General features: G+C 32.1%; 2 protein-coding genes and 1 long non-coding RNA gene across 3 annotated transcripts; all 3 read right to left on the bottom strand.

Moving 5' to 3' along the window:
- Window positions 1–30,707: 30,707 nt before the first annotated feature.
- Window positions 30,708–46,203, bottom strand: LOC134236532 (uncharacterized). The gene is made up of 8 exons (XM_062718710.1): window positions 46,001–46,203; window positions 42,631–42,667; window positions 39,095–40,206; window positions 38,693–38,981; window positions 35,043–35,317; window positions 32,606–33,271; window positions 30,986–31,750; window positions 30,708–30,769 (listed from the first exon to the last, which is right to left on the bottom strand). The coding sequence occupies exons 3-8, from the start codon at window positions 40,053–40,055 to the stop codon at window positions 30,708–30,710; spliced, it is 3,018 nt and encodes a 1,005-aa protein (XP_062574694.1). The 5' UTR covers window positions 40,056–40,206; window positions 42,631–42,667; window positions 46,001–46,203.
- A 925-nt stretch (window positions 46,204–47,128) lies between these two features.
- Window positions 47,129–49,820, bottom strand: LOC134236537 (uncharacterized). The gene is made up of 4 exons (XR_009985628.1): window positions 49,744–49,820; window positions 49,591–49,648; window positions 48,360–48,382; window positions 47,129–47,218 (listed from the first exon to the last, which is right to left on the bottom strand). It is a non-coding gene; the product is annotated as an uncharacterized LOC134236537 (long non-coding RNA).
- An 869-nt stretch (window positions 49,821–50,689) lies between these two features.
- Window positions 50,690–54,649, bottom strand: LOC134236519 (uncharacterized). The gene is made up of 5 exons (XM_062718696.1): window positions 54,575–54,649; window positions 54,341–54,421; window positions 51,136–51,376; window positions 50,873–50,989; window positions 50,690–50,784 (listed from the first exon to the last, which is right to left on the bottom strand). The coding sequence occupies exons 2-5, from the start codon at window positions 54,398–54,400 to the stop codon at window positions 50,690–50,692; spliced, it is 513 nt and encodes a 170-aa protein (XP_062574680.1). The 5' UTR covers window positions 54,401–54,421; window positions 54,575–54,649.
- Between the last annotated feature and the right edge of the window lie 606 nt (window positions 54,650–55,255).

The raw sequence follows: 55,255 nt of genomic DNA, 5'->3' as shown, positions 1-55,255 counted from the left end.
TATAGATTCCGTGTATTTCTTTGCCGCTATAAAATCTTCTAATTCTTTGATTCATTTAGCGAGACATCGTGAGCGCTCTCGTAATTTCATCTGGTACCTCCCCATTTGAGAGATAGACTCTTTATTCAAAACGAATTCTGAAATCTTCGATCCTACTGACGTGACACCTCCCATTCTTCCGACAATACCACCAGCTACTGTTATTCCAAACAATACCCCTGCGGTGAAGGCTGCAGCCATAAGTCCACGAACGGAATGGGCGGTACCAGCAAGACAAACAGACGACCCGACAATTGACGCAATATTGACATTTTTTTCTTCTGTTCTCTAATCGGTCAATTAAATTCAAGCGCCATATTGCATCGTATCCAATTATCAAGTGATATCTAATCCGTGTTACAGTTAGGCTGTTCTCCATTCTCCTAATTTGCAAAGATATTTTCATCTAAAAAAAAAAGATTAATGATTCAGCTGCAGAAAAATCTTGATAAGAAAAATAAAATGGTTAGATCTATAAATAAAAGATATTTTCCTACCTGTCCTATCTACGCTGTGATATTCAATTCCTGGTACTATTGGTAGTTCTGCAAAGCAATTGCACACATTCTGTTTGAAAACAGTTCTCTGAAAATGACCTGAAAAAGTTGAAATTTCTCCTTTGTCTTCTTCAACGCACAGAACAAAAATTTGCACTTGAAAGCACGTGGCTATAACAAATAGCTCCAAATCTTGCATTTCCATTCCGTCTTCTATTCGATTAGCAGAAAATACTGCTTGTTCTTTTTAAACAGACTTCTGTAATTTAAGAAAATCCTATTTCTCTCTCTTTCTTGATGTGAAGTTCTTTAGAAACTCCTCATTTTCTGTTTCTTCCTTCTCCCATCTCATAAATGTACAATATAGGTTAGGATTCAATAGAATTTCATTAAGCACCTCTTTCTTTACAAGTTCAAACTCATTTTCAGTCCCAAAAAATTCTTTGCTTACACATCTACACAAGGAGTAACTGTAATCGGACATAAAATTGATCTCCTTATCCTGCATATCTTGACGACTCAGTAGTATTGGTATTTCTGAATTTGTTGAAAATACTTTCGGTACACGTCTTACTTCGTCAACATACAATTTCGGATATGTCAGTTAGGAGAAATGTCAGTAGTGGTCTATGTCTATCGATGTCTGGAATTGTCTTTTCGTGTTGCTTAAGATCTAATCAAAATAGAAAAAAAATCCATTTTGTACTGTTTAAAAGACTCTTGAGCTAAAATACTTTTTTGGTATCAACATACAGTGCCACCTCGTTAGTCTGGGCACCTTAGTTCCCAGCAAAATCATCTGGATAAATGATGCTTCCGGGTAAGGAAACGACTAAAAAAATACTTTCCATAATGTACACATTAAGCTATCAAAGGGAAACAAAACTAATACCTGTGATACCGTTTACATGATCTGTAAAATCACATATTTTTCTGGGGTCAAATTTTGAAGGATTGAGGAAAACAATATTGGTTTGTGGGGATTTAATTTCGTATTTGGAGAATGTTTAGTAAGTAATCTATCTGCAATTTTAAATTTCGTGGTGGTCATAAATTCACGGGACTCTCAATACCTCGATAACAACGAAAATTAAACCCCCACGAAAATAAGTGCTTTCACAGTGTGCCTTTATTATGATATTTTAAAACAGAAATAAGTACATGTTCATGTATACATGCATGATGAGATGAACAAACGTATGTACTAAGTCATGAAGTTTACATTGTACATGTATAATAAAACACAATGTAGCACAGAATACACAAACGTACTTATCAAATGCAATAACTATGTTATTACACTGTAATATATACATGCATGTACATACATGTATTCACAAGGAGAAAGGGCAAAATTGTCACCAGCACACTTAACTTAGCACAGTTACAATTAATGTAGAAATCCACATTCACACACACCTATCACAAATCACGAAGTACTTTCAAAAACTCTGTCATCTTCATCTGACGGGAGTCGTGGCCAAGTATTTGTCAAATTATTTTCATAATTATCCAGAGTTGCTGAAGGGATCTAGTGTTCGTTCTGCATCCTCTGTTTTTTGTGGGGTATTTTATATAAGCAGCTGATAAGTATCTGGATCCTAACCTCTTCTTTCTCTCTATCTTTCTGTTATGTTCCGGAAATTCCTCTCCCTTGAAAATTAACATAAGCTTGCTGTCAATTTTAAGGTTATGCCCTATTTCTTCTTCTGCATCAATGGTCACGTACCTCTCATCTGTAATATATGTGGCCAAATGGAAGTTGGCGCATCTGTTGCATAAGCTGGAGATGAGGAACATCATGATCATCGTTACCATCATTATTCTGGCGGCGGAGGTGGGAGAGACGCAGGTCATCATCTCACTTAGATTAACATTCCTTAATATGAGGTCATTTTGATTTTGGCTGAGAGAGTTGTCTCATTGGTCTGCCGAATTCTTTAATCCAGTCTTTGAACACCTCCGATGTCATCAAGGCTTTGGCGTTTTGCTGAAATCATACGTAGGTCTCTGGGTTGCAGGTCATGACTTAACATATGGGACCATTTTCTTTGGTACATGTAAATACAAGTGGTCTCAGGTTCGTTGTTCCGTTGTGACGTTGGCTGCTAAAGCGACTGTTTCCTGTCTTTGCTCTTCTTGGTTCCGATAAATTTTTTTGCGTTGCTAGTGTGTAATTAGTTACAAGTCTGTAAATCAAGTCCGTCTCTCGTCTAAGTTGAAAGTTAAAGATGTCATCTGGTTCCTAGCGCACGTTGTAGATCTCCTGCATTTCTGTTGGCGTTGTCCGCTTCTCCCTCGAACAATTTTCTTTGATCTCTTATCGAGTCTTGAAACGATGTTAATTTTTGATTGTTTGATTCCCTCTCGAGAATGTTTTACTCATATAGAGATGCCACCATTTGCCGGTAGAGAGCTGCATTTTCATCCTACACTCGGCACTCAGGGCCATTGAGTAGGGAGGAATCTTTCGTGCCAGCACCTATTGCGACACGGGACCTCGGTTTATAAGGTTTAAGCCGAAGGATCGGTCTCTACGTTCAACAGTGGGATTCCAACCCGCGCGCGACGTAGGAATTAACTACTTGCTTCGCGACTCTAGAGCAGACGCTTTAACCACTGCGCCACGCGGGAGAAATGTTGTAGCGATCAAAATACCATCCTGTGTTGTTGAAATCTTGATCAGTCAAGAAAAGCAATCGTATTTTTGCGATAGCTATTTTATTCATGATGCAAGATAAGTTATCTCGTCATGTCAATTAAGATAGCTATCTCGACAAATATGATTGCTTATCTTGACTGGACAAGATATATTAAGTCGATGTTTTCGACAAACAAGAAAGTTGTCATGACCTGTTGAGATAGTTATCTTGACTTGGCATGATATGCTGTGTTAAGAAAAACATAAATATGCCAACAAAGTCCTGATAAATAAGTCATTTTACAATGTAATATAACGGTTTTGAGTGAACTTTTAATTTGCGAGAGGCACCATTTTTAGCTCACCTGAGCCGAAGGCTCAAGTGAGCTTTTCTGATCAAAATTTGTCCTTTGTCTGTCGTCGTCGTCGTCGTTGTTGTTGTTGTCGTAAACTTTTCACATTTTCATCTTCTTCTCAAGAACCACTGGGCCAATTTCAACCAAACTTGGCACAGAGTATCCTTGGGTGAAGGGGATTCAAGTTTGTTCAAATGAAGGGCCACGCCCTTTTCCAAGGGGAGATAATCATGAATTTGTTAAAAATTAATGGCATTTTTAAAAAATCTTCTTCTCCAGAACCGCTGGGCCAGGAAAAATGAAACTCATGTGAAAGCATCCTCAGGTAGTGTAGATTCAAGTTTGTTCAAATCATGACCCCCGGGGAAAGGGTGGGGCCAAAATGGCCGACCCAAGTTTTACATAGGAATATATAGGAAAAATCTTTAAAAATCTTCTTCTCCAGAACCACTGGGCCAGGAAAGATGAAACTCATGTGGAATCATCCTCAGGTAGTGTAGATTCAAGTTTGTTCAAATCATGACCCCCGGGGAAAGGGTGGGGCCAAAATGGCCGACCCAAGTTTTACATAGGAATATATAGGAAAAATATTTTAAAATCTTCTTCTCCAGAACCACTGGGCCAGGAAAGATGAAACTCATGTGAAATCATCCTCAGGTAGTGTAGATTCAATTTTATTCAAATCATGACCCCCGGGGCAAGGGTGGGGCCAAAATGGCCGACCCTAGTTTTACATAGGAATATATAAGAAAAATCTTTAAAAATCTTCTTCTCCAGAACCACTGGGCCAGGAAAGATGAAACTCATGTGGATTAATCCTCAGGTAGTGTAGGTTCAAATTTATTCAAATCATGACCCCCCGGGGCAAGGGTGGGGCCAAAATGGCCGACCCAAGTTTTACATAGGAATATATAAGAAAAATCTTTAAAAATCTTTTTCTCCAGAACCACTGGGCCAGGAAAGATGAAACTCATGTGGATTCATCCTCAGGTAGTGTAGATTCAAGTTTGTTCAAATCATGACCCCCGGGGCAAGGGTGGGGCCAAAATGGCCGACCCAAGTTTTACATAGGGATATATAGGGAAACAATTAAAATCTTCTTTTCAAGTACTTCAAAGCTATGATTAGTGATATTTATATGGAATCATCCCAGGTAGTGTAGGTTCTAGTTTGTTCAAATGATTAATGCCTGGAGGGGGGGGGGAATAAATTCAAGCCAGATGTGCTCAGGTGAGCGCTGTGGCCCCTGGGCCTCTTGTTTTCAATTGACGGCAAACAATGACATTTAAACATGCATTATTCACGAAGGTAAAGAATTTATAATAGCTAATAAATCTTTTCTCGTGGTCATAGTATGGTATAAGGGGCTCTAGCATGTGAAGAGCGGAGATTGATAGTAGAATGGTTGTCGTCTTCTTAAAAAAAACTTATTTTGCTATGAAATAACACAGTATTTTATTTTAATTCAATATTTAGGTAAATAATATTGTCTTACATGTAAAAGGGCTTCCGTATATTTTCCTAATAACAAAAGTAAATCGTCAATCGAAAATGTAAGCGCTCCTCGCAAAAGTCCAGTAGAAATGGCCCCTCCGGATACGGAACGCGAATTTCCGGGAAAAAAATCAATTACCAAAAATATCGTCGAGAAGGTGGAACAACTTGACTACCGCGGCGCCACTGTATTGCATGTACTTAAATTACCCTTTTACTTTGAAGCATAATTGTTCTCATTAATTAGAAATGTCATTATACATTTAAGGAGGCTGGAAGTGTCAGCAAATTAACCTCAGATATATTCTATATTTTTAGATATGATATCTTAAACTGTCAAATTTCATTTGGCAATGAATAATTCCAAACATTTTAGTTTTAAAATTTGATAATTTTTATATATCTTCATATTGAGCTCTTCTTCTAAAGGAGATCAAAATATTCTAAAAATGGCCATCACACCCCCCCCCCCCCCCCCCGTCCCCATTAAGATGTGTAATGAGTCGATATATTAAATTTATATAGTAAATATATTGTCTTAATAAACAAAATTAAATTTAAAGTTCAAATTATTTCTATCTACTTTAATTTCTTGAACGTATTAATTTCTTCTTCACTTTAAGTTTCATGTTTTTATACTATTCACGATATTTAAATTACAGAACATTAAATGTATTTTTTTTTTCATCAAATTGATAAATACATGGACTCTTTTTTTTACATGTTAGATTTAGCAAACAAAGTTAAAATACATTTTTAAATGTACAATAATTTTACCTATTTTTGTCTTGACATCAACAGCAGGTGAAGGTAATTTACAGTTGCATCCCTTCTTTGCAACAATTCTGTCAAAATATCCGGTTACTCCATTGAAGAAAATGGTAATGTAGTATCTGCAAGTTTTTTCTTCTGGAGCTATTTTTTCAGGGCTACATAAAACCCAGGAATAGTTTTCTGTATAACATTTAAACATAAAGAGAGGTCTTCCTGTTTAATTTGCAACGAGCTTCAAGGCATATTCCGGATTCATTGCCTCATCCCAATATAACCTTAAAGAAATTGGAGATACATGTAAAAAAAAAAAATAAATAAGTGTCCCTTTGAAGTATTGTTTATATTTCGTAGAGGATAAGAAAACATTATCAGAGAGAGAGAGAGAGAGAGAGAGAGTAAGGCTTGCCAATCACTCATAGAGTAAATGAAGAGAGACCAATAATATGTACACCTACTTTAGCTTAACGAGTTATTCATTTTTATTCAAGAGAAGCATATACAGAGATTCAAAATTACTCGTTTTCAGGTTAAGATACTTTTGATAATAATTGTACGTCCGGAAACCATATTGCTATAACAAGAAAATATATGTTAAAAATAGGGTATCTGCATTTCCTTTATTTGATAAATTAAAGTGAGGATTACAAGACATAAGATTTATATTGCTTAAAAATAATCTTGTGTCGATTAGTCGTTTATTCATCAATGGATTAAAATTGATATTCAATCCCCCTGTTCATTACCGTGATCTCAAAAATGATATCTTATCCTCATCTCCAAAAATTTCTCTGCTTAGGCATTGCTCTAGGGAACCCTTGCCACCATTTATTTGATCATGTTTTCTTCCTTGAGTATCTAATATTTCCGTTACTTTTTCTATATGCTTATCGAGTGCGCACTGATAAGGGGAAATTTGGTCGTTCGGAACGATCTGTGAATCCTCAATTGCTGAGTACCTTGTCTAAGTTGGACCACTACAACATATTCCCAGTTCTAAAACTGGTGCAAGCAGGCAGGTATACATTGTACACTTCTTCTCTTTCGACATACATTTCTACATTAAAAACACTTGCAACAGCGAAAAAGTCAATTAGATCAATGGAATCCCAGTGTTCAAGGTGATAATCAAAAGCTTTTTTTCGTAAGTCTGAAAGCTCTCTTTCTTTATTCTTTCCTTTTGGTAACCCATTGATTACTTTCTTCTCTTCTGTAAAATTATTTAAAGACACAAAGGTTTGATAGATTTCATAAAAGTCATCACTTCTCATGTGTCTGCCGTGATCGTGTACAATTGATTAAAGATTCCCATCCCTAATGGGACCAAATTCCCTAACCATACATGTCTGTCAAGTACATTATACTCTGATGAAATATTAAAGCAATTTATAGTGGAAAAGGATTGTCCGCGAGAAATTTTTAAATATGATATAAATTAAGCAGTAGTTAATTAAAAAAGATTGCATTGAAGTCTATAGGAAAAAGCGTTTTTTCAAAACGAAAATTAAAATAATTTGAATATCAATAAATCCTGCGGTGAAAAGATGCATTGAAACATTGAAAATAGAATGACAATTGAAAACAAATTTTTTACCCTCTAAATATTTTTTGAATTGATTTTTTTTATTAATTAAAAAAAGGGGGAGATAACTCTTACCGAAATTCAAGGTCATGAATTAGGACACATCCCACTATACATGTACATACTAATAGTAATAAATGTGAATAAGTAATAGTTATTGTATATTTATTATGGTGTATCCTGAGTTATTTGGACGAAGGGCGGTGACGAGTGCGAAGCACGAGTCTCCGCCCTTCGTCCAAATAACTCAGGATACACCATAATAAATATTCAATAACTTTCTTGTATCATGGCCAATCAAACGTCATGTCACAGATTTTCAGCATGACTTTTAATTACATCAATAGAAAATGTAGTTTTTGTCAGGTGACCGCATGGATAATCTCTCCTTTCTGTCAGTATTTTAATAACCATTTTATGTGCGTGTGTTCATGAGAAAGGACGTCGGATTGCAGCATCCCAGCACATCCCCCCCCCCCCCTGGATTTTAGAGTGTGGTGCAAAGGGTGTTTTCCTTGTCAACTGTTTTTGGAGGCCCCCTTTCTCTTAAATGTAGCTACGGACTTAAAGTGGCCGGTGTGATTCTGTGCATGAGTTCTTGGGGCACCGACCTGGAGCCTCCCCCCTTTCAAAAATTGCTGGATTCGCCCCAAGATTGTTAATGAAATTCACAAGAAAACCTTTGGATATCAAAGAAGAAAAATTCGAAGTTGAAGAAGGTAAATTCAAGTGTTATTCGAAAATAAAGAAAAAAGATACCCGTTGATCATTTGACATATTCGAGAGCTGTCGTATTCACGAAAACGCTGTGTCAGGGTCAATTACTCTTCATCTGTGGATGCAGTACAGCGTAAGCCCTATATTACAATAGGTGGGATATTCTAATATATTTCTGTGTGGAATTCATGTCAAGAATTTGATTTCGCGTTGCTGTGGATTGAATATTTGAAGAGCTCCGTAAAATCATTTCGTAGTTTGGAATATATACGTACTGTAATTTATGTGAAAGACTTTTATTTCGCTTGCAGAATTTTTGCAGTTTTATGTTACAAAGCCCATTCATTCATGTAATTTAAAATGATGAAATCGCCTTGGTGTTCAATAATTTATTTACACGGCACAGTTTTTGCTGGCTCCGCCCATATACACGGCACAGTTCTTTTCTGGATACGCCCATCGGTGTATCTCCAGTTATTGTACACTTGACTTCAAAGGAAAAACACCGCAGCCATGATACAATGTCTAAATAAACTGAGTATTCAATGCCTATATATCTTTTATGTTTTCAATTTCGTTGAATTTGTGCCGGTCACGGTAGCCTAGTGGTAGAGCGTTTGCATCGTGATCGGGAGGACCGGGTTCGATTCTCGTTCGCGGCGCCGCGTCATATCTAAGACGTAAACAAAGGTAGTGACTGTTCCTTCGTCGAGCGCTCGGCACTAGAAGTGAAAGTCACGGGTCTTTCGAATATGACCTTAAAAACGTACAGGGTGTTTCAGAAAACATGCAACCATTTACTTTTCTCACTATATTGATCTGCATACAGGAAAATATAAAAGTGTTATATAAAATTATGCTAAAAGAGCTAAAGTTTTTTTTCAATATCAAAAATTTAGAAAATAATTACCATTTTAACTAATTATGACGTCATATTTGACATCACTGAAAAAAAAGAGACTTCAACATTTGTAATGTTGAATTTAATAAAAAGCAATCATCAGGAATTCCGATACTGCTTAATCAGAGCATGTCACCAGTTCATTTGATTACGGTAATGTACATGTATGAAAATAAGGTTTACAGAATGCAAAGAACTTACAACATGTAATAGCAATCTAAGTCGAAGTTGTTTAAATCTGTTAAATCTTGCAGCTAATGTAATAGTTAAAACTTGATCAAAGAAAAGGGGAATAAATGAAGAAAAAAAATTAGAACACATAAAAACATTAATGTTACTAAAGAGGCATTCTTCCAGAGACTCACAAGAAATCCTTTTGTAACAAAGTGTGTAAGTAAAGTGTAGATCAGATGCTGAAATACGTTTTGAATCTTAAACCTTTGACTTGTTAGAACAAATGTTAGCAGGACCATTCAACTCTTTCATATTCATTAAATTGGGCTCCGCACTCACCTGACTTAACAACCCTTGACTTTTATCTGTGGGGATATTAAATGATCAAACTGTTGAACAACCCCCAACCCCCACCCCACCCCCCCCCACCCCCCCAAAAAAGTGAACTCAAAATAGTTTGAAAAATGAAACCTAATTCATTTCCAACAGACTCTTTGCAATACTTTGTAATGAGAACTTTCTTTCATCGGATAGATTTATTCTTTTAGCAAAAATGACGCCATTTACAGCATATTTTTTAATTAAGTGAAATTTTACAAGTTTCTTTTTTCTTTTATACTTCATTATCTATTTGCCGTAGTAACTTTATTTCAATAAGAATAAATCTTGAAATTGTTACTTTTAATTAGATATGTTGGTGCATGGTATTGGTCAAAACACCAGTAAAATCTAATCAATCAAAATGGTTGCATGTTTTCTGAAACACCCTGTAGATCCCGTGTCACGGTAGGCGCTGGCACGATAAAGAACCCTCACTGCTCATTGCCCTGAGTGCCGAGTATAGGTCTAAATTTGAAGCCCTTCACCGGCATACGGTGACGTATCCATATGAGTGAAGAAAAATTCTCGAGAGGGACGTTAAACAATATACAATCAATCAATCATTGAATTTGTTCTTATTACGGGTTGAAAACCTTAAAAAAAATGTATATGTAACGATGAACTAGGGTGAGATGGACCTGTGTGCTAGCGATAACGAGTCAGCTTTACAATATTGATATTTCTATCTAGCGACAAGGACGGTGTATTAACTATGAAATGTATTTAGGTCATAAACAAGGTGTGCATAATATGCAATATCTTTCAATTTAAAAAGCATTGAATCATATTTGAATTTTGTCAAAAACTGCCCAATAAAATTGCAACTGTAACACATTCTAACACCCTTGGATAGATTTCTTTACCTACTTTACAATAAATTACCTTGCAGAGCAAATAACTTAATTGTATTAAGGTCCCAAACATAATTTCACATAGTATGACAAAGTATATGTACTTGGATCTAGAACACTATTAGCAGCTGTAAATATGTGTGTCTGCATATGTTAATTTTCATAATTTTACACTTTACACTTTTTTGATCAATTCTTTGAAGTATTCTATGCTCCTGATATTGCTTAAATTTCAAAAAATATAACCTACTATTCAGTAATCATTGTCAGAAGTCAAAAGGTTTAATATTTCCGTGGTATAATTTCTACAAATGCTGTTTGTTAAAATAGAATGGACACAAACATATTATCACTTGGAAAAATAAATTTTTACAAACAATTAATTTTCTTCAAATATACTGAATTTTATAGAAAATAAAATACTGGTACCCAAAGCGGACACATATACTTCACAGCAGTATATGATTCAATGTCATGTACATGTAATATGTGCAACTGTGCATCCAAGTTTTCATGGTTTTGTTCGTTCTTATTGTCTTATATTGCAATATGTGTACAGTCAGTTACCAGGTACATGTGACACATGAATAGAATTATAAATAAAAATACTAACACATTGCAATTGGGATCGGTCAGGGACTACCACACCACTACATGTATCTCTCGACTACAAGTCCTGAATAACATTTTAAAGAGTCCTGATAATGAATTCTTTATTTCATAAAATATTGTGGTAAACACAGCAGATTACATTATATTAAAAAGGGAGGTGGGTTTAAATAATTTTTCTTACATTGGATTCATACATGTAAGAATCGTTTTAATGGTGTAATATACTATTACTTTAAACATATTAAAATACTATCCATTTCCGGCGAAGTTGTGGAGGTGTCTATTGCCACACCGAATTAGTTCCTTTTCGATGTCTTATAATTCATTTTTAAGAGATATTTTTTTTCCGTTGTTACATTCCCATTAATTCATGTGGTTTGGCTACTTTGTTAATCTTGTATACCTTGAAAATATTCCAATTTAGGTTTTTTCATACTGATAGCATTTTTACGTCATTATTTTCTTTGCGTTATTATTTATAGTTTTATAATATACAATTTATTATTCAAAATAAATATTGGTAAATATATATATATAATTATATATATACTTTTCCTTGTGTATCTGGTTTCATAATATATATTTTGAAGTTTCCTTTCTTTTCTAATAATTATCTATTTTCAGCTGTAAAACTGTAGTTTTCCAAAAAGAAAATGTATTGAACCGGTCTGTCATGTCTATTTTCTCCCTTTTTTCTCCTAAGATCAAAATTGACATATTATAATTTAAAACTGTTTTATTTTTTATTCCAACGTATTCGTATCGCCAAACAAAATCAATCAATAAAAGCAAAATTTTTGTATTATTTTTCTAAGATTCGAGTTTGATCAATATCTATATAATATTCAGATTACAGAAAAACTTTATCATCGCCTATGGTAAAAATTAATTATTTTAACAAATTAATTTATTTTAATTGAGTTTAATTTTTTACTTCGAAATTATTACCCTTAGCAGAGGAGGCCTCCACGTACATTTAGCAAGGGCTGGACAATGATATCAAATAATTGTCATTAATATCAAATATTAAGTTTTCCCCATTAAATAAATTCCGACACATTCTCTCGTTGGAATTTTATTGGTCATAAATTGATAAAATTAATTTATTTTACGAGACATAAGTTAATAACACAAGAATGGAAATGAAGATAATTATATAAGCCCAGATTAAAAATGGGGTGAAATGACCCAGGTAGGAGAGAGAAATGACCTACCGTGAAATGGTAGGACAGAGAAATAACCTGGGAGAGAAATTTTTTTAGAGAGAAATGACCTGACACCATATATATATATAAAATATATATATATATATATATATATATATATATATATATATATATATATATATATATATATATATATATATATAAGTCCCAAAACAAAAAGAGATATGTATGTATGGTTGCAATGATAACATTTTTTTATTGTTATTTATTAAAGTATGATAGTTATATTCATAAGTTGTTTACTTACTGACAATTATTGTCAAGTACATATATCTTATAGGTTCCACACAACTAGGTTTTATTGAAAATGTTTCCCAATTTACAAGCATTAAGGAGAGTTCAATCCTTTTGCATAAACTGCTGGAGAAATTCTTTTTCAGTCTGATTTCAACTTTTTTTTAAATCATAATCCTGAAAAAAAGATAACTTTTTGTTATATATGAAATCTAAATTTTGCCGATAAATCATACATTATACATTGTCAATAATTGGAATTTATTTTCTTTACAGTCGTATAATTTTTTCCTGATTTTAATTATGTAAAAATTACAGTTTTATCTATATATTGCTTGCCTGTAAGATAAAATCTATTTCTGGAAGATGTCAGTCTCTTCCATCTCTTGACAATGCAAAATGAAGTATATTAAATTGTGACTTGAAAAGTATGTTACTGTAAAAATTGTGTTCCTCCGAAGCTGATTGGTCGCCCGTGTGATGCAGTGGTTATAGCATCTGCTCTACAATCGCGAAGTGAAGAGTTCAACCTTACGTCGCGGGTTCGAATCCCACTGTGGGACGTAGAGGCCGTTCTTTCGGATGAATCCGTGTAAACCGAAGTCCAGTGTCACAGTAGGTGCTGGGATGAAAAAGATTCCTCCCTGCTCAATGGCACTGAGTGCCCTGAGTACCGGGTATATATATATATATATATATATATATATATATATATATATATATATATATATATATATATATATATATATATATATATATATATATATATATATATATATATATTCTCGATTTTTGGGGGACTGCGATAGTATACCCTTCCCTTGAAATTGATTTAAAAATTTACCCCTGTCTCCAGAAAAAGTTGAAGACGTTCAAAAAACAAAACAAAACAAAACAAAAAAACAATATTTAAGTTGATTTCGGAAATATATTTGAAAGTCATAATATATTCTGATATCAGATGTAAATTAAAGAAATTAACTTGAAACAGGGATGGACTATCTAGAGTTCCAATGCTACGAAATTCTTCAAAAGTTTCTGAGAATCATATGGTAATGAAAACTGGCATAGAGACTGTATATTTGGTTCCTTTGTATGCCAGTATGAATGTTTGGAAGATGCATTAAAAAGCAATTTTAAAACAAAATATATGTTAATAATTTTTCCTTTTAAATTTCGGCTAGGAAAAAATAACAATTTTTATGTCTTAATTTGAAGGGAAAAGAGAATTTTTATTCATATTCGATTTATTTCTTCTTTAATAAGAAAATTGCTTCACACATCATAATTCGAAGGGTGATCAAAATAGTTTTTCAAACTATTTCTAAGTTTACAAAACTGCTATTAGGAACCAAACTGAAATTTTGCATACAGATACAGTCTTTATGTATAGCCATACACAGCTTCTATAAATTGGAGTGGATGTATGAATTATTTAGGACACAGATGTAATGTTTGCTCCATGTTTATGCCATCACACTGTGAAAAAATTATTGTGAAGAGAAATATATATTTAAAACATGTGTTCAAGCAAGGAACCGCAGATGGGTTTATATTCGGTGTTAATCTTGAAAACAAATTGCATGCCATATTTTTATTTGTACTGGGTTTGTGATCACAAAGGACTTGTCAGGAGTTAAATCATTATTTTGATTGATGGCTTAAATGCAGGGATATTTTAAGGGAGATGGTTAAAATATTTGCAATGTTCCTTGCTAAAATAAATCTTTGAGGGTGTTGTTTATTATGAAAGATCTCCAAATTACAGTTAAAAACGTGGTTAAAAATTTAGCTATTAAATTTATAAAAAAAAATTACAAATATCACATTTACTTTAGATATATCAGATATGCTATAAAGAGAAAGCACCGATTCCAGGTAGATCATTCTATGAAAAATATTTCTATCCATCCATCAATGATGGCTGATTGGGTAGATCAGCCTTTAAAAATGATAAACACTGGATCCTTTTTTAATGGAAGTAATTCAAATAGTATGGGGATGTTTTCATAATCCCTTGTATCTTGTAATGAACGGCATTCACTGCATAAACTGCTTTGTTAATTATTAACAATCTGAAACGCAGAAAAAAGTCATACGGAAGTTTAGAAAATAAAGTATTGCATTTTTTAACATGATCAGTTGCTCAATTCAATCAATTAGATATGCTAGAAAATTAATCTGCATCAAATTGTTTGTTATGGGAAAATGGGCGGGACATTAAAGTAATGTAATATTGAAATTTTTTTTTTCATTCTAAATCCATACGATATATCCTGGCGAGCTGGAGTTAAAAGATACCACATAGTCTGACACATCTGTTTCATACTGGTATTTGTATATTTTACTTGAACAAGACAATAATGGTAATTTAACAAACAAGCTCTATCATAAACGTGATCACTTCAATTTTTCTATCGTCATCTTCCCTCATTTGTACAGCAATATATCTTAATCAACTCCATACGAAGTTTATATATTTCAGTTGATTCGATATGCAAGTGCATGCTCTATGTATATTCAATTCCTAAAATGAGATAAATTATTAACGAACAAGTTGGTGAAAGAAGAATTTCAGAAGTCTCATTTAAGGTTCATTGATATTCTGGTAAGAGAGATAACTCTTAATGATATAAATGTCTATAATTTCATTATAGAATTGCCACGTTCAAGTGTCTTTTCTGACCTATTTTGCCCCGCAGACATGCTATACTTGTTTGTATTTTACTTATAAAAAACAATTCTTTTGGAAAATCATTAAGCGTTTTAAGGTTCAAAAAAGATTTGATATGCGTGAGTAGAGGTTTTTTGAACCTTCAAGTCATCTTTTCATAAGTTTGTGGTCGATACAATGACCTTGTCAGCAAATGCATTTTATTATTGAATCAAATGTTGACTGGCGTTTTCCATTCTAATTGTTTTCTCCATTATTTATACACTTAATTGACGACAGATTTTTTTCGTTATTTCCCGATTATGACAAGAAGCACATGACGGGCGTGACCGGTCGCTCACTCCTCCATGGCACCTTTTTTTTGCTTAACACATGTAGAAAGAAGTTTTCAAAGGTCGGGTTTCAAAAAACCGTCTTTATAATGACCACAATGCACATTGTGAATAGTATCTTCTATTGATTTGATTGACGATAAATTAGTTAATGTATAATTTTTTAACAATACACACTATTTTAACGAATGTTATTGATGTAAATGAATTGTTTAATCAAGCCCCACGGCCCCGTCTAGGTATTTTTCTAATTCTTATACAATTTATAGATGTTTAAATGTTTTTCTTTTCCGCCGATGATGGCAACAGTGCAACAATGTAACATACGTCAGCATCAGCATAAAAAAATGAGATTCAGAATCAGGATAAGCATTCAAAAACAATATCGTCAGGATCAGCATCAGCAAGCAAAGGATAAAACAAACCTTGTTCTAGTAAAAAACCAGCACTGACCGACTAGCATCAGAATAACAGTGAGGTTTTAAACAGTAAAAGCAATAAACAGAGAGGGAAAATTGGTCAGATTATTGAAATTATTAATGCACATTAAAATATTAATGAATGAGAGAATATTTTAGACAATTTTATTGTTTTCAATGACAATGGTGAAATTTGATTAGCTACACGTACTTCCGATTGATTGACCTAGTTATTGACCTAGTTACATGTATAAGAAAACATCTGGCCTATGTTGAGAATTAATTGCAATAAATAAGCAAAGAAAGGAAGTATTCAAGTCAGCTGCCAAGGGAGGTCGGGGGGGGGGGGGCCCAAACCAGCATTGATGCTGTCAAAAAATTAGTCCTTGCACCGTAATATTGATCAAAATATTTGATGTATCATTTTGACCGATATATATTTGATTCAAAAAGAAAATTGCACTTTACATATATATCAATATAAACATGAACTCTCGATAGCTCAATTACGGCACGGGTAAGTATTTCCTGAATACAAAAAATCAAAGGTTATTGAGAGTTTCATTTTTTTATAACTGTAACCTTTAACCATATTTGACTTCCTCAATAATTAATAGTTAGTTGGAATTAGTTTTTTTTTATATTGAGGTAAAAGTGAACGTTACTCCTTGGCATACTTAATATAAAAATACAAAAAAACTAGAATGCTTTAGAAGTTTATTTTGAATATTTATATTAATGAGCATAATTTGAAATTGCCTACAATTTTGGCATTTTGTGTGAATTTTTCTGGTCAACTGCAACCGTTTTCAATTTAGATTATATATTTTAATTTCAATCAATACAAAATTGTCATACATAACAAACTGTCATCATGATATTAAAAATATCTTATTTTTGGGCAAAATTGAACAAATAAAGTTACTGTTAACAAAATTACATTAAATCAACGCTGTTTGAAAATTTCTCGTATTGAAAAAAATCATAAATATTTAAATATGTTTTAGCTTTTGATGACCTAAGTACTGACGAATTTTCTTTTTAATTAAATATTGTATAATTTTACTGTTTAGTCAACCATGTTGTAAAAAATAAAATTGCAGTAGACACATTTACTCACAAGGTACACACATGTACAAAATTCTGATTGAACCTTAAAGCTTTTTTTATCAAATACATATATTGACAAATGGCATTCCTTATTATTCATGTGATAAAAACTTGAATATTTTGTTTTACATATTTATTTTATGTAGTATAGAAATTTAGATGGACTCTTATGATGATGGTAATTTAAAGGGCTGTCTTAATTTTCTTTTCAAAATATAATATAAAATTTAGATGTTATTCAGTTTTAATGAGTAACCTGACCAGCAAACACATTTTAAACAGCTGATCACATGATTGAAAAATCCACCAAATATTTTCAACTTATCGGTATATTTTACGCCTAAAGCTGAAAACAACATTAATTTCGTCACGCCAGCTGTTCAGAAATGTTGCACATTATTCTTGTAATGCTGTTAACGACTAACCTGGCATTTCTTCAAAAGTGTTTTAGGTAAGTTTACCTAAAGGTCAATTTTGAATAGAAATATTTTTATTAATTGAATAAGTTATGATACTTGCAATATAACATTTGTTTAAGCTATATCATTGTTTTACTAGATGCCAGCATACATTATCCCTTTTTCTTCCAATTATAATGTTTTTTAAAGTGAATGATTTTTTAAAGAAATCGGATTGATATTTCAAGCGAACACATCCTTTTAGCAATTGTATGCTGTGTAAACTTCAACAGAAATAAAGTTATCTCACTTCTCAGAGACTCAGATATATTCCATTTTCTATCAACAATTTTAAACAATAAACCAAATATTACAGAAACATTCAATTTTCCCTAATATTTACTTTTTTACCCCCTTCAGTCCAGATAGTAAAATTATCTGTTGTGCAGATTACGTATGGAACAACGAAACCAAGGAATGCGATGGTTAGTAAAAAGTTCAATTTTTTCAAATTCAAGAAATTCAATTGTCGACTTTGAAAATTTAAAAAAAAATAAAATAAAATATTTTGTATAATATGAAACACTATGCTCCCAGTTGCAACGTTTCGGAAAAGCTATTTTTAGCATATAAGTCACAGTGATCAAGGTCACAACGTCATTGACCTTGATTTCATTTGAAAGAACTTAATTAGTGTTTGTATACCAAACATGAAGTCCCTTTCTCTCATGATTAAAAGTTATTGCAAAGGTTAAAGTTGAAACAGACAAACAGATAAACGGACGCTCAGAACAAAACAATATACGCCCTGGATCTATCCGGGTGCATAAAAAAGTGATTGTAAAATCTTTACCAGTTTTACGTTTATCAAACTACTTTCATTTCAAATGGTTGTATATCACATAGTTTGATCTCCATAAAACAGGGGATTTACGGGATTCATAATACATAAAATAATAATAATGAGAGGAAAAATTAACAAATTAGGTTAAACAAACTTGCTTTCGAACTCTAGGTTTTTTCTGCATTTTCATTTATTATATGCTTGTCTTTGCTGTAAAACACTTACATGCACGAACGCATGGTTATTAAATCAGAGTCAGAGTGGTATTTCTTTGCATAACATGTAAATACAAAGCAAGATTTTCAAAAGTTTATTCAAGGGAAAATTCTAATATTTCATAATTTTAACAAAGAGTGTCCAGTCGGATATCATGGCTTAAAGTGTGCAACACTTTGTCCTCCACCAAGTTATGGGAGATTATGCCAAAATGAATGTATCTGTGACAATTCCAGCAGGTGCGATCCAGTTGTTGGTTGTACAACTAGAAGTAAGTAATTGAACAATTTTTCTGTTGTTGTGTATGTGTGAAGGTGTTTGTTTTCAGTATATTTTGTACTTTATATGAAAGATTATGAAATAATGTCTGAAAAATAAAGTCAATAGATGCACGTATGTACACCAACACCTAAGGATCGTTTTAATTACGCAATATGCATTTGAAATGTAATTACAGGCAAAGTATATAGGGATCAGACTGATTCAACGCAATTGATCCTGGTAGTCATGAGTGTGTTGGCAGTGGTTATACTTTTAAGTTTGGTATTTGTGCTGCGTAAAGTTTGCAATCGAAATGAAAGATCGGAATCTTCAATCCTTGTTTCTGGGAGGGACAAGGACAAATCTGGAACAGATCGAAGTGTACAAACTGCAGAAGCAGAAACAGAATGAATCAGCGCAGGGAGATAGGTTTTACTCTATGGAGAGATTACAATTACCAAAGGTTTTTCATGAAAATATTTGACTGTGTAAACGCGCTGAGTAATTTTTTTCTTGCATCAACCAAAGTAAGCGTCTCCATATGAGTGAAAAATTCTTGAGAGGGACGTTAAACAATATACAATCAGTCAACCAAAGTAACATTTTTCTGAGCCACAGTAAGATTGCAGTGGATTTCAGCAATTAAGAAGTTTGAATATTCCATGAATAAATTTTGACTTGTGAACATTAATTTTCACTATACATGCAAGGTCATATATTTGTCTTGACTTGTTTTTTATTTATTTATTTATTTTTTTTGTTTATCCCTATGCGAGTCGATTGATTTTATGTAAAAAGAAAAACATTTTGATTTCGTATCTCTGAACTATTCTATAGCAGTTCATTTTCATTCAATTAATAGCTTCACACTTGTGTAAAAATTGTGAGACGTACATTGTATGTTTTAAAATGAATGCAAAAAATTAAAACCAATCTACGGAAGCCCGTTGAAGCCAGTTCAGAGAAAGAGAATTCTATATTGCGTGTAATCAAAATATCTATTGCGTTTTAAGGCAAAACATGGCGATTAATCGCAATAATCATTAAATCGCAATGCATTTTTTGTTTTATCGCAAAAGATTGCGTTCAATCGCAATAATTTTGCGATTAAACGCAATAAATTTGAACAATATTTTTGCGTATAAATCGCAAAAATATTGCGTTTAATCGCAATGATTTTGCATTTATTCGCAATATTTTTTTTTTTTGTCATTCAAATGCAACAATTGTATTTTTAAGGATTTATTTTCCATTCAAATACATAAATATAGTGCTGTAGATTGAAATCAGAGGTGATCCTTATGGCGGGTTTGAATCCCACTGTGGGACGTGGAGACCGTATAAACTGAGGTCCCGTGTCGCAGTAGGTGCTGGCACGAAAAAGATCCCTTTCTGCTCAATGGCCTTGAGTGCAGAGTAAAGGGCAAAATTTGCAGCGCTCCGCAGGCAAATGGTGGTGTCTCCATATGAGTGAAAAATCCTGAGAGTGACTTTAAACGTTAAACAACATACAATCAATCAATCCTAACAAGCAGAGTTTCCTAAACTTATATTAGAACTATACACTTTAAATCAATTTAACACGCATTCTCTGTAACCACCAAAAAAAATCTTGTATATTGTAGAAGCTTTGTATTTGTGTAGCCGTTTCCTATGAAGCTTCCAATGAGCATAAAAGTGCTATTTTTCCTAATATATAGATTTATCTACATTTAGGCACCTGATACTAAAAATAGAATGAAAACTTTCAACTATTGTTCACGCCAGGTAGTTGTGTACAGCTACTGTCATAAACATCTCAATTTTTATAATATACTTCCTAATTATGCAGCAATAACATTTAAAACTTTGCCAAAATTTAATTTTTCACATTTTTCTAAAATATATCTATTTATAGATACAGGTGACTCTCGATGGCTCGAAATCCGATCTCTCGAAGTTCTCGATCTCTCGAAGTGAACCCCCGGTCCCGTTTTTTTTTTTCCTCTATATAACTAAGCAAATTTACTCCTGATCTCTCGAACTTCTATATCTCGAAGTTCTCTATCTCTCGAACCAAAACCTGGGTCCCGTTACACATATTTCATTAAATTTTACTCTCTATCTCTCGAAGTTTTGATTGCGCATGTATACACGCCAATCAAGCGTAAAATTGATGCAGTCTGGACTTACCTGGAGAGAGGTGTTAATTGGGTGTTTACATAAATGACACTACACCTGTGGGTCGTCCGTGTGTTGTTATAATTAATTGGTTTTTATTCACAGGGTAAATTAGAAACAATTTCACAACTTATTTTGAATTTTTTAAAATTAATTTATAGATGTTCGTTTCAGTAAGTTCCCTGTGCATAGACTATGAACTTTCATTATCATTATATACAGTCTACATAATCCCAGTATGCGAAATATTACACAAGAAATTCTTTTCTCTAGGACAGAATACCGATTTTAAAAAAATCCCGTGAACACTGGTGAAGGACCCGATCAAGCCGCGGAATAGCCAAATCTACAATTCAATTGCTATTCGGGTTTCATGTAATCATGAAATAGGAACAAATAAATATTGAATCTTTAGGAATTCATTTTATTTATTCGAAATACAATCATTGTTGTTGATATCAAGTAAATTACCTGTAAAATACGATTGAAAACGTGCAATGACTTTATTTACATAAACTTCCGGTATCTGTAAAAGTAGAACTTCGATGATCGGAACTGAAAATTCCGGATTTTATTTACTTTCCATCTCTCGAACTCTTCGATCTCTCGAACTTTTCTCGGGGTCCCTTGAACTTCGAGAGATCGAGAGTCACCTGTACATGTTACTTAAATATTCAAAAGTCCACCGATATTTTTTTTCTTGAGATACCACTTCTGATCCTGAAGTATAATAACACATATAAGTTTTGTGGAATTTTCGGCGGACAATTCTTCTTATTTAGCCATAAAGATCTCAAACAATACCATTTCCACAATTTTTCTAAATTTCGGAAACCTTGTCAGTTTGCATGACCTGTTTCTAACAGAAGGAATATTTTTAGAATAAACGATTATATGCCCTGTGTACTGTAAAAGTTCATGTTATCATATGATCAAAAAAGTTTTGTTACAGTGTTTTAAACACCGATAAATATTCATTTACATTTCCTCAATTTTCATGATTTTATATTGTGAAAAGGGGCTAAAAATGACCGATCTTAATGGATTTATCTCCACGGCAACCGAGTGCACGTGTGGAACTTCCGAAACAATATTTACTAGTTTTGTACCAAGACACATCTATATGGTGAAAATTTCATTAATATCCTAGACATGTCGTTTCGAAGCCCTAGAATAAATTTGGTGGTACTTACAGAGAATGCCTGTTAACACCTTTAATCAATTGCTTTCGTATCGCAGCTAATTAAGAATGTTTCAGTGGTATTAATAGACAAATCAATTTGTTAGTACAGATCGATCAACCTGTTTTTCATTTTATTTTAATTTTGATTTCATATGATTCCCTTCTTCTTAGTTCTCGTGTTCTCATATTTACTGTATTAGATCAAAGGAAGAGTTGTGAAAATAGATATACATAATATGTACATATACATATACTTAAGTCTAAACAATTCATCAGTCGTTCCTTTTCTTACCCCGTTTAAACATAGTTTAAACTTTGTGACTGCAACGTTTTTCAATGATTATAATTTTTTCTTCAGTCTTTTATAATGAAAAATTCCTTAAATTTGTATGCATAAGTTAATGGACTTTGAGATTGAATATTGTTCGTTATCTCCATATCCTTTTTTAGAGTTTAAAAGTGTTTGTAAACTTTAACAGGAATATAGAGATCTATACATGTTTAAGATTTTGTAACGTGTAACCTAAGGGTCCGTTTTCAAGGGATAAGGGATTAATATTATCGAAATATATATGAACTTTTCCTCTGGCTGTATCTGAGCCTATAATTAATACTGGGAATTAAAATTATGTACAAGTATGATTATCATTTTCGTGGGATGCTTGTCCTTGTTTATCTTTTTATTTAAACACCAGGATCTACAAGTCGAGTTTCTTTGTTACCAAGTTCTACCTGTATGACTGGGTTCCCTGCACCTGGTTCCGAAACTAAGGTCCTATTGTAATGAGTACTCATACTTCACCCTTATTCAGGGCTACTATACCTTGAAATACACCACGATTTCTTGGCTTCCCATTTACCGGCGCTCTGTACCCTAGCCTAATTTTATTTCACTATAATTTTAATTCTTCTGTTCTAATATTACCTCTTTTCTTCTTTTCAACTTCCCACTTCTTATACGGGTTTCAGAAAGAGAGAGGTCGAGACTGCCTCTGCAGCCTTTTATATAACCATGGGCTTATACTATTCAAACAGGGGTAACAGGCTCGTGGACTATTCCATCAGTCCCGGTCACACCAACGTTTGAATGGTATAGACCTATTGCCTAAATAATTACTCATTACAATATGTTTCGTTCTTAAGTTGTCTTTGTTTATACAAACCGTCATTTCTTTCTCCTCTTTAAATTCACATCAATGATTTAACCATTCAGAAAATGCTTGTTTAGAAGAATCTGATTCTATAAAGCTAAACAAAACACAATTCTCTTAATTATATGTAGTTACTGTACAACATGTACAATTAAGAATGAAAGGAATATCATTCAGTATACGAGGGTCAACTGCACTCTTCAAAGATCAAAAGAAAGATTGAATTGAAATACAAATTATTTTTGCGTTTATACAAAAAAAATATTGTGTTCAAATGCAAAAATAACATTGCGTTTAATCGTTCAACCTTTTGCGGTTGAACGCAATCTTTGCGAGTAAATGCAAAGTTCTTTGCGTTTTAAACGCAATGGTTATTTCGATTAATCGCAATGTTTTGCGATTAAACGCAATCTTTTGCGTTTAAATGCAATAAAAATTATTTTAAATTCTTTTTGTTCTGAACTGGCCTTAACGGACTTCAAAACCAACCTACACCAAACCTAGATATTATATTAATCTTATGCAATATTTTGAAAAATAAAAAAGAAATTATCGCTATTTCGATAATTTTTTAACAGCTAAGGCACATGTATTGATATTATGTGAATAATTTGAATTACATGATTTGAAGATGCACAATATTTTATGTATCATATATATATATTTATTTATTACATACTTAGTAATAAATACATGATATTTGCATATGCGATATGCCTGACGTCACAAGAGCCGTATCAACGCTGCAAGGCTGAAACGGATCAATATCACACCTTTAGTAAATTAAACCACAAAAACTGTACTTGTGGTCATACACAATCTTTTGGCGGGTTCATATTCTTGATACCCCCGCTTGAAAAGTGGGAGGGTATACTATAATCGGTATGTTCGTCCGTCCGTCTGTCTAGCTGAACGTCCGTCTGTCTGAACGTCCATTCGTCCGTATTTTACGCTTTGGGAAAACATTTCTTATCTGCAACTCCACTGATACCACCGAGTGAAATTTAATGAAACTTACACAGAATCTTAATAACATATTGCCATTGTGCACCTTTTATTTCACTTTTTGATCTAACACATATTTTGGGTTTCCCGGCCACAGCAAAAGATGGACTTTGCCATTAGAACCATATGGGAGGCTTTGGTATCATTTAGTGAGCTTATTGCTCACAGTACCTCTGGTTTAATTTAAACTTTTTGAAAATAAGGATAATCTAATTTACAAATAATAGGTGATTTTCAAATTACGGATCGAATGCATTGAAATAGAAGTAGAAACAAACCCAAACCGTGTGAGACAATAGATCATGCACATGTTTGTAATTAAGATATCCATGCATAATTATTTACTTATTTTGTTCTCAACATAATGTGTGCTGTATTTTATTACAAAGTATGTAATAAAAAAAAAGAATACATACGCTTTTCCACATCACATCCTGTAACAGTCCGAAACACAAATATCAGTCAGAGGGCCGAAAGCCAGAGGGCTGATATTGGTCGAGGGCTGTTACAGGAAGTGATATGGAAAAGGGTATTTATAATCTATATATAATTATCTTAAATATATTAACAATTAAAATGTTACTGATCAACAGTAGTGGTTTTCAAAAACGGTGCTACATGTAGCAATTTTAAAAGAGTTATTTCTTTAATTTTACAGGTTTTCATTTGACTTAAGATCATTTTTATCATTTAAAGAATATACCTAAGTTTGACAGTTACAAATTTTGAAAACGAATTTATTATTAATAATATGATCAATATATAAAAATATAATAAACTAGAGGTACTGTGTGCAATGAGATCACTAAATGATACCCCCGCCTCCCATATGGTTATAACTGATGACAAAGTCCATGTTTTGCTGTGGCCGGGAAACCCAAAATATGTCTCGGATCAAAAAGTAAAATAGGAGGTGCAAAATGGCAATATGTAATAAATATTCTGTGAAAGTTTCATTAAATTTCACTTAGTGGTTTAAGAGGAGTTGCGGATAAGATATGGGTACCCTAAAGCGGAACAGACGGGCATACAGACGGACGGACGGACGGACATACCGATTACTATATACCCTCTCGCTTTTCAAGCGGGCAGTATAATGAAATGAGTGCTTTTAAAGAAGTTAAAAATGTAAAAAGCGTAAAAGCAGATGACCAAACGGTTTTCTGGACAGCTTCACAGACCATTGTCAAAATCTTTTTGCTTTGTTAGCTTAAACAAAGGTTTTCTAAACCATTGGCGATTTGCGTTTTTTTTTTTTTTTGGGGGGGGGGGGGGGCAACATGTTTGTTCTCTGTTTTAATATTTACATGTATCTGTTCAATTAGACTATGTTATGTTTTCTGGGAGAATGATTTTTGATCACTTAATATTCAACTTATGCTTTGAATTTGTTCAGGTTTTGTTCATCGAGCTATTGGAGTAGGACGTGTTTTGGTTCGTCAAGGTTTAAAAGCAAGAGATTGTGAATACATTTTATAAAGTAATCCATGTTTTGCTTGCACACGCTTATATGTCATTAAAAAAATAATTTTTTTACCATCCCTTGCTTGAAAAGTGGGAGGGTATATTGTAATCGGTATGTCCGTCCGTCCGTGTGTCTGTTACAGGCGGGGGTTATCATTTAGTGAGCTCATTGCTCACAGTCACTCTAGTTTAATAATTTTTTTTTAAATTTCATATTATTTCTTTTTGTTTTTTCTGTGGCACAATGGGATCAATTTACCCGGCGTCTATCTGTTTTTCCGTCCGTCAGTCTATCTATCCGGTTGTTCGATTTTCCTTTGTCACACCTTGCATCTCAAGAACTGTAAGAGATATGGACTTGATATTTTGCAAGTTTAATGCTTTGCAATATGTCATTGGAACATTGTTATGGATATTGACCTCGTGATTCTTGACCTTGCCCTTTCACCTACTTTACTCAAATGTTAATAGTTCCGATATAAAGCATATCTTTTTACATTTGAGGTCAAGATCTAATAAATGGCTTTACGTGTGGATGAACATTTTGGTGCTAGATCTATTTTAAATTCATGATTTTTTTTCAAATTTCTTTGTCCCGTACTTTACGTTTCTAAAAGACACGTTTTCATGGAATTCAATTAGAAATAATATGAAACGTTATCTGGATACATACAAGTACCTTAATTTAATATTTTAATAAAGAGGAGGCCAAAAAATGCTAATTACTGTTTTGTGAGATAATGTAGACAATCTGGATATATTTCCTTTGCCCGATATGGGAAAAAAACATTCAGAAATGATTTCTTAATTTTTTTTTTACATTATTGTTCCTATTGTTTATATTAAAAATAGGTCCCGAAACGATTTATATGACCCAGATTAACTACTAAAGCACCAATAAACAAATTATCTTATCAAAATTGATAAATACAACCTGTATATATGTAGGCAACTACCATTTACTAGATATTGACCTACAGGGATATTACTATGCTATTTAGCATGTGCACTGATTGTCATGAAAAATATACCAGATTTACAATTCACTTGACATTTTTGCCTACTTTACAAAAATACCCCGGATAATTAATTTGTATTTTCTGCAAAGAATTTCAATGAATTCAGAAAGCACGAGTTTTCTTTTTTTTAATCATTTTTTTAAAAACAATCACAGGAAAATATTTGTATTTAAAGTGAACCTAGTTCTTAGAAAAACGAAAGAAAAAAAACATTTACATGAATGTTTAAATACATTCATTGTTTTATTCAAATTCATAGATTTTATTTTTGCTTTAACATTTATATACTGTACAATATATCAGATTAATTTACATTCAATACATGCTTTCATTTCCACGCTCTAGTAATTTATACTATACAAATAATACAATTCCTCTCTGGTAAATACTAATACATGTTAATTTCAAAAAGCTGAAAAAAATATATGACATTCACGATTTAAATGAATCTTCAACGTGAAAGCTTCTTATGCAAAGAAGTAAAGAAAAGGGAAGGGTGAAGGAGAGTAAACACAAAAAACAGTGAAGTGGGGAAAAAATATTCAGTATTTTAACATATTTATACATTCGAAAGTAACTTCGTAAAAATAGATGCATTACGATTGAAAATAATTTTTTCAGTATTTTTTCATATTCAGAAAAATTTACAATTTCTAAAAAGTATAGCTTTTTCAACTAACATTTTATCTACAATATTTAATCTAGCAGTGCGATACTTATTTAATTTATGCACAGTTTAAAAGTTAGAAGACACGTTTCTGGAAAATAATCAACATTTTTTCCAAGAATTTGTCATTGAAATTTTTGTATTTAAACACGTCTTCTTACAAAACATCATTGTACCTTACAAGGCATTTGGATAGGATACCCCTGGGTTATATTTCTTATATATCCCTTATGGGTAATGTTCTGAATGGCCTATATCACCATTCTTGATGTACTTAATCTAAAACATATTTAAAACAATGTAGAAATTACAATAGAATGAAGACTATGCATTTTTTTTTCGCAGTACTGTTAAAGTGTAAGTCACATTATCCAGCGATGGGATATACGATGAGAAACCGATGCGTTTGTTGATAAAAATGGCATGGTTGCCGGCCGGACACCACTAGTGATCGGACGGTGACTGAGGCCATTTTGCAAATCGTTGGGGTCATCGGTAGGAAATAATTCTTAGATAAAATTCAGCGATGTCTCTAACGATGCCTCACATCGCTCCTTACCGGCAACCCATTATTAACACATCTTTCAAGGATCGGCCGTTGTATGGCCAAGCATCGTCCAATATCCGTTGAATCTGAGGTCATCGGGAGGTTGAATGGTGGGCAACAGATAACGGCCGATCATCGGTCGACGTTCGACCAAATATTGGCCCGTAGTCGACCGATGTGCGAACGATGTTCATCAATGTCTGAGCGATGTAATATACATCGGCCGATTATCCTGGAACATCGTTTTATGATTAGCAATGCATCGCTGGGCCCTTGTAAAGTCCGGCCGGCAACCACGCCATTTTTATCAAAAATTGCTGTTATTGCCCATCGCTGGATAAGTATTGGATATATGCCGAATACAGTTCTGTATTAAAAAATATCAGACAGTTTGAGGCCCGTTAGGGCCGAAAACTGTCTGATATTTTTTAATACAGAATTGTATGAGGCATATATCGTACTTAAAACATTGCTTTTGATTTACCTGAGACAGTCCGATATTAGAACAAAAGACAAAGGTGTTAATGACCACTGAAGCAATTCTTTTAAGAATGCAGGCTTAAATGAAAAGTGCTCAGTATTTAGGGATTTGGTTACACTGAATTAAGAAGGTATTTGAAAGAATTTGATATGGAGAGTGGGGACAAAATTTTTCTTCATTAAAACATACATGGAGATTAAAGCAGTGCAACGAATTATCATACAGACAATCTAGTGAATGATGAATTTGGAATGGAATGGAAAATGCCGATATGAAGAATATCCACAGCAAATTAAGCAAGTGCTAAAGGTACACTAGTCCATTTAATTTTTTTTGTTTTTGATGTTCCATTACAGAAAAACAAGCATAATCAATAATCCAGAAGTTTTGAGGGAAACGTAAAAATCTTCAAATTTCTTTCAATTTTTGTTGCAAGTCTGTCAAATTAAGTATTTATTATCATATATACTGGGCCTAGTTACTTTGATTTTGCGTTTAAGCATTTTTCTTTTTCTGAGAAAAATAAAATCAAATTGTTTGAATGCTGCTCTTTATAGTGTCTAAACTTTGCGTTTTATTATATTTTTTTTTTGGGGGGGGGGGGGGTTGAAAGTTTATGTGCTTCACTGGTGACCCCCAGTGTGCCCACCCTTTTTCAAAAAAACAGAAAAAGGGGTTGAAACACTTTCTCACTTTTAATAAGTTTATTAGAAGTTCCCATTTTTTGTTTGTTTTTATTTGCATTATTTGTTCTGCCGCATGTTCTTTTTCCTAATACGGTATATTCGGTGTAAATGAAAGTTTAATTATTTTTTTTTTATTTTGCAATTTTGTAAAATCAGTGTTTAAAAATCATCATTCTGTGTGAGAAATTTAAATTGCTGTTTGTTAAATTATCACACTTTTTATTTCTTTTGTTCAGAAGCAGTCCGATTTTGCTAGATATCAGTACTGCGACAGTCTGATATTACGATTAATATCAGACAGCTCACTAATATCGGACTGCCACAGGTAAACTTTTAGACTGCAAGAACAAAGGAATGACATCACAGCAATGTTTTAATGTGACTGATACTTTAAGGACTACTAGACCGATGTGAACCGATGTTTAGGCATCGCTTACACCAAGGATTACCACCGATTACAACCGGTCTTCGGCCACCGGTCGGGAAATGTGACCTAGGCATTAGGCTTCGCATAGCTTTAAATGATGTTTAAACGTAACATTGCATTGCAAGGTCGATTTTAAGTTTTATTTTTAAGTTACGTACCTAGATACGGCCAATTCATATAGAGAGTTCCCTAGCCTATATATAAACATATTTGTTACGATATCAAAAGACTTCGTTGATCACGTGACAGCCATTTTCACCTTTCTGAAGTGCTTCACATTAATCGCTTCAGTGCAGCCCTATAACACAATTTTTATTACTTTTTGTCATATAAATAAACTCGTTGCACCCTTGAGAATCCAAAATGTGCTTGGGAACTTTGGTACAAAATATTTTACAATAACTTCAACTTACCGACAATCTGGGGGTATTTTCCACTCAACATCGACATATGTATATTGAAAATCAAAACCATCATACATTTTCCCTAAGCAATATTCAGTTGGAGGGGAAACTCCTCTAACAAATTGTCACAAGAGACCTCAAATTGCATCTCATGATCATTAATGGCATGCGCCAGGCTTTTTTTTACACATATTATGAATCCTGCTTCTACCCCCGGGTATGAAAAAGGGCAAAAACTAAAAGTATATTTTCATACATATTTTAAACACGCTGTCTTTTAAACAAGAGAAATAAAACAAAGTTACCTAAATCATTCGGATATATTAGATTTTTTAAAAAGATTTGGAAAAGTTTATTTTAGCACTAACTTTTTGAAACTTAATATGCAGAATGAAATATGATGTAAAGTTTATGAAACTTTCCCAATCATTACAGCTCAAGTTTGCAGAGACTTGACGTCATTTTCAATTATGACGTCATGCATTTGTAGTTCAGAGAAGTTCTTGCACAGTTTACACTGCAATTTTCTCTGGGAAGCCATATCGTACCTGCGTTTTTATGTAATACTAAGAGATGCAAAAGATATCTTTGAGAAACGTGTCGTCTGACCTTAAACCTGCTGACAGAAATAAATTGTTTATATTGTTTTCTTATTAGTGAGTATATGTACTAATAAATCAATCTATTAATAACATTTTATTCTTTTTAGATTTTTTTTAACAAAATATAATAAAATTATAATACCTTTGCAAAGATGATGTGCAAAAATGTTTTAATTATGAATTAGTTCACTTCATTTTGTGTTGTAATTTCTGCCTTTTCCTTTAAAATGTCATTCGAGCTTCCTGCATAAGGAAAAGAATTATTAAGAAGTTCAACAAATACGAAATATTTTGAAAGTTTTTCAATCCTGTACATGTAATAAACATTACTGTTTCTACTTTAAGAAAAAGACAAGATCATGTAAATTATTTTTTTTTCTTTAAATATACCTAAAGTATTTCATAGAAGTATAAGAAAACACATTTTAATACACTATATTTAAGCATAATATTATTTACCTCCTTTATACGTGTTTCCGTATGCCCAAATATTCATTTGCTCTCGTGTAAGCTTTAACAAAATATGTGCAGTTCTAAGTTTTTTGGAGTCGTCAGTTTTGGAGCCTTTTCTTAAACTATTGGCGGCAATACCTATTATTACGCCATCAGCAAGAACTGACGCAGGAATAAATACTGCCTCCGCGCTTGTAATGGCTTTCGCTAAAACCCTAAGTATCAGAAGTGGAATGGATCCAATACTACAGAATGTACGTAGATATGCAGGAGCTACATCTAAGGAAGCAGTAAACTTTTCTCGATTTTTTTCCTCTAGAATCTTCAAATACTTATCTAATTCTTTCACAATCTTTTCAAAGCGTCTTGAATGTTCCTGCAGTACCATCTGTTGTCGACGAACAATACTTTTGGGCTTTTTATTACGAGCAAATTCCGCCACTTTGGCTCCGATAGTTGTGATTGTTCCACCCCCAGAAATAACTCCTCCAGCAATTGTCAGGGCAAGTGTTGCTCCTCCCGTCACAGGTGAGGCGAGAATTCCAGACACCATAAGGATAGTTCCAATCAAACTGGTGGAAGATCCAACAATACTGGCGATATTTGTGCCCTTCCTTCGTTCTTCTAACGTTTTCACAAATTCTAGACAAAGAATTTCTAAGGCGATATTCGAACGTATCCAATTTTCGAAATTAAACTTCAGTTTAACAAGGTGGTTAACAGGGCCCCATAATTGCTGTAACTCTCGTCTTTTCCAGACTTTATTAACACCTAAATTTTTATTCAAGTAAAAAAATGCGTCAAACTTTTATTGCAAACATAAAATAAATTATGAAATCAATAAAAAATACACTCCATTCTAAATTTTGAATAAAAAACCTTTTGTATCTGGAATTAAGTTGGGTTAAAGTGAAAAGGTAATTTGCTGCCTTAAGATCTTCATACATATAATGTTTCGAATTTAGAAATTTATAATAAGCCAGTTTATAACTTTCTGTAATTTTCACTACTTTCTTCCCTGAACTCAATCAGTGAATAATGCTCATGCAATTGTGCATGATGTACATTGATTCGAAGAGGTAATGAATTATATACATGTATGAAATATGTGTAGATAGAACATTATTCAAGCTAAAAAGTGTATTCAGTCACAAAGAATCACGGAGAGAGCAATCAAATACTTTTCAAATACCAGAGGTGGGATTACATGCCTTGGAGCAGTGAGCATCCACTGCTGACTGGTCAAATATATCGACTTTTTTCCCGGTATATCTCTCACATTTTAATTAAACTGCCATGTTAAATGGATATATGGTCGATTTTACTTTTGAACATCTTATGAGGGTTAAAGATAGATGGGATGGCAATGGGATTTTGTAACTGTATTTATAAAATTAGTCACTCTACCCATAAGTATCGCTATAAATAATGAATATTCTTCCTTGAATATTTTATTCACAATACTGTACATTATTAACCTACATCAAGATTTACTTCTTCAAGAATTTTAGGTTTCCCAATGAAAATCTCAGTACATCATGTAAATCCAGCCATGTATGTTGTTAAGCCAGTTATTTTTTATGACTAGCACTGAAATACTTTGATTAAACGAAAATGAAACATTACCTTGTGATTCTTCTGTTTCATTTGGTTTATTTAACCTGCAATTACAAACATTGTTGGCATCTTTGCAGGTAACCCTATTAAAGTAGCCAGCGGAAGCTTTGAAGAATGTCATGTAATAGTCTTCGTTTGCTTGTTCTGTATTTGGTTTATATTCAATCCATTTAACGGCACAATCTCCATTAGATTCTTCTAAACTTACAGTATAGATTGGCCACTGGTAATAATTTGCAGCTGCAGAAAGTTCGATCTTTTCGAACTCTACACCATCTTTAAGGAGGTTTACGACCATTTCGATATCAATGGTTGTCTTCTGTTGAATTTCCTCTAACAAACGAACATAAAGATGTTTATTATTTACTATTTCCGAAATAAGATGATCTAAAATTAAATCAAATTTTCCTTCTGTTCCAAATATTTCCTTGCTGATACACTTGCAAATTGAAAAAGAAATATCTGATATATGGTCTATCATTCTGTCTTCCATTTCAGGGTGTGATAAAACTATTGCATGTTCTGAAGTAAAACTAACTAAGGGAACACGTCTCTGTTCATCGCAAAAGTAATCTGCTTGTGGATCCGTCTTGAAGTCTTTTAGTAGTATCTTGACATGGGAATGGCATTCTAGATCTTCTCTTGGAATGGTCAAACAATCAGTTTTTATACCATCTGGAAAATATATAATATTACTTTGTTATTTTATACTTTAGCCAGTACAAAAACTAAAATTAACTAAAACAGTTAAAACAACAACAAAACAAAAACAAATAAAGTGTTTAAAAAGATGAAGAAATGTTTTACCTTTATTAAACACAGATGGGCCAAGATATCAACAGAGTGTAAAAATTTGGTTTACAAACATCTCACAAAATTACCACTTTAATTCTCGAATATAGTTACATGTGAATATTTTGTTAAAATAAATAGAACAAAAGTTGTAAAGAATTGCAAAATTAATCAATGATATCATAAAAATAGGCTAGCCTACTAGATTTGGGGATGCAAAGTGCCAACAAATTTATTACATCTTTCCAATATTGAGATTTTGGATACATCAAAGAGATAAAGGTGTTCAAAATAAAAAGTACCAGCTTCTGAGATTATCAGAAGTCCAATGGTACAATTCAACAGAAAATAGTCATAATCGTTCATTTCGTCTTTTATCAGTATGGATTTATCTGACTTATTCTACTGAAGATATCCAACATCGCAACATCTCCTTAACAATAATGTACGGTAGATCTACTCGTTGCTTCGCAACGAGCTCATCTTTGTTTTTATCATTATTAAGGTCTTCCTTTCAACGACAGACCTTCTTATTCTGTTGTTTGGTATTCTTTTCAACATTTCTTCTTATTATTATTCTTACCGATTTGGTGCACGCGATTTCTCGTGAATGCGTTGATGGATTTTCATGAAACTTTCAGCAATGGTGCCAATCATATAAACTTAAGGCAATTTCTTTTAATTTTAAGACGTTACTTCCGGTCGCGAGAAAATGTTCCACGTATTGCAGTCCTTATTTTTTTAAAGGTTTGCTTTATACTTTCTACTTTGTTTTGCACATTTTTTAAAATATGAAAAATAAAAAAAGATACAAACATTCCTAGAGTATTGTATAAGCAATACACAACCCATAGAGGAATCCCTTTCCTCTATAGGGTGTCATTTTATTCGACCCTGTGTATGAAAAAGTGCCACCAAAATATGGACCTTTCAGTTATTACTTGTTAATGAATGAAAGGTCTTGGATTAAGACGATCTGCATTACAAAGAAAGATGACGTCTTTGAATACCATTTGACACATATGCATGCTTTGATCAGAACAACTCAATTTATGTGGTTAAAAACAAATTATATACCAGAAAATCAAACTTGATCTATGGTTTGGCACTATAAAGCTACTCAGAAAGTTTCAAATTATGACAATCTCGCGCTCGTTTACAACATTTAATTTAGTGCATCACAACATTTATTAAGTGCATCATGGATCCTATCGTGAACCCAATTATTAAAAAAAATAAAAATTAAGCCATAATTCCGTGTTTAATCAGTGACACAGAACGAAACTCAAATCTGATCTATTGCTAATCAAGGTAAAGACACATACTAAAAGTCACCTTAATATCTGCAAGTATTTTGAAAAAATTGCGGAAATCCTCAAAAATTGAGAAGGTCGTAATTCCGGGAAAAATCATTGAAAGGTAACGAAAACAAACTTGATCTGTAACTCATGAAAATACACTCACATATCAACTGAATAGCTGCAAGTGTTTAGAAAAAAAAGTGCGGAGAACCAAGTTGGAAAGATTGACAGACAGACAGACAGACAGAGGGACAGCTAGACGTACGGACGGAGGGACATACAGACATAGAGGAAACCTATAGTCTTCTTCGGTTTCACCGGTAGGGGACTAATAAATAAGTCCTGTTAATTACCCTTTGTAATAAAGTAAGGCGTTTCTGGTGGTAGATGACGACAATTACATCCCTCTTCAGGTATTATTCTATTATATTTGAGGCTGTCCTCTTCAGCAATCTGAAGTAATGTGATGTAAAAGTGGCATCGAGTTCTTCTTTCTTTTGGATGAAAAGATACCCAACGACTGTGTTCCAGAGAATATTTGAACACAAAGATATCGGTCTTCAGAGTTTCTGCTGCTTTTTCTAGAATGGTATCATCATTGTCATTGTCATTTGCACAAATGGTATTTCTGGAAAGAAAAGGATATCAGATTTTTTTATTCGTGGTTGTAACAAAAAAATTCAAGGAATAGTAGTTACCAGATTTTGTTATCTCTTTTGGATGCATATATTTTACTCTCTAGTGACAGACTAATAGATTGACACAAGAAAATCAATATCCTTACCACTTCGGAAAGATGGAAGAACAGAAAAAATTATATGTCACTTATTGCTTCATAAGAAATGTACGGGAGCCGATTAAGGACGTAACAAAAAATAATTTTGAATTCGATATAACGAATTGTCGAATTTGTTATAACAAATTTAAATCGCTGAAACAATTTTTTAATTCGTTATAATGAATTTAATCTGTTATAACAAATTTGTTGAACTCGTTATAACAAATTAAAAAAAAATTGTTGATAAGATTAAAACTTGTTTCAATGCATACTAAAACTTCTTAAAACAAATTGAATTCTCTTAAATGAATTAATTTATTTGTTAAAACAAATTAAATTCATTTAAACAAATTCGACAAATCGTTATATCGAATTCATATATATTTTTTAATATACCATGATTGAATTAGATTAAACGAATTTAATTCTCAATAACAAACTTTAGGCTTGGTTTAAAAGAATTTAATTTGATATAACATTTTTTTTCAATTTGTTTAAAAGAATTTAATTTCTTATAACAAATTTTTGAATTTGATCGAACGAATTTAATTCGTTGTAACAAATTTTTGATTTCGTTTTAACGACTTCAGCAAATATGATATATCAGCTGAAAATCATGTTAACTAATTCAAAGAAATTTATGACGATATAAAGAGCAAGAGCCATATGCATCTTATGCATAAAATGGCCCTGTACTTATATCAATTAATTATCTATCACCCTCTTTCCCATTTCATATATCAAAATAAAGTAGACACTTTGCGCTTTCATTTTCTATAAAAAAAAAATTGTTTTGAGAATCTAGATATTGGAAACAGGTTTGAGAAATTGCAATGTTGTTGAAATTTGCAGAAAACATGCGTATTTGACTCACTTCAGCAAAGAATTAAAATATTAGCACAGCCCATGATCCAAAAAATAAAACATGCTTTTTGATCTTCAAAAACAGAGCTTACATTATGTATTTGCATATTTTGGATCATAGGTTGTTCTCTACATGAAATATTGAAAAATTGCTTCAATTTTACTTTATTTACAAGATATGAGGAAAATGACGCATTTTATTATGTCATAATGCATTGACCTGATAGGAAATTACGTCATAATTAATAGCTTCGTGTTCCCCACCACTCCAAGTGATAAAAACTGCATTTTCAACCTAAACTGAGAGAAATTCTCAGGGCCAAATAAGGCCAAATAAGGCCAAAAGTAGCTCTTGCTCTTTGTTAAAACAAATTCGAAAATTCGTTATATCGAATTCAAAAATATTTTTGATAGGTCCCAAATGGACATCCGCAGAAATGTGATTAAAGGCACAAATGTTTCTTTTTGATAACTGGACACGACAAGAAGACAAGGATTCGATTCTCTTTCACCGCTTCGCGTCATACCTTAGAAATACATAAAGATAGTGATTGTTCCTTCACCGAGCGCCCGTCATGAGAAGTGAAAATCTCGATTTTTTTCGGACAAGACCTTCAAAAGTGAGGCCTTTGTCACGGTTGCCGTTTGTCCGATAAAGAACTCTCACCTCTCAATAGCCCTGTATGCTAAGGTATCCATTTGAAGCCCTACACCGGAATATGATGACATCTCTTTAAGAGTGACATATTTTCAAATACGACGTCAAACATCATTTTATGAAGCAATTAATTTTCATCGCTCTTATAATTTGGAAAGACTTCAATGGAAACATGTATTCATATGTTTTCATCGCATCCAGGATAAAGATGTTCATAGGAAATACGGCTTAAAATATTCCGAAAGTTTCATTATAATGCTGTCATTATTTTTATTAGCATGAGTTTAAATTTAGAGGGAATTCTACTATTGCATATGTATGTATGGGTTCTCTCCCGAATTCGGCCAAAATGACTACACTTGCATCAACTGCTTTTCACGTGAAACGTATAAAATTCGAAAAAAAATATGTAGGGCTTCCAAGATTGTGAGAGTTCAACGATATACTGATAACCGTTTACTTTGAAATTGATTGTATTTTCTTTAAGACAAATTCCTTAACCCGAAGAAAAAAGCAACAGCGGACAACTTGCTCCAACCACTTTTCAAAATAGTAGGGACAAGAGCTCTCTCTCTCTCTCTCTCTCTCTCTCTATATATATATATATATATATATATATATATATATATATATATGTGTGTATATATATATATATATATATATATATATATATATATATATATATATATATATATATATAAAATATATAATATTTAATATATATATTAAAGTAATGTCAAATTGTGTGGACGATCTGATTTGACGCTCAGTCAATGACCATTAAGGGAATAATATCATCAAGACTATTTCTCCAAGTTTGTGGTGGGGCATTGTGTCCGCGTGGTACAATAGTAACACCGTCTGTTCTAGTGTCACAAAGACGGGAACTGATCCTTCTATTGCGGATTACAATCAACTGGTTGGAGATGGTTCCTTCGGATGTATACGAATGAACTGAGGTCCTGTTTCGCAGCAGGTGTTGACACTGCTTAATAGCCTTGTTTGCCGAGTATAGATATTAGTTTACATCCATTCACTGACAAGTGGTGGCGTCTCGATGTGAACAAAAAATTAAAAATACTCGAGAAGGACGTTAAATACACAAACAATGAACTATATGCGGTATATTGCATATACTTGCCCCCACAAAAGTCAAATTTCGAAAACTTCCTGAAATGTGCTGAATTCAATAAATTTTATGAGAAATATAAATTAACAGAACATATTATAGTTTCAAAGCAGTTTATTCACAATTTTTTGTTTTTATGACGTCACAAGCTAGTCCGATTTAATATCTTTTTCAGAAAGAGGACAAAATGGACAAATTTTCAACAATTTTAGCTTTAAAATTTATAGAGCGCAAATTTGTTCAGGAGCAATATTTACATATTTCATTGATATTGTCATTCCACACATTATATCAAAATATTGATCCTGAACACACATGCGCTCGGTGACTTTAACTCAAAATATCGACGAAATATGTACATTTTTCTGTAGAATTCATAAAAAACTGAAATTTACGTCATGTTTGTGACGTCATTTCGTACATATGACGTCATTACTTATGAAAATATTCAGTGCTTTGAAGTCAGCATTTACTTGTTTACCCTTGTTTAAGATCTTAATTAATATACCTCCATCAAAGTTTGATTTGGGGGGCAAATATTGGTTATTACCGAATAAAGTTCCTTCAAACGTACCTGATCTTCTCTGTACTTGAAACCGTCGTAGTCCCATACACTTCTTTTGCAAGGCATTCACAGATAGTACCCGATTGCACTTGTTGCAAAGTGCGCCCATCCTCTTCAAGAAAATCAAGCAACTTTTTGTCGATCTCTGACTGGTTTTTATGTCTGACATTTACAAACGGTTTCTTTCTTCGAAAATTGTTCTTGATTATATCTGGATGGAACCATTTTTGAAAATGCGAAAGATGGGTATGGCTTTTTCTTGGCCACCAAGGCTTACAACAGCATTTCGAAGAAGAATCTGTAATTTATTAAATACAACATCGTATGAACCATTTAGTTTTAAAAGAATTTCTGTAGAAATCTATAAGCATAGATCTACAAATGTAATCAAATATCTAAAACTTGGCTTACTTATTTTTTTATTAATTTCTGGTAAAATTTCCTCTTGAATGTCTGAAAAAACACCTGTTATGATAGGTGTTTCCATCTTACAAAAACAGGAATGTGAGGGATAACAATCAACTGTAAATGAACTTTCTGAGTCTGGTATCAAGAAGAGGATTAAATGTCCATGGAAAACCTGGTTTATTTTTGTACAGATCGGACGAATTAGCTGTTTCATTTCACCAGCACAAATATACAAATCAATACTAAATATACTTGCAATCGATAAAAAATCTCCTTTTGATGTTATTTTTCTCTTTGTCAAATGAGCAGCCAAAGCTTGGGCTTCAATTGTTTTCAGGTATTCTTCTCTTTCGGTTTCCTCCTGTAAATTTCCTAATTTTTGTAATTGGTCTTCGCCAATGTAAGTTTCATAATCAACTAGTTTTTCATATATAGTTTTTAATATGTCGTCTTGTTGGTGTTCAGAAACGTATTTTTCTATTAATTGAGTGCGAAAGAGATTTCCATAAACAAAACAGCTTACGATTTCAGAAACAGAAAAGTTCTTCCTCTCGCAAGTTATTAAAGGGGACAAGTCAGGATAAAAGTTTTCGGATTTAAAAACTTGAAAATCGTTAAGGAACCGCTTGTCAAAACAGCGTTTGTGATCTTTATTAAGATCTATAAACTCTTTCCAGTCGTCATCTTCAAGACAAAATTTATCAAGTCTTCGAAAGGCTGGAGTCTTTTCTTCACAGAGGACTTCTATAGCCAATGGATTGTTTTCAGTTATTTCTTTCAGCATTGGCCAAATGTGTAATATTTTTCCAAACTCAGGGAGTATAAGTACCACTTCTTGTTCCAGTATTTCGGAGGCAGCATAAAGTTCTCTCAATTTAGGAATCCCTGTCTTTTGAAGCTCTCTCATTTCATCCTTGAATCTCTTTTCAGTGGATTTCGTGTCAACTGATTCGGTATTTTTCATTTTGAAAAGTTTAAAATATTCTTGGTTCTTAAGTTCTAATTCAGCTAGATTTTTTGCTTTTAACTTTTTATCAATTTCTTCTAAGGGCCCTGAACATGTTATCTGAACTTTCTTTGACTGTGTGATAGACTCCAATCTTTCAGCATCGTCACTGCAATAAAGAAAAGGGGGCATTGCTGATATGTGTAGCTTGTCGCTTGAAAGAACTAAACAAAATATCATATAATATCAATATTGTTGATAATATGTCACCAAATGATTACAATTTGAAAAAAAATAATGTTCATTGAATGCTCTCCAAAGTTTATCAAATATAATTTGTTTGGGAAAAAAATTAGAAGAATTATAGTTATGTTCAGATCATGATATTTCTCGAATTATACAAGGATCCTAACATTCTATCGTTATAAATGTATAACATAAATGTTTATGGAATAAAAAGAACCGTGAAATCTTATTTATAAAATAATAATTTTCTAAGTACTTTTTAAAGATGTTTTTTGTCAAAGCATGTTCGTAAAATAAGATCAAAATACCTACAGTTCTACCCCTCCAAACCTGAAAATAACTTTTTATGTATCTTCAACTTTATCTGATATGTTCCAAAACTATGATAAACTTTTGAAAACCATTCAAAAACGGTTACAAGAATATACAATCCATTTCAAAATATTCATAAATATCGGGGAAAAACATTTCAATTTGTTGAAGATTATTTATTTTAAATGACCTGTGTACCAGATGTGTACATGTAATTAGACGCAAATCACCATTTGGGCCAAAATCCGTTTATATAAAACTAATATTGAAAAATGTCTTTGAGTAATATTTTTTTTTTAAGTTGTAAAGTAATTTGATTTTACATTTTCAGGTTTTATTGTGAAATTGATCGAGATTCCTATCAGACAGATCTATACAAAGGGTCAGGCGAAAAGATGTACATGTACCTGTATTAAATCCAAAGTGTCATTTTGACATCGTTTTGGTAAATTATTCTATGTAAATTATTCTAAGAAACTAAATCAAACCTAAGCTTTCTTTCGTTAAAATTTAAAACAGTTTGTAAAACGACTTAGTCTGCTATATTTCTTGAATCAGGCTCTACATATCAGTGCCTCTATTCTAGTTGTTTTTAGTCACCATTCAGAAAAATGAGCGATAAACCCTCATCACCTGCATACGGAGTTTATGTTTCTTAGTTGATTTGATACACAAGAGCATGCTCTACGTATGTATAATTTCTAAATCGACGTAAATTTTTGACAAACAAGTTGATGAAACAAGAATATCAGCGGTCTAGTTTAGATTAATCATTTCATAAGTTCTATGTCAGAAAAATGCCATTTGTGAGTAAGTCAAATATTGACTAATTTTTACCTAGTAATTGTTACATGTAGTTCATTATCTATACACTGAATTGACAACTGATTCGTTTTGTTTTTTCCCGATCATGACAAGGAGCACTCGGCGGGTGTGACCGGTCGGCAGGGGATACTCATTCATCCATGGCACCTCATGTTTTGGGGATCCGTGTTCTGCTCCTAGTTTGTATTGTTTTATGGACTTTTAAACTGGAATACTCCATATATTTCATTCTCAACTGAGAGAGGGGCGTATTCAATAAAGCTTTTGTGAAACACTCGGTAGCGACTTATTATTATTATATTAATATTTGTATATTCAACAAGAGGATAGAAAGATACAAAAGAAACTTACAATAGTTGCAAAGGTAAATGCAGTGAACAAACAAAACTGCATATTAATGCATACTTCATTATTATTTCATCATAAGGAATGCAGTTGTTTTCAATTTAAACAAGAAGTCAATTAGCCAGAGCTCACTAGTTCTGTAATGTCCCCGATCTGATTAAATGATTATACTCAAGTTCAGATGTGACGGAAAATAGGTACGGACAGACGCACAGATAAAGAAAAAGTTGAAATCGGATTCTTACAAATATGAATCCCAACAAAAGTCATACGAAAAACGAAGAGTTTGCTTAAATTTCAAGCATACATATATGCCACGTGGGTATTGATGAGATAACTGCGAGGAAAATTTATCAGACACACACATAGACATACACGTGTGAAACACTCCTTTAATGTAGGACAGGGGATATAACAGTATACTGTATACATTGTCACTGAGTTACAGTAAAACTCGGTTATAGCGATATCACTGGGTTCTATGAAATTACTTCGCAATATCTGTAATTTGTAATATCTGTATGAGGAATTCGTTGCATTAATTAACCTGGGGGTACAAGTTAACTTCGCAATGAAATTGCAATATCCTTGTTCATACTAAACGAGTTTCAATGTTTAACTGTTTTAAACTGTACCATATTCATAAAAAAATGCCTGTAGAATAAACATGTAAAACAAAGAACTATTTTTTAGTAAAAATTACATTAGATTAATTACATTCAATAGTTTGATAAACAAAATAAGACTTTGTGTATTCTGTGTAACTTGTTCTCTTTACGATAATTTGTTTGAATGCAATTTTTTTTAAAAATGATTCTTTCAAATTGCGTTCCTTAAAGTACAAAAATGTAAAACAAAAACTTACATATCAGGGACAGTCTCGACATTAGTGTCTTGTTGATCTAGAAAATCAAAAAAAAAAAAAAAAAACAATATAACTTTGATGATTCTTGAACCTAATGCACTACTCAAAATATCATTGAGAATGGTTATTTTATTATATTTTGAGTATAACGAGTGCGCGGGTATGTTAAGGCAGCACATGGACCTGAATTCGGCGAATTAAGACTTCTTTATAATTATGTAACACTAATAAATCGGAAAAGTCAAGCATAAAACTTTTTTTATAATTATGCAATCTATAGACTTCATTGGGACTTATACTACATGAAGCACTTCACCACGACGTCACCACGTGACGTCTATAATTAGAAAATATGCCTTAATGAAAAAGTGAAAAGTTTAACACTACCCCGGGGATAATTGATTTCAATTTGTAATAATAATTATGTAAAAACATTTCTGTATCATGAAAAGTGCTGCTAGAATCCTACTGTCTTATCACAGAAATAATTATTCAACACTTTCTGACGAAACCTTCCCAAAATATTTACATTTTGTTCATAACATCGAAAAAAAAATGCAGTAATTCCCGTAAACCATACGATTCTAGCAGCACTTTACAAAAATAATAGAATAAGAACTTTAGATAGAAACAAAAATTAAGTTTCAAAGTGTGCGGCGTAGTGTTGAACTTTTGCATCTTATTTGTTACGAACGACAGAGGAAAGGCTGATCGGCAAGTAAACACCCTCCCTGCTTTAATTTTACGAAGATATTGTTGAAGTATATTGCCATACCTTATTCATAAGCTTTATTCCCACATGAATCACACATGATATTCATTCTAAATGCTTTTAAACTCCGATTTCTTGTGTTTGTTTACATGAATTCTCGTTACGTTTCACTTTCACTCTGCTACTGCATGATCAACAGTTATGACGTCACGGGTTTGGTATTTAACCCGTGTGACAACTACAGAGACCCAGAAATGACAAAATTCTGTTTGTATAATGCCTTTGCATATTTTGATTAATTTTTACGACCTCAAATCAATCTTAGATATCGATTATAAGAAATTGTTATCTCTAAACTTCACGTCATATAGCTTACTATGACGTCATATCATATAGGCAAGTAGAATATTTGGTTGTAACCTTAACCTACCTGCGTGTTCCTCTCAAAATTTATATTTTTGTGAAAGAACTGAATGTGCATCGCTGTTATAGTTATGGAAGCTTCAACTGAAATTCCTTTTTTTTTAATTTTCTAAGTAAAAAAGCTAATTATTTCAAACAAAAAACACCTCAAAACATTAAATACCATTATAAACATCTGACATATATATTCAAAGATAAAAAAAAAATTTACCAGCATTTATACGAGGGTTGTCCTGTAAAAGCGAAGACAAAGCGTTTTTCTCAAAAAGTAATGGACGCTATAAGTTAAAATTTTCAGTAAATGTTTATTTATCATATCTAAAAACATTATAATTTTTTGGGGTATTCTATGCACAAAAAAAAAGATTTCGTTTACTTGAATGTACCCAGAATACGGTCCTATGATTCACGGCCAAAAAAAAAAACAAGGTTTTATTAAAGAATACACAAGTATTAACTCGAAATAAAAGTTTTAAATGCAAAAGATTGGGATAAAATAATTCCTATTCGATTCCTTGGTCCATTTTGTGGTATTTTTAAAATTTTCAGTGATTTGGTTTTTTGGCAGTTTCCCAAGAATTCGAAATGGGAAAGTGGTAAACACAATAAAAATGATTCCGTTTGTTGACGTTTCGGCGCACCGGATGTCAGTTAAGTTTGATTTTGAGGTTGTAATGACATCTTATTCAGATACTTTGTATGAATACTGAAGAAATCGAGTCCCGAGGTAGTACAAAACATATGAACAAACTGCTATTGTGTCATAGCAAATTACGCTGTCACCGTCGACCGTCGATATAAGTTTGTCTATTGGTTGGATAATGGTGAGAATATTGTCCATAACTTACTAATAAATCTTCAAATGATCTCATGTGTGTGTGTCAGATTGGTTCTACAACGGTTTATGTAGACCAAAGTCTTTGCATCAATAATTAAATTTCATAAAATAAGTGAGACAACTCCATACATGTCCAAGAACGAATTCGATGTCGATATCGACGATATCGACAATATTATGTCGATATCGTATCGATATCGAATGTGATCAGCACTCTTAATTGGTAATACCTGGTGCCATATTTAAGACTCTATATGACGTCGATGTCGTCGATATCGACAATATCATGACGATATCGTATCGATATCGATCCTATTTGCACAATTTATTTTCACATTGAGGTATAACATACTTTTACAAAGTAACAAGCGAAGTGAAAATTGATTCATTATTGGCATGAATGTGAAAAAAAATTATGATTAAGAAAATTCAAGGGTTGTTATTGTTTTAGATTAGATTTAGAGTAAGATGTTGGGTAAGGGTGAAAATTCTTTAAAATGCTTTAACAATCATGGTTCGATATCGATACGATATCGTCGATATCGACGATATCGACAGCAAGGTAAACTTACTAAACACAGAAGTGATGTAAAAATAAAGTTTTTGTAATAGGGTGAAGATTGGTACAGTAATATGCTGTTTACAATCATGATTCGATATCGATACGATATCGTCGATATCGACGATATCGATGGTAAGAAAAATCTTTGTAAAAGTAAAGTAATTAAATATAAACACATTCAAAGTAACAGGGAAGGTATTTACCAAGGGCTGAGCAAACATGATTCGATATCGAAGCGATATCGTCGATATCGACGATATCGACACTTCAGGGAAAGATTTTTAAAGAAAGTTTTAAGTAACAGTTCTGTAAAACACCATATAAAGGATGGAAGCCACAATTCTTGGAACAACCATTATTCGATGTCGGCACGATATCGAGGATATTAACAGTAAGGAAATAATCTTAAAACAGGAAGTATTGTAATAAACACACGAGAATAGAGAAATATTATAGAAAACTATAAAAAAATAAAAAAAAAAGTAATGTGTCGATATCGTAACTACATCGTGTCTTGGACATAACTCGACTTATCCAGTATTTTTATTTTAGAAAAGGTGAAAAGTGCACATGTTTACCTTCGTTATCATCGTGCACCGTAAGGCGATAAAATACATAACAGAAAATCTCATATTTTGTTTACTTATGCATATATCTATTTGAAATTTGTTATGTATATTCATAATATATGTACATGTAGTAAAAAGTAGTGAAAAGAAGTGAAAATTTCATAACGCAGTGATGATTATATTTGACAATAGACAACTTGACCACGATTTTACTGGACAACCCTCGTATTTATACATGATTGTAGTTAAAATATTCGTCGACCTACCATCAACTTGATTTGAAAAGGAAATCCTCTCTCCATCTGCCCTATTCAAAAATATTTATTTTTAGTCTGATGTTTGAAACATTATGCATTTTATTTTTTTTCAAAAATAATGTTTTATAATGTTTAAAAGTTGTACTTTAGATAAAATGTCATTGGAAATAAGACTACATATTTTCAAGTTCAGCAATAAATTTTTGAAACATTTTGGAGAAATATAGAGTGAATAAGAACGACCACAATGTATTCAACAGTATATGTTAAATATCTACAGAGTTTGTTTGTAGTTTGTTCAACGTCAGAAGAGCACTTAAGGAAAATTTCTGCTTATAAAATATACAATGAATTTATAAATAGATATGCATGTATTACGATAAGATATAATATTTATTTAATGTAGGGAACATCAACAAATAAAATAAGTTCTGAAGAGCTTTAATCCAATTACAATGTGGATAATCTACAAAAATTTTAAACAGTTTATTTATATTATTTATGCTTTATGCTAAATTAGACAAAATTGAATAATCACTCTCTCTTACCTGTTTTCTCTTACTGTTCCAATTATTTGATTGGTGAAAAGAATGATGGATAAAAATCAAGCACAGTTTAAGCACCATTATTAGTGTTAAGAATTCACAAAAAAATGCAGGACAAAACACTAAAAACATACTCATATCCTTATAGATATATTAGAAAAGTTTTATTTCAACATTTTGCAAGCAAGCTTTGCGTATTTTTCATGAAAGGTAATTTTAAAGATTAACTTTAAAAGAGCATTCTTTAGATTCTCTTTTGATCAAATAATAGCACAAAAAGTCAATAAAAATATTACCCTTCAGAATTATTTTATCAGATATGGATATTAAATTCTCCCTTATTAAAATACATACATACATAACACATCAATTAAGTATGGTAAAAAAAATGTATGCGTTCTGCTTAAAAATTTGATATTTACTCACCAATAATAATAATCGTAAAAAAAAAAAAAACTAAAGAGGGCATATCTGAATTTATGATCCAAAAGATTTGAAGATGACTATAAAAATATTGCATAAAGTGCACACTGTTGTATTTTATCCGATTTGTCAATGTTTTCAAAAAAATTATAACGAGCTAAATATATATGTTTACAGAGATACTGGTATATATGAAAATAATATGGGTTGTACTTACAGAAATTTAAGATTATGCCGAACAGGCCTGACCTGACTTCGACTAAATTTCAAAAGGTAAAAAAGTACTTTATTAAAAAGCTTTAGATCAAAAAGCACCGAAAATATTTGCTTATTACAACAATTTACTATTTAAAACAACACTGCAAAACACAAAATATTATCTACATGTAGTGTACGTCCTCAAATATTACGTATGACATATTGAACTTTAAAGGTGAAAAAAAAATAAAAAGATCCAACATAAAAAGATTAGTATTTTAATGGTCTTCATCAATTTTGATAACAAAATGTCATTCGTTATATACTTCATTTGAAACGTAGAAATGATATCTCAAATTCAGGATCGATCATGACAAGGAGATTAGGCTGATGTGACCATTCGACAAGGGATGCTCACTCTATGGCACCTGATCCCACCTCTGATATGTATTCTTATTAAGCAGAATTTGTGCAAAATCGTATGCGTGAAAGAGAAAAGACTTGCTATTGCCTTCAACTTGACATTTAGGTATATCGTCGACGTATTGTCAATTAACAATGGTAATTTCTATTCTTATGTCAATACGATATATTCCGGTGAGCCTGAGATAAATATACCACAGAGTCTGACATATCTGTTTCGTATTAGAATATTTTACTTGAAAAAAGACGCAAATGATCATCTAATAACAATTAAATGACCTTGTCAGAAAACACAATGTATAATTAAGTCAAATGCTGACTGACGTTTTTCATACTAAATGTTAGTCCATTATTTATAAACTACATGTAAATTGACGATGGATTTTTCCGTTATTTCCCGATCATGACAAGAAGAACAAGGCGGGTTTGACCGGTCAGTAAGGGATGTTCACTTCTCCATAGCACCTGATCCCATCTCTGATGTTTTGGAGGTCCGTGTTTGTTTTGCTCCTATTTTGTATTTTTTTATGGACTTTTGATTTTGAATACTGTTCGTTCTCTCCATATACCTCATTTTGGAGGTCCGTGTTTGCTCTGCCCCTATTTTGTATTGTTTTATGGACTTTTGACCTTGAATACTGGTTGATATCTACCTATGTTTTTTTCAAATGTATTGTTAAGAATCGGTAATCTCTGAATCAAAATTAGTAATATTTACAAATAGAGTCCTGACAAACCTTAAATAAACAGATTTTAAAACAGATTTGAAAATGCCATACCGATTTGGAGTTCATTTGTTTCCCTGAAATGATTTGAAAAAGGAAGTTTTTTAAACTATAATTTGATATAAAATTACATTAAAAATTGTAAATTTTGTTATTTTCCAAATAATGAGGACAATTTTTTCACGTTTTAATTTTGATATCTTAGACTCTAATTTTCTCAAATGCAATATTGTTTTAAAATTCGAATTACTTTTTCCTTCTTATATTATTATTTCACTTATATTTCATTATTAACATTTTTAACACTTTTCAATTGCACTGAAAATTTTGATGAAATAATATGAGTGGTGGCAAATTTTAATATTAAGCCTAAAGTTGATCTGATGTATTGAACTGATTTAACTGTGCAAATTTATTTATTTTACAAAACGTTAGGGAAACAACTTTGATCAAAAAGGAACGTGTACAATCCATGTGTATATGAGTTTTTAAAACCTACAGTTAAATTGGTAGTTTTCAAGGAATATGCAGGTATGCATAATTATGTATGTAAAACATGTATCCCCCCACCAGCACCAAATAAAAAATGCCAATCATTTTTAATTACAGTTTAATTTAAAATATTTAATTCTTTTGTCAGGTATGACTGATAAATCATTAATATTTTTTTAAAAAATCAATTAAAAATTTTACATGCATTACAGATTTTCTTTAGAAGAGATGATGATGTGTCGTTAATTTGTCGTATGGTGTAAATTTTTTTTGTTAATAAAAGTCATTAGTGTACATATATAAAGATGATATATACTGTGTGTATATGATGTGAAAGATTTATTATTTCCGCGATAAATATATCTTGAAAAGAGAAATGATGATAGAAATGAAAATGTTCAGAACTTTTATTTATTTATTATTTAACAGCTTGCATTCTTGCATATTTATTTTCTGTAAGCCATGAGAAATAAATTATTATAAAAAATTTAGATTAATAATCCAATCCACACTTTGCAAAAGTTGTTCCCCTTTATTTGCTCAACTAAAAGATCAAAATGAAAAAAAAAAACATTCAAAGTTTCTCTTCTTTAAACCACCAAACATCACAAATTAACATTAGTATTTTTAGTTTACTTTCAGTCCAGTCCTTTGACAGTGAAATACCAATGTCAATTTCTGTTTCCTTTGATAAAGTTTAATCTTTGAAGGGCAATTGTGAGAATTTATTGATTTTATACCTGAAAATTACGGATATTGGACAAAACTCTTAAAATCTATGGATTTGAATTACCTATCAGTAAGTGGTACAGTTTCTTGATCAACATCACATTTCTGCTTCCTTTGCTTTCCTAAACAAAGACAACTTTACGTAAATTTCTTCAGTTGTTTATCGTTATGTAACATGAATGAAAAAAAAAATTGAAGTCATATTTCTTCTACTTACTTCTTTTACACCAGCAGCATCCAATCACAACTAAGATGGTTACAGTTACCAATGGTACAATAGATGCAGTAGCAGCAACAATACTATAAAAATATCAATTCAATTGATATAAATACTGAAGAAGAGAATGCAATTTACAGTAAATCTAATTTCTTCACTGAAAACAAATAATCGTTAACATGTAATACAAAATGTTTTTAAAACTTTGATCAATGCTCAAAACATATTTATAAAAAAAGAGATGTTTGTAAAACACTTATGCACCTCCCCCAATTGGATTTCTTTCAAGTCTAAGGGGGATAACTCTGACAAAACTGTCACAATCGTACCCAAAACAGATTCAGCTGATGAATCTGAAAACCAGCTTTCATTTCAGTATGTGCAACCTCTGCGAGGAAAATGAACAAAAACAGCATATAACTGGAATTTTTCTAAGTCCAAGGAGCATATATAACTCTGTCCAAATGGCCTGATCGTGCCCAAAACTGAATTTGATCTAGATAATCTTATGATAAATCTGTATACCAAATTTCATTTCAATATGTGCAACCTCTGCAAAGAAAATGAACGGAAACTGCAAATAATTTTAAAAGTCCAAGAAGCATAACTCTGCTAAAAATGGTGCAATCGTTCGGAGGGGGGGGGGGGCATTTAATAACTTAAGCAATTAAATCACGCAACTTATTTGCTCTTGAAGCAATAGACAAAAAGAAAGTACAGTCGTTTATTGAATACATATGTGAATGTTTTAAAAATCTGTGTATTTGCTGAGCATACATGTATCTATTTATTGCTGCAATGTAAGATTCTAGAAATTATTTTTTATAATTACTGAAACAGACCTTCAAGTTGAATATACCATTTCATTTGTTCCTACTTTGAACGAGAATATTTACATAAAGTCTCAAACTGTGAATAGTTTAAAATGAGGTGTTTAGCAATAGACTTACGTTTTGTCCTCGTTAACATCGGTTTGCTTTCCTGTCGATTTCCTTCGATCCGTTTTGTTACTTGCTCTTATAAGATCATAACATCCTTTGTCTAAAACAACATAAAAAAATTATCAAATGAAAAATTAAAATAAATAATATAATTGTTGGAAAATGCCAGACGGATAAAACAACATTACATTTGTAAGCATCTGTTGATAGGTAACGTGCTGGGCATGGTGGCTTTAAACCTGAGCAATTGCGGAAGTAATGAGGTTGTATTCGTCCACCTTGTATGTTGAATTCGGTACAGAACCCTGGAAAAATATTTTTCTACCTTTTTAAGTATCAATTTAGTGATTTTTTAGTGAAATTTGAAATCTTTCCGAGAATAAACTAAGTATACATTTTGAGTATATAATTATTGTGAATAATTTTTTAAAAGTGAAATTTGAAGTCTTACCGTGAATAAACTTAGACGGGGCGCAAACTTCCACAGTTGCATTTTCAAAAACATTTATTACACAATGGTATACAAAGTTCGATGAGTTTGTACACTTCTGATTCTGTGCTTTTGCTTCACAGTTTTTATTTGCTGCAGCATTTGCTGCTTCTACTGAGTTTTGAGGACAGCGAGGAACTTGGACAGCAGTCTGCACAGCCTCTTGGCAGTATCCATCATCGCTGGCTGCTCTTGCATAGCACTATAGTAAAAATATGATTTTAATATTTTAAAATTTTTAGATTTTTTCCTTTTATTTTTATATTTTAAAGGATGTATTATAAGCACCACGTATTGGGACGGGTAAATGGTTATACTATATTTCTCAATAGATGGGAAATGTCATTTGGATAAATATTTGGTAGAAGACCAGAATATAAGTTCATAGATCTTGTTTTTTTAATCTTTTTGTACTATTAGGTTTGTCAATCGTCAACTAATGGAAACTGACCCCTTTTTTATCTGCAATTTATGACGTTAAACAATATAAAATCAATCAATCAATCAATCTCTGCAATTTGTAATCATGCTAGATAAGAACTTATCTTGAATAAACTTCCTAAAAGAACCTTGACATAATTAATTTCAAATGTGACATACTTTGAGCATATATGATACAAACAAACTGTTGTCAACATAATTGAAAATAACAACTTAAGTCATTTTTAATAAGCATAATAAATAGGTTTCACCGTGTAGTTTTTAATTTCTTACTCAAATTTCAAATGGGATTTTGAGTAAAAAAATATTTGTATAGATTTAAATGGATGGCTTCGAAGAGGCAGAATTTTTAACATCATGTAAGGATAACAATATCTTTATATTCTAGAAATTTTTTATTTGCATCATTTTCAATGAAAATATGCCAAGAAAAATGTACGAATCCAGGCATTTTTGTTTGTATTACCAAGCCGTAAACAATAAAGTTTGTTTCAAAAGAAAACAAAAGCAAAAAAAAAAAAAAAAATCATAAAACTTTTTTATATGCTCTTGGGCCCTGGCATCTAATAAGTCAATTTACTACAATACAGATGTTCAACTTGAAAATACATGTATGTACAAACATGGTTTTGGATGTTTGGCAGACAACTTCAGATAACCTTTACAATCATAAAACAATGCAAGATAGAGAAAACTTGTTTCTAATATTATCCAAACTTTAAAACATTTCTTAACGCAGATTCACGAATGTGCCAAACTTATATATCAGTGAGTACTGTTGTTCTTCGAGAAACCGCGAAAAGTTTTCAAATGACCGTGTCATTTTGCAGCTTAATTTTAAAATGTCTTTCTTTCAGCTATCACGGTAATGGTCTTTGAGACAAATATTATAAAGTTCTTTCTTACTGCATCTCCAGATTGTATCATATCATTTTTTTTTTCTAAATATTTTTTTTTCGAAATGCTCCTTTTTATAATGACATCTCGAATATAGGTTCCCAGTCTTATTGGCTGGTCATTTTATAATCGTAACGTAATGTTATTGGTTTCAAGAAACCAAAGTAAACGTTATTTGAAAATCTGTTTAAATATGGTTTTAAAGAGACTCTTTAATACATTCGGTTGATAAAAAAATCTATTAGAATCTATGCCTGAAGTTTTGATTGGTTGGAACTATATCTCTATTTTTCACATTTGTAAGACATTACTTATGCTAACAGCATATATGATCTCCTGACCTTTGAATTTAATATCAAGTCCCTATTTACCACAACATAAACATGTTATAGAATATTTATATGTTATAGAAAATTCAGTGTGTGTATTATTTACTAATTAAATAATGAACTAACAGTACGAGGGTTGTCCGTAAAGTTCGTGGACAACATTGATAATTACTGACAAACATTGATAAAATATATGAAATTATTATTTTCATTCAATTCATGTTTCGTTTTATTATCATGCAAGTTTTCACCAAAAACAAAGCACAGATAGTTATTTTTTTATAGGAATAAAAAAAAAGACATACAATCTTACCCGGAGCACTAAAATTAAAATTCTTGACGTTACCCGACGTCAGAAGCATGTAACTTTTCACAAAATAGTCAAAGTTTAACTCATTACGTTTCTCATGTTTGCTTTAACCACTGATAAATATGTGCACACAATGTTCAGGTTTAACACGTAAAATATTATTTAACAATGCTTGTCTCATATCCTGTAATCATCCAACCTCTGTCCACGTAAAAACGATTTTATTTGCGGAAATAAGATAACGTCACGTTATGAAAGTCATTTTTACAGCACTGCAATCTCGGAATGATGATTTTCCTTCACGCATGTAATCCTATAAACTGTTCCTTCCGTCCGAAAATATTTATATACCACTTAAAATCTAATGAACGGCTTCCTTTACTATGTTTTCCTGATTGTTTACAAAATGTATTGGTCTTTGTAGGTTATCTGATGTCTACGCAGAATGCTTTCACTGCTCACTGCTCCACCTTTTCCGAAAACGTCCCTTTTTTGGAAAAATTCTGATCCGTCTTAATAAGTTCTAACTTTGATTGCTCTGCCATTTTACGACTTCGAACGGTCCAATTTTGCATGTTTGACGTGATAATTTCTGTCAACCTCATAATGTTAAAGTCACCCAGATTTCCGCAGAATTTCATAAAATACAAATGAAATTTTTAAAGTAATACATATTTTTTTAATTAAAATTTTGCGGTGCTCCGGGTCTCCATTGCAAGTCTTATTTTGAAGTCATACTTGAAAACAAACACTTGAAATTGAATAAGATTTTATATTTTTCAATTCACATTTAGTAAATGATTAGAAGTATGCTAATGATAAATATTAATGACATAAATTTTATTTAATTCTTAGATTGTCCACGAACTTTACGGACAACCCTCGTAAGAATGAAAAATGTCAGTCAGCATTTGAATGAATGATACACTGTATTTGCTGACAGGGTCATTGTATCGACCAAAGAACTTATGAAATGATTACTTTGAACAAGACTGCTGCTAAATGAGACAGCATATTAGAGCAGTGGCTGTCTTGAGCGATCTCACCCTCAAATTCTTAAATTTTCGAGTTTGAATAAATTATTTTTGTTTAATTTATAAATATTCATATTCTAAAAGGTTTTAAAGTAAAACAGTCACAAGAATGAAAAATTTGAGAGGATGAATCTTGAACATATTACTTTTCTTACCACAACAATTATTAATGCATTAACTGCCAAGTCTAATCTGGTTTTTTGAAGTGAAACCATTTTCTTTTTTCAAGTTCTCTGCTGAATAAATGGAATGAGTTATATAAGTCAAAAAATAAAGGAAGGAAAACTAATTAATACTGTTTTAAAAGAACAACAAAAGCATTGAACACATGTACGTTTTACAGATACTATAATTTGATATGAAAAAAATAAAGTAGACAGATTTCCTACTTTACGGACACCTGATTAATTCCTTTAAATCATGTGAGTTATAAACCATTATCATCTGAACACACCGAATTCGTGCAAAGGCTGTTAAATATAACCTTGTTTACGGTATATATGTACATGTGCCACGTTGCTATCTTTCAATTCGGAGAACTCCTGATATCCTTTAGCAATGTAATAGTTTACATCTCTTCACCTGACAATCAAGTTTGGACAAATGTATTTTTTCCACTGATAAGAGAGCAACATCTATCTGGTGCACTTGAAAAACATGAATTAATATTTTAAACACTGAATCACATTTACATTAAGATTATGTTTTTCGGTCGTGCATTAATTTGTATTTCTTAATTGCATGTATATATATATCATCCTGCTCTAAGGCCATCTTCACTTCACTAACATGATGTGAAATCCAAATTTTGAAATAAATACTTAGCTGATATGTATTTTCATTAAATTTTCTTTAAAATTCATCATGAAAAAATTGACTTTATTTATATATTTGGTAAAGCGAGATAAAATGACAGATTCTACGTTTTTGTCAGGAGCCAAGAATATTTTCATCTTAAATGTTGTGTTATTACATTGTATTGTTACAGTGTGATAGACTTTTTAGATTGATCACTGTGCATTATTTTCACCTTTTACATACAAAAAGAAAAAAAAATATCGAATACAGGT

Source organism: Saccostrea cucullata, unplaced genomic scaffold, assembly GCF_032062105.1.
Source record: "Saccostrea cucullata isolate Sc308-1 unplaced genomic scaffold, CSIRO_AGI_Scuc_v1 ctg340, whole genome shotgun sequence".
Taxonomy (NCBI): domain Eukaryota; kingdom Metazoa; phylum Mollusca; class Bivalvia; order Ostreida; family Ostreidae; genus Saccostrea; species Saccostrea cuccullata.
The sequence above is the reverse complement of the archived record's forward strand: the minus strand, read 5'-3'. Positions and strand labels throughout refer to the sequence as shown.

Coding starts and splice junctions, on each gene's coding strand:
- LOC134236519 (XM_062718696.1), bottom strand. CDS start 54,400: ATGGTTTCACTTCAAAAAACCAGATTAGACTTGGCAGTTAATGCATTA. Junction 51,377..54,340: donor ATGCATTAATAATTGTTGTG/GTAAGAAAAGTA, acceptor TTTTTACTATAG/TGCTATGCAAGAGCAGCCAG. Junction 50,990..51,135: donor CCCGTCTAAGTTTATTCACG/GTAAGACTTCAA, acceptor ATATTTTTCCAG/GGTTCTGTACCGAATTCAAC.
- LOC134236532 (XM_062718710.1), bottom strand. CDS start 40,055: ATGAAAAATACCGAATCAGTTGACACGAAATCCACTGAAAAGAGATTC. Junction 35,318..38,692: donor TCAAGTACAGAGAAGATCAG/GTACGTTTGAAG, acceptor TTTTCTTTCCAG/AAATACCATTTGTGCAAATG. Junction 30,770..30,985: donor CGGAAACACGTATAAAGGAG/GTAAATAATATT, acceptor TTCCTTATGCAG/GAAGCTCGAATGACATTTTA.